Raw genomic sequence first — 72089 nt, forward strand, 5'->3', positions numbered from 1 at the left:
ACATATAGAGGTTGGAGCAGGGGACTGTTACATACATATAGAGGTTGGAGCAGGGGACTGTTACATACATATAGAGGTTGGAGCAGGGGACTGTTACATACATATAGAGGTTGGAGCAGGGGACTGTTACATACAGTGGGGAAAAAAGTATTTAGTCAGCCACCAATTGTGCAAGTTCTCCCACTTAAAAAGATGAGAGAGGCCTGTAATTTTCATCATAGGTACACGTCAACTATGACAGACAAATTGAGGAAAAAAAATCCAGAAAATCACATTGTAGGATTTTTTATGAATTTATTTGCAAATTATGGTGGAAAATAAGTATTTGGTCACCTACAAACAAGCAAGATTTCTGGCTCTCACAGACCTGTAACTTCTTCTTTAAGAGGCTCCTCTGTCCTCCACTCGTTACCTGTATTAATGGCACCTGTTTGAACTTGTTATCAGTATAAAAGACACCTGTCCATAACCTCAAACAGTCACACTCCAAACTCCACTATGGCCAAGACCAAAGAGCTGTCAAAGGACACCAGAAACAAAATTGTAGACCTGCACCAGGCTGGGAAGACTGAATCTGCAATAGGTAAGCAGCTTGGTTTGAAGAAATCAACTGTGGGAGCAATTATTAGGAAATGGAAGACATACAAGACCACTGATAATCTCCCTCGATCTGGGGCTCCACGCAAGATCTCACCCAGTGGGTTCAAAATGATCACAAGAACGGTGAGCAAAAATCCCAGAACCACACGGGGGGACCTAGTGAATGACCTGCAGAGAGCTGGGACCAAAGTAACAAAGCCTACCATCAGTAACACACTACGCCGCCAGGGACTCAAATGCTGCAGTGCCAGACGTGTCCCCCTGCTTAAGCCAGTACATGTCCAGGCCCGTCTGAAGTTTGCTAGAGTGCATTTGGATGATCCAGAAGAGGATTGGGAGAATGTCATATGGTCAGATGGAACCAAAATAGAACTTTTTGGTAAAAACTCAACTCGTCGTGTTTGGAGGACAAAGAATGCTGAGTTGCATCCAAAGAACACCATACCTACTGTGAAGCATGGGGGTGGAAACATCATGCTTTGGGGCTGTTTTTCTGCAAAGGGACCAGGACGACTGATCCGTGTAAAGGAAAGAATGAATGGGGCCATGTATCGTGAGATTTTGAGTGAAAACCTCCTTCCATCAGCAAGGGCATTGAAGATGAAACATGGCTGGGTCTTTCAGCATGACAATGATCTCAAACACACCGCCCGGGCAACGAAGGAGTGGCTTCGTAAGAAGCATTTCAAGGTCCTGGAGTGGCCTAGCCAGTCTCCAGATCTCAACCCCATAGAAAATCTTTGGAGGGAGTTGAAAGTCTGTGTTGCCCAGCGACAGCCCCAAAACATCACTGCTCTACAGGAGATCTGCATGGAGGAAAGGGCCAAAATACCAGCAACAGTGTGTGAAAACCTTGTGAAGACTTACAGAAAACGTTTGACCTGTGTCATTGCCAACAAAGGGTATATAACAAAGTATTGAGAAACTTTTGTTATTGACCAAATACTTATTTTCCACCATAATTTGCAAATAAATTCATTAAAAATCCTACAATGTGATTTTCTGGATTTTCTTTTCTCATTTTGTCTGTCATAGTTGACGTGTACCTATGATGAAAATTACAGGCCTCTCTCACCTTTTTAAGTGGGAGAACTTGCACAATTGGTGGCTGACTAAATACTTTTTTTCCCCACTGTACATATAGAGGTTGGAGCAGGGGACTGTTACATACATATAGAGGTTGGAGCAGGGGACTCTTACATACATATAGAGGTTGGAGCAGGGGACTGTTACATACATATAGAGGCTGGAGCAGGGGACTGTTACATACATATAGAGGTTGGAGCAGGGGACTGTTACATACATATAGAGGTTGGAGCAGGGGACTGTTACATACATATAGAGGTTAGAGCAGGGGACTGTTACATACATATAGAGGTTGGAGCAGGGGACTGTTACATACATATAGAGGTTGGAGCAGGGGACTGTTACATACATATAGAGGTTGGAGCAGGGGACTGTTACATACATATAGAGGTTGGAGCAGGGACTGTTACATACATATAGAGGTTGGAGCAGGGGACTGTTACATACATATAGAGGTTGGAGCAGGGGACTGTTACATACATATAGAGGTTGGAGCAGGGGACTGTTACATACATACAGAGGTTGGAGCAGGGGACTGTTACATACATATAGAGGTTGGAGCAGGGGACTGTTACATACATATAGAGGTTGGAGCTGGGGACTGTTACATACATATAGAGGTTGGAGCTGGGGACTGTTACATACATATAAAGTTTGGAGCAGGAGACTGTTACATACATATAGAGGTTGGAGCAGAGGACTGCCACACTGGGTGCCCATAAAGCAGTTGGTGTGGGGGGTTAAGTCCCTTGCTCAAGGGCACAATGGCAGTCGATGGCATCTAGGATTTGACACCAGCAGCCAGCTCACTTCCCAACAGATTATTTCCACAGTCAGACCCAGGATTCAAACTGACAACCCTCCAGTTGCCAGCTCACTTCCCAACAGATTATTTCCACAGTCAGACCCAGGATTCAAACTGACAACCCTCCGGTTGCTGGCTCGCCTCTCTAACCGCTAGGCTACCTGCTGCCCTTCTGCTGTCCTTTACCCCTCTCCTTTGTTCCCAATACCTCTTCTATCCTTTCTCTTTCTCCATCTCCTCTCCTCTCCTTTGTCTCTCTCCACTCATCTTTTAACAGCAAACAAAACTGATTTAATGTTGACTGTATGATATTGGTTTTGGACCGTACATACAGGCCTCCCGTTGTTGTCTAACCTCATTGACACTGGCTTGGATCTCATATGATGTTTCCCCAGTTAAGCATCAGAACAGAACTTCTCATGCAGCCATCTTCATACATCTCCTAGTACTGTCAACTAGATGGGTCTATTCAGGAACCACCTTTTACATGCAGGCAGGCATGGAGGCACACAAACGCCTGAAAGCATGTACGCACGCGCGCACACACACACACACACACACACACACAGGCCTTCCCGGAACAGGAGTAACCACCCCAGTGCTACAGGGTGGGAGGGAGAATCAGAGCTGTAGAAGACAGAACAGTAAAACACTTGTGACCGTCCGTGTCTGAGGTAGCCTTTTAAACAGTCTCTCTCTCTCTCTCTCTCTCTCTCTCTCTCTCTCTCTCTCTCTCTCTCTCTCTCTCTCTCTCTCTCTCTCTCTCTCTCTCTCTCTCTCTCTCTCTCTCTCTCTCTCTCTCTCTCTCTCTCTCTCTCTCTCTCTCTCTCTCTCTCTCTCTCTCTCTCTCTCTCTCTCTCTCTCTCTCTCTCTCTCAGACGGGGTTGATGGTAGCGTGTTACCAGGGTTATGTTGACGTTGTCATAGCGTTGGCTCAGTGTTGTCACCTGGATGTCAACTGGCAGGACACGGAGGGGAATACCGCCCTCATCACAGCTGCACAGGCAGGTAGGACACACACAAACCCACAGATATACACACACACGCATGCACACACACAGACACTGCCATTTCAAAAAGGTTCACAAGGCTCTCTCTCTCTCTTTCTCTTCTCTCTCTCTCTCTCTCTCTCTCTCTCCCCCCCCTCCCTCTCTCCCCCCCCCCCCTCTCTCCCCCCCTCCTCTCTCTCCCCCCCCTCCCTCTCCCCCCCCCCCTCTCTCTTCCCCCTCCCTCCCTCCCCCCCCCTCCCCCCTCTCTCCCTCCCTCCCCCTCTCCACCCCCCCTCTCTCCCCCCACCCTCCCTCCAGGTCACATAATGATCAGTAACTACCTGTTGAACTACTTCCCTGGTCTGGACATAGAGAGGAGGAACTGCCATGGTTTCACTGCTCTGATGAAGGCTGCTATGCAGGGCAGGGTGGAGTGTGTACGAGCCCTGATGCTAGCAGGTAATTACACAGATGGACAAACAAATTAACTTTAACATATATTTGATCATTTATATTTCAATAATATTTAACTTCAAACAGTAACTTAAAGCAGAAATGACATCTACCAGTAGGGTGCAATGTGACATCTGAAGGATGTCGTCATACATTTTTCTCCTTTCCTCTCTATCCTCCTCTCTCCTCCCTCTCCTCTCTCCCCTCCTCTCTCCTCCATCTCCTCCTCTCTGTCTCCTCTATAAGGAGCTGACATGGAGGCGAGGGACTTTGGTCGTCAGCTGACCTCCAGAGAGTGGGCGTTTTTCACAGGACGCTACGACACCGCCTGGGCCATGACACGCCTCCACTCCAGACCCTGTCCTTATCAACTGTGTGACGCATACAGGTGGACTAAACTTGATGATGATGATGATGATGGTGATGATGATGATGGTGGTGATGATGAAAACGACTCTAATTATCATTATACGATGTCATCGATATAATTTCATATTGTTATTCTTCTAATCGTATTATTTCCTAATCTGATATAATTGTTCCAGTCCAGAGTGGTCCCAGCTGGTGTCTCTAATAGCTAAGGCCCAGAGCCCTGAGGCTGTGGTAGCTAGACATACTTCATACAGTACTACTACTATTACTAGCTAAATCATTATATTCATGTAATTGTATTGTATTCCAGTTCAGAGTGGCCCCAGCTGGCTTCTTTAGTATCTAAGGCCCGGGAGCCTCGAGGCTGTATGCAGTATATATCAGACACAATACGGAATGCTCTGACATTCGCTAACATCACAGAGCCTGACGACGAAGGAGTCTTAGATCACCTAGTCACCGTGACAACAGCTCTGGGGAGCCCCTTCGTGGCGATGGCTTGTTCCACGGTGAGTTAGAAACATTCCTCTCACTTCTACTGTATTTAACCTCTTTCTCTCTCATTCTCTCTCTCTGTCTTTATGTTCTCATTGCTCACCCCCACTCCCTCTTATATATACCTGTTTGTACTTGCTCTTCAGGTGTGTCCGGCAAGCCCGCCCTGCGTGGGTAAACGTCGCTACTCCGTCCCAGAGATCCTCCGACGCCAACGGGCCAAAGAACTGAAAACCCAGAACCCTGAGAGGCTCGACAACCACCGCAAACTCTTCCAGAACTCACGGGTCACTCTGGTGCCCAAACCTCCAAAGGGCCGGCGGTCCAGCCTGCCGCAGCAGAACAAAAACCCCACCACGGCTAACCCTACCCTGGGTACGGTGTCTGGGGCTGGGGCCTCTTCCTCCATGGCCCTGCGGAAGACTAGCCTGCTGCCCCTGGGTATGGTGAGGCGTAGCAGTGTGCGGCCGGGGCTGTCCATTCCCAAGGTGAGAATCTCTAAGGCCCCAACGCCAACCTATGAACCTGAGAGGGTCCACAGGAAGAGCAGCTTTAAAGACGGAGGGGGCAACTTCCTGCAGCTCCCCAAGTGGAGGTATAAAGAACTGAAGGAGGAGAGGAAGAGAGCGGAGGAGGCAGAGAGGAGGAGGGTGGAGGTGGCCACGAAACGGCACCTGGCTGCCAGGAAGAGGAAGTGATGTCACTCCACCCTGTCCTCCACTGTTGCCTAGGTAGCAGTTCAGAGGGGGTTTGATACTTGAAATGTTTGATGTCTTATTTTCCTATTTATTAGCTTTTGGGGGGAGTAAGTCACAGTGCTTTATTTTGTAATGCATTTTATTTATAAAATCTGCAGTATTTTTATAGTGTGATTTCTGTATTACCTGGCACTCACCCAGGTTACAAACCCATATGACCTGACTGTGGACAGATCATGTCTCACTAATATATCTTACACATCACAAATTGAAACGTTATTGCCTAAAATGACGACACTATACGCTATAAAGGGTTAAAATATTGTGGATCCTATAAAACCATTGAGTAAGCCTACCAGCAAGTCAAACTGACTTATCGTCAGAGATACACATATGATAAGCTTTATTTTGTAACCAAAGGCATTTGACTGAACAATATGTTTATTTTTAGATAGGCACTGTGCTTTGATATGTTGAAATGGCGGCTACTTTATATTGGCTTTTTGAAAGCTTTTTTAATTCTGTGAATGTATTTTGCATATAGATTGTACCTCATCAGGTATTTTTTATTATGAGTATACTATACATAAACTTTTAATTTTCTACTAAAGTAGGCATATTTTGAGAATGTGAATGAAAAAAAGTCTTAGAGCAATATTATCTATCATGTGGGGGAAAACTGGAACTATATCCTGAAACGTTTACATGTTATGAATGAGATCAAAGTATTGCTACACTGACCTCAGATCAGCATCAATGAGCACCTTCATCGTGTGCTTATTACAAACACTTATGTGTATTCTTGGTTGAGAAATTGAATAGAATATAATCGATGAAAATAATAGCCAGGAGGTAGGAACACAAATAGCAACTGGAAAGCCTTGATATAATATAATATAATATTATTATGGTAGGAATTGAAGAGAAGACAATTTCACAGTGAGAACCCCAAAGACAATACAGGCTTTAAGTGCCATCTTTAAACGTGTCTAATAGCCATGGTGATAAGTTGCTATGGAGTTACCGGGGGGGCAGTGGTTGGGCCAAAAATATTTTATGTAAATAAATGGAGCAAGCTAGGCAGCAGGAGTGTAAAACTAAAATGCTGCCTCAAGGGAGGTATTCTGAAACGGAACATTTGGAAATGCATATTTCGACTCGCCCCCAGACATATCACAAACACTCCAGGTCAATTCTGTGTCTGCCCAAGTGTGCACTGGTTCGCTGCCCCTCATGGATTTAAAAGGAATGGACTGAATATGGATGAAACTCTCTAAACTCTCTGCTTATACGAGTAATTAAAAAAAATATATATTTATTGAACAAGTGTACACTTCTCTCAGGAAGCCACACTGTTGTACGAATTCACAAAACGGATTCACATGGTTTGTATGTATGTTTGTTTGAGTGGTAATGGAACCAGAAGGGGACCAGCAATATCCAGGTCATGTATTCTACAATGTTCTTGTTTATGGTGAATAAAAACACAACTGGATTGCAATGCGCTCTACTGTTTGTGTCTGTGAGGGTGAGTGACTCTTTCTGAAACGTAAAAAATGTATCACATAGTTTCCTGATAAGTACCAGGTGCATAGTTTCCTGATAAGTACCAGGTGCATAGTTTCCTGATAAGTACCAGGTGCATAGTTTCCCGATAAGTACCAGGTGCATAGTTTCCCGATAAGTACCAGGTGCATAGTTTCCCGATAAGTACCAGGTGCATAGTTTCCTGATAAGTACCAGGTGCATAGTTTCCCGATAAGTACCAGGTGCATAGTTTCCCGATAAGTACCAGGTGCATAGTTTCCCGATAACTATCAGGTGCATAGTTTACTGATAAGTACCAGGTGCATAGTTTCCCGATAAGTACCAGGTGCATAGCTTACTGATAAGTACCAGCTGCAAAGTTTCCTGATGCAGGCCTTCAGAAAGTGTTCACACCATTTTACTTTTTCCACATTTTGTTGCGTTACAGCGTGAATTTAAAATAGATTAAATTGAGATTTTGTGTCACTGGCCTACACACAATACCCCATTATGTCCAAGTGGAATGATTGTTTTTTGATATATTTTTAAAATTATTTAAAAATGAAAAGCTGAAATGTCTTGAGTCAATAAGTATTCAACCCCTTTGTTATGGCAAGCATAAATAAGTTCAAGAGTAAGAATTTGCTTAACAAGTCACATAATAAATTGGATGGACTCACTCTGTGTGCAATAATAGTGCTTAACATGATTTTTGAATGACTACCTCATCTCTGTACACTCTGTACCTCAGCCGAGCAAAGAATTTCAAACACAAATTTAACCACAAAGACCAGGGAGGTTTTCCAATGCCTCGCAAAGAAGGGCAGCTATTGGAAGATGGGTAAAAAATAAGCAGCCTGAATATGCCTTTCAGCATGGTGAAGTTATTATTTACACTTTGGATGTTTTATCAATACACACAGTCACTACAAATATACAGACGCTCTTCCTAGCTCAGGGATTTCACCATGAGGCTAATGGTGACTTTAAAACAGTTAATCCATTTTAATTCAGGCTGTAACACTTTTTAAAAAAAAGAATAACTCAAGGGGTATAAATACTTTCTGAAGGCACTGGAAGTACCAGTGAAAACAGTCATGTAAAACCCATTGTTATGAAGGGAGAGGGATAGGCTGTAGACAGAGATCCATAAAATAATATTGAGATCACTGTTATGAACAGAAGCGGTCTGAGATAATCACCTGAGATTATAAACCCTGAGACGTGGTCAGCAATTCTGTCAGCCTGGCAAATCTCCCTCTGCAAATCCACCTCCTAACCGCATATCTAGGATGAGATTAGCCAAAATCCAATCGTTAACCATTCCCAAACGCATAGCAGGGCTGGGAAACTCAGACTGGCACACTCTGCTGGGGGACAGGGGTACTGCAGACCAGGCAAAATTCACTCTCACTATGAAAAGACAAACATATAATCACTGATTTAGAAAATGGCCATGATAAGGCTTTAGAAATAAGCATGACAACTATTTTATCCAGTATTTAGTCCTTCGGTATCAGTGCTCATGAAGGGAAAGAAGAGTATTAGGACATAGTATCAGTATCAGAGGTCTGTGTCGAGGTCACCTACAGTCACCCTATCAGATAGCCCTGTGGAAAGAAACATGCAGGCCTTGACCAGAGAGAGACTGTTGTAATCGCTTTCACGGCTAGGGTCAAAGGCAAGGTTAGGGTTGAGGTTAGGGTTAGGGTTGAACCGTGATGTGGACATGAAGCTAAGGGTTAGGGTTAGGGTTGAACCGGGATGTAGAGATGAAGCTAAGGGTTAGGGTTAGGGTTGAACCGGGATGTAGAGATGAAGCTAAGGGTTAGGGTTAGGGTTGAACCGTGATGTGGACATGAAGCTAAGGGTTAGGGTTAGGGTTGAACCGTGATGTGGACATGAAGCTAAGGGTTAGGGTTAGGGTTGAACCGTGATGTGGACATGAAGCTAAGGGTTAGGGTTAGGGTTGAACCGTGATGTGGACATGAAGCTAAGGGTTAGGGTTAGGGTTGAACCGTGATGTGGACATGAAGCTAAGGGTTAGGGTTAGGGTTGAACCGTGATGTGGACATGAAGCTAAGGGTTAGGGTTAGGGTTGAACCGGGATGTAGAGATGAAGCTAAGGGTTAGGGTTAGGGTTGAACCGGGATGTAGAGATGAAGCTAGAGTTTGGATTAGGGGGTTAACAGCGGGAAGTCTGAGGAGTCCTGATGCCATTTTGGATCCTATGTGTTCACCAACAATATAAACTGGCTTGTAGAGCGATGATAGAGATATTAGAGATATGATAGAGATATGATAGAGCGATGATAGAGATATGATAGAGATATGATAGAGATATGATAGAGATATGATAGAGATATGATAGAGAGATGATAGAGATATGATAGAGATATGATAGAGATATGATAGAGATATGATAGAGAGATGATAGAGAGATGATAGAGATATGATAGAGATATGATAGAGATATGATAGAGAGATGATAGAGAGATGATAGAGAGATGATAGAGATATGATAGAGATATGATAGAGATATGATAGAGAGATATGATAGAGATATGATAGAGATATGATAGAGATATGATAGAGCGATGATAGAGATATGATAGAGATATGATAGAGATATGATAGAGATATGATAGAGATATGATAGAGGACCACAAGTGTGTTTTTGTGTTTACCTGAGCCCATGCGCGTCTGTGTGTGTGTGTGTGTGTATGAGCGCGAACATGCGTGTACCTGACTAGAGATCCCATGCACAGGCAGATGCTAATGTCACGTAGCACACCACCAGGTGATAGAAGCTAACATGTATACAATAAACTGGCATAGAGCCTGGAGGGCTGATGGTAACACTAGCTAAAACAACATCATATAATTAGTTCAAAAGTAGGGTATTATTGTTCAAATCAACAGAAGCACTCAATCATACATAAACCCTACAAGGACATGTCAAAACGTGCACGACAAAATATACATTTGAAATGTATTATTTGGGGAATTATAATAGCACAGCTGATCTGGTAGTGTAATGCTTTTGCTAGCTTGTATCGTATCATCCCAGGACTCACCTGGTCTAGTGAGCTAATGCTGTCTGACACAACAATGTGTGCTAACTCCTGGTCCAGAGACAGTGAGTGGTCAAGGGGGGAGGGGGAGCAAGAACAGACACAACACTTCTCCCTTTCCTTCTAAACACCTCTCTTTCCTGCACTTCTTTCCCACAACCTCTAGCTACTTAGCACCTTATGTAGATGTGAGAGGACTGGACAGCTATAGGCAATGTGGTTGAGGTAAAGTAGGGCAGAGAGCGGGAGGGGAAGGGGGAGGCAGGCGAGAGTAGAGAGAGGGAGGGGAAGGGGGAGGCAGGGGAGAGTAGAGAGAGGGGAGGGAGGGGGAGAGTAGAGAGAGGGAGGGGGGAAGCAGGGGAGAGTAGAGAGAGGGGAGGGGGGAGATAATATTATGGTGTGTAGTATAATATTATAGTGTGTAGTATAATATTATGGTGTGTAGTATAATATTATGGTGTGTGTAGTATAATATTATGGTGTGTAGTATAATATTATGGTGTGTAGTATAATATTATGGTGTGTAGTATAATATTATGGTGTGTGTAGTATAATATTATGGTGTGTAGTATAATATTATGGTGTGTAGTATAATATTATGGTGTGTGTAGTATAATATTATGGTGTGTAGTATAATATTATGGTGTGTAGTATAATATTATGTTGTGTAGTATAATATTATTTACATTTTACATTTTAGTCATTTAGCAGACGCTCTTATCCAGAGCGACTTACAGGAGCAATTAGGGTTAAGTGCCTTGCTCAAGGGCACATTTACGTCATTTAGCAGACGCTCTTAACCAGAGCGACTACAAATTGGTGCATTCACCCTATAGCCAGTGGGATAACCACTTTACAATTATACTATTTTTTTTTTTATATTTTTTTGGGGGGGGGGGGGATTACTTTATCCTATCCCAGGTGTTCCTTAAAGAGGTGGGGTTTCAAATGTCTCCGGAAGGTGGTGAGTATTATGGTGTGTAGTATAATATTATGGTGTGTGTAGTATAATATTATGGTGTGTAGTATAATATTATGGTGTGTAGTATAATATTATGGTGTGTGTAGTATAATATTATGGTGTGTAGTATAATATTATGGTGTGTAGTATAATATTATGGTGTGTAGTATAATATTATGGTGTGTAGTATAATATTATGGTGTGTAGTATAATATTATGGTGTGTAGTATAATATTATGGTGTGTGTAGTATAATATTATGGTGTGTAGTATAATATTATGGTGTGTAGTATAATATTATGGTGTGTAGTATAATATTATGGTGTGTGTAGTATAATATTATGGTGTGTGTAGTATAATATTATGGTGTGTAATATAATATTATGGTGTGTAGTATACTATTATGGTGTGTAGTATAATATTATGGTGTGTGTAGTATAATATTATGGTGTGTGTAGTATAATATTATGGTGTGTGTAGTATAATATTATGGTGTGTGTAGTATAATATTATGGTGTGTAGTATAATATTATGGTGTGTAGTATAATATTATGGTGTGTAGTATAATATTATGGTGTGTAGTATAATATTATGGTGTGTAGTATAATAGTATGGTGTGTAGTATAATATTATGGTGTGTGTAGTATAATATTATGGTGTGTAGTATAATATTATGGTGTGTGTAGTATAATATTATGGTGTGTGTAGTATAATATTATGGTGTGTGTAGTATAATATTATGGTGTGTAGTATAATATTATGGTGTGTAGTATAATATTATGGTGTGTAGTATAATATTATGGTGTGTGTAGTATAATATTATGGTGTGTAGTATAATATTATGGTGTGTAGTATAATATTATGGTGTGTAGTATAATATTATGGTGTGTAGTATAATATTATGGTGTGTGTAGTATAATATTATGGTGTGTAGTATAATATTATGGTGTGTAGTATAATATTATGGTGTGTAGTATAATATTATGGTGTGTGTAGTATAATATTATGGTGTGTAGTATAATATTATGGTGTGTAGTATAATATTATGGTGTGTAGTATAATATTATGGTGTGTAGTATAATATTATGGTGTGTGTAGTATAATATTATGGTGTGTGTAGTATAATATTATGGTGTGTAATATAATATTATGGTGTGTAGTATACTATTATGGTGTGTAGTATAATATTATGGTGTGTGTAGTATAATATTATGGTGTGTGTAGTATAATATTATGGTGTGTGTAGTATAATATTATGGTGTGTAGTATAATATTATGGTGTGTAGTATAATATTATGGTGTGTAGTATAATATTATGGTGTGTAGTATAATAGTATGGTGTGTAGTATAATATTATGGTGTGTGTAGTATAATATTATGGTGTGTAGTATAATATTATGGTGTGTAGTATAATATTATGGTGTGTGTAGTATAATATTATGGTGTGTGTAGTATAATATTATGGTGTGTAGTATAATATTATGGTGTGTAGTATAATATTATGGTGTGTGTAGTATAATATTATGGTGTGTAGTATAATATTATGGTGTGTAGTATAATATTATGGTGTGTAGTATAATATTATGGTGTGTGTAGTATAATATTATGGTGTGTAGTATAATATTATGGTGTGTAGTATAATATTATGGTGTGTAGTATAATATTATGGTGTGTAGTATAATATTATGGTGTGTAGTATAATATTATGGTGTGTAGTATAATATTATGGTGTGTGTAGTATAATATTATGGTGTGTAGTATAATATTATGGTGTGTAGTATAATATTATGGTGTGTAGTATAATATTATGGTGTGTGTAGTATAATATTATGGTGTGTAGTATAATATTATGGTGTGTAGTATAATATTATGGTGTGTAGTATAATATTATGGTGTGTAGTATAATATTATGGTGTGTGTAGTATAATATTATGGTGTGTGTAGTATAATATTATGGTGTGTAATATAATATTATGGTGTGTAGTATACTATTATGGTGTGTAGTATAATATTATGGTGTGTGTAGTATAATATTATGGTGTGTGTAGTATAATATTATGGTGTGTGTAGTATAATATTATGGTGTGTGTAGTATAATATTATGGTGTGTGTAGTATAATATTATGGTGTGTAGTATAATATTATGGTGTGTGTAGTATAATATTATGGTGTGTGTAGTATAATATTATGGTGTGTAGTATAATATTATGGTGTGTGTAGTATAATATTATGGTGTGTAGTATAATATTATGGTGTGTGTAGTATAATATTATGGTGTGTGTAGTATAATATTATGGTGTGTGTAGTATAATATTATGGTGTGTAGTATAATATTATGGTGTGTAGTATAATATTATGGTGTGTGTAGTATAATATTATGGTGTGTGTAGTATAATATTATGGTGTGTGTAGTATAATATTATGGTGTGTAGTATAATATTATGGTGTGTAGTATAATATTATGGTGTGTAGTATACATTTTTACATTTACATTTTAGTCATTTAGCAGACGCTCTTATCCAGAGCAACTTACATGAGCAATTAGGGTTAAGTGCCTTGCTCAAGGGCACATCGACAGATTTTTCATCTAGTCGGCTCAGGGATTACAACCAGCGACCTTTCGGTTACTGGCACAACGCTCTTAACCACTAAGCTACCTGCCGTATAATATTATGGTGTGTGTAGTATAATATTATGGTGTGTAGTATAATATTATGGTGTGTAGTATAATATTATGGTGTGTAGTATAATATTATGGTGTGTAGTATAATATTATGGTATGTGTATAATATTAGTGTATATGCAGATCACTAAGGTTAATACACAACGTTTGTTCATGGACAATACAAAATGACATAATACATGCAGTAACATTGAAGACATAAAACAATGACTTTAAAGTTACATCTTTATTTATTATGACAACCACACCTAATGCCTAAGTCCAGTCACAGACGAAGGATTTGTACACTTTATAAACTAAAAATCCTTCTTTAAACTTTATTAAATAAACTCTTTACTCTTTCTTGGCAAACAGTTTCTTTACCTGGAACCCTGAAATGTAGTGCTGACATGAACGACACTTGACATAAAAGGGAATGGTGTGTGTGTGTTTAAATGGTGTGTGTGTGTTGTGTGTGCATAAAAGGGAATGGTGTGGCTGATCCTTCCTGATGACGCGGTTGGACATGACTCCAACATGGTCACCAGGAGGGATCAACCAATGAAGTTGGAAGTCCCACCCAGTTGACTACATTAAAATGGTGGAAGCCCTCAATGGCTCTGCCCATGTTAATACAGCCTTTTGGCCCCTAGAGGCCTCTGTCATTCTCTATGATGACAACTTTCTATGAACTAAGAACCTCAGAACGAGGAAGAGATGAAATCATATGGAATGCTTAACAGGGGTTGCCCTGGTAACCTGAGCACTTATGGTGATTGGGTGCATGCTTGATTGATTGGGTTATGTAGTTCTTTGATTAGTTGATTTCTGTTTCTATGGTTCCACACGGTTTCCTTCAGTTTGCTTTCTGGCACATAATTGGTGGGTTGCAGGCTTAAGAATCTGCTTTCTGGCTACTTTGGTCTGTGAGGACAATTGTGGCGGGAAGGCGGGAGCTTGAGCTCATCTCTGGCTTGTGATTGGTTGGTCGGTAGGCTGCTGTGGTCCATTGAGGACATTGCGTTGGCTTTCCCTTAGGCACAGATCTAGGATCAACTTCCCTTCCTCAAATCTTTACTTAAGCGTTGGCGGGACTAAACACAAAACTGATCGTAGATCTGTGTTTGGGGTGATTACTTGCAGGGCCAGTGGTAGCAGAGTTAGTGGAGGGAGGGTAAGCTTGGCGGTAGCCTCACTTGCGGGGCTGATGGATGTGCTGAGTGAGGTGCTGGTTCTGGGGCATCTTGGTGATAGACGGCTGGGGCTTCTGGTGAGCTACCTGGGCTGCAGCCGGGGTGAAGTCCTTATCGCCCTGGGAACACAACCACACAGACCCTAAGTACAGCTGTGTTACAGAATACAGGCGTTCACACACACACACACACACACACACACACACACACACACACACACACACACACACACACACACACACACACACACACACACACACACACACACACACACACACACACACACACACACACACACACAAATGTGCACACAGCACAATCTCTCAGAATTCCTTGAAATGCATTTTTTTTTTTTTTTACCTCTAATCTTCATATTTTCCTCAATCTGATTCCAGAGTTTTTATCCAGAGCCCTATAGATGCTGTTTACATGACACTGTCCTTAGTGCTCCTCCATGTAGTGTCTATCACTTGTACGTATAGGTAAAATAACAGATTAGAATATGCATTTGAGGCTATCGAGAACAGAGTTGTGTAGTTACAGTAGTGAAGTCAGATTATCTGAGGTTATAGAGAACAGAGTTGTGTAGTTACAGTAGTGAAGTCAGATTATCTGAGGCTATAGAGAACAGAGTTGTGTAGTTACAGTAGTGAAGTCAGATTATCTGAGGTTATAGAGAACAGAGTTGTGTAGTTACAGTAGTGAAGTCAGATTATCTGAGGTTATAGAGAACAGAGTTGTGTAGTTACAGTAGTAAAATCAGATTATCTGAGGTTATAGAGAACAGAGTTGTGTAGTTACAGTAGTAAAATCAGATTATCTGAGGCTATAGAGAACAGAGTTGTGTAGTTACAGTAGTGAAGTCAGATTATCTGAGGCTATAGAGAACAGAGTTGTGTAGTTACAGTAGTGAAGTCAGATTATCTGAGGCTATAGAGAACAGAGTTGTGTAGTTACAGTAGTGAAGTCAGATTATCTGAGGTTATAGAGAACAGAGTTGTGTAGTTACAGTAGTGAAGTCAGATTATCTGAGGCTATAGAGAACAGAGTTGTGTAGTTACAGTAGTGAAGTCAGATTATCTGAGGCTATCGAGAACAGAGTTGTGTAGTTACAGTAGTGAAGTCAGATTATCTGAGGTTATAGAGAACAGAGTTGTGTAGTTACAGTAGTGAAGTCAGATTATCTGAGGCTATCGAGAACAGAGTTGTGTAGTTACAGTAGTGAAGTCAGATTATCTGAGGCTATAGAGAACAGAGTTGTGTAGTTACAGTAGTGAAGTCAGATTATCTGAGGCTATAGAGAACAGAGTTGTGTAGTTACAGTAGTGAAGTCAGATTATCTGAGGTTATAGAGAACAGAGTTGTGTAGTTACAGTAGTGAAGTCAGATTATCTGAGGCTATAGAGAACAGAGTTGTGTAGTTACAGTAGTGAAGTCAGATTATCTGAGGCTATCGAGAACAGAGTTGTGTAGTTACAGTAGTGAAGTCAGATTATCTGAGGTTATAGAGAACAGAGTTGTGTAGTTACAGTAGTGAAGTCAGATTATCTGAGGCTATCGAGAACAGAGTTGTGTAGTTACAGTAGTGAAGTCAGATTATCTGAGGCTATAGAGAACAGAGTTGTGTAGTTACAGTAGTGAAGTCAGATTATCTGAGGCTATAGAGAACAGAGTTGTGTAGTTACAGTAGTGAAGTCAGATTATCTGAGGTTATAGAGAACAGAGTTGTGTAGTTACAGTAGTGAAGTCAGATTATCTGAGGCTATAGAGACCAGAGTTGTGTAGTTACATTAGTGAAGTCAGATTATCTGAGGTTATAGAGAACAGAGTTGTGTAGTTACAGTAGTGAAGTCAGATTATCTGAGGTTATAGAGAACAGAGTTGTGTAGTTACAGTAGTGAAGTCAGATTATCTGAGGTTATAGAGAACAGAGTTGTGTAGTTACAGTAGTGAAGTCAGATTATCTGAGGCTATCGAGAACAGAGTTGTGTAGTTACAGTAGTGAAGTCAGATTATCTGAGGTTATAGAGAACAGAGTTGTGTAGTTACAGTAGTAAAGTCAGATTATCTGAGGTTATAGAGAACAGAGTTGTGTAGTTACAGTAGTAAAGTCAGATTATCTGAGGTTATAGAGAACAGAGTTGTGTAGTTACAGTAGTAAAATCAGATTATCTGAGGTTATAGAGAACAGAGTTGTGTAGTTACAGTAGTAAAGTCAGATTATCTGAGGTTATAGAGAACAGAGTTGTGTAGTTACAGTAGTAAAATCAGATTATCTGAGGTTATAGAGAACAGAGTTGTGTAGTTACAGTAGTAAAGTCAGATTATCTGAGGTTATAGAGAACAGAGTTGTGTAGTTACAGTAGTGAAGTCAGATTATCTGAGGTTATAGAGAACAGAGTTGTGTAGTTACAGTAGTGAAGTCAGATTATCTGAGGCTATCGAGAACAGAGTTGTGTAGTTACAGTAGTGAAGTCAGATTATCTGAGGCTATAGAGAACAGAGTTGTGTAGTTACAGTAGTGAAGTCAGATTATCTGAGGCTATCGAGAACAGAGTTGTGTAGTTACAGTAGTGAAGTCAGATTATCTGAGGCTATAGAGAACAGAGTTGTGTAGTTACAGTAGTGAAGTCAGATTATCTGAGGTTATAGAGAACAGAGTTGTGTAGTTACAGTAGTGAAGTCAGATTATCTGAGGTTATAGAGAACAGAGTTGTGTAGTTACAGTAGTGAAGTCAGATTATCTGAGGTTATAGAGAACAGAGTTGTGTAGTTACAGTAGTGAAGTCAGATTATCTGAGGTTATAGAGAACAGAGTTGTGTAGTTACAGTAGTGAAGTCAGATTATCTGAGGTTATAGAGAACAGAGTTGTGTAGTTACAGTAGTGAAGTCAGATTATCTGAGGTTATAGAGAACAAAGTTGTGTAGTTACAGTAGTGAAGTCAGATTATCTGAGGCTATAGAGAACAGAGTTGTGTAGTTACAGTAGTGAAGTCAGATTATCTGAGGTTATAGAGAACAGAGTTGTGTAGTTACAGTAGTGAAGTCAGATTATCTGAGGTTATAGAGAACAGAGTTGTGTAGTTACAGTAGTGAAGTCAGATTATCTGAGGCTATAGAGAACAGAGTTGTGTAGTTACAGTAGTGAAGTCAGATTATCTGAGGCTATAGAGAACAGAGTTGTGTAGTTACAGTAGTGAAGTCAGATTATCTGAGGTTATAGAGAACAGAGTTGTGTAGTTACAGTAGTGAAGTCAGATTATCTGAGGTTATAGAGAACAGAGTTGTGTAGTTACAGTAGTGAAGTCAGATTATCTGAGGTTATAGAGAACAGAGTTGTGCTGGCTCGGAGTGACTCACCAGCTTCAAATCCCTAGGAAGGATTAACAGGGCAATATAGAGAACACACACACACACACACAGGCAGGCAGACACACACAGGCAGGCAGACACACACAGGCAGGTAGACACACACACACACACAGGCAGGCAGACACACACAGGCAGGTAGACACACACACACACACAGGCAGGCAGACACACACACACACACTCAAACACACGCAAACACAACAGGCAAAACTGCAGTGTTTTACATTTACATTTACGTCATTTAGCAGACGCTCTTATTTACGTGCCATGTCTGTGTTTTACCATGTTTATGAAGGCCATCTCTTTTTGGTCAGATAATGGATGCAGTTTATGACCATAACTCCTATTGAAAACAGTTCAGACAGATGATCTATTAGACCTAGGAGCCAGGGAGCCAGGGGGATGACAGACACCTCATTACCCAGGTTAGGAAGCCTATATCTGGGCATCTCATCACTCTGAACCCCCTTATACTCAACTGGAGCTGGTACGATAAAAGGTCTGTATCAATTCTCCAGGTCACTAGCGTACAGTCTAAACTCTATAGGGAAATCTGTGTTGATGGTCTATGTTGTGTTTGTTCCGGAAAGTCATAATGTAACTGTCCAGTGAAAATCTCATACTCTGTTAACTCATACCCAAATAATGTTGTTGACCCATCCTATATTCGTATTTGTGGCCAAAGCATTAATTGGAGAAAAAAAACACTTAAAAAAAACCCCACCTCAAACTTGTATCTCAAAGAGAGGATGAGCTGGCCAATCGGTGGTCTATTCGCATGAATATTTTTAATGACCGGTATACGCCCACACCATTCCAACACAGAAAAGCTGCTTTTTAACATACTTAATAATTTTAAAAAACATTTGGAAGGAAAGATATTTCACTCATATTGTAAATTATAAACTGGGTGGTTCGAGCCCTGAATGCTGATTGGCTGACAGCCGTGGTATATCAGACCGTATACCACAGGTATGACAAAACATTTTATAATGACGTTGGTAACCAGTTTATAATAGCAATAAGGCACCTCCGCGTTGCGTCGTGCATTAGAACAGCCCTTAGCCGTGATATATTGGCCATACACCACAACCCCTCTGGCCTTGTTGCTTAATTATAGATCATATTTCATAGACATCTGGATAAAGTAATAACACAACAATTACATATTTATTTCATTTATTTCATAAACAAAGTTATGCAACACCCAATTCCCCTGTGTGAAAAAGTAATTGCCCCCTTACACTCAATAACTGGTTGTGCCACCTTTAGCTGCAATGACTCCAACCAAATGCTTCCTGTAGTTGTTGATCAGTCTCTCACGTCGCTGTGGAGGAATTTTGGCCCACTCTTCCATGCAGAACTGCTTTAACTCTGTGACGTGTGGGTTTTCAAGCATGAACTGCTCGTTTCAAGTCCTGCCACAACATCTCAATTGGGATTAGGTCTGGACTTTGACTAGGCCATTCCAAAACTTCCAATTTGTTGTTTTTTAGCAATTTTCATGTAGACTTGATTGTGTGTTTTGGATCATTGTCTTGCTGCATGACCCAGCTGCACTTCAGCTTCAGCTCACAGACGGATGGTCTGACATTCTCCTGTAGAATTCTCTGATACAGAGCAGAATTTATGGTTCCTTCTATTATGGGGCGGCAGGTAGCTTGGTGGTTAAGAGCGTTGTGCCAGTAACCGAAAGGTCGCTGGTTCTAATCCCCAAGCCGACTAGGTGAAAAATCTGTCGATGTGCCCTTGAGCAAGGCACTTAAACCTAATTGCTCTGGATAAGAGCGTCTGCTAAATGACTAAAATGTAAATCTATTAAGGCAAGTCCTGAGGCAGCAAAGCATCCCCAAACCATCACACCACCATGCTTGACCTTTGGTATGATGTTCTTACTGTGGAATGCAGAGTTTCGCCAGGCATTACTGGAACCATGTCGTCCAAAAAGATATACTTTTGAATAATCTGTCCATAGAAGGTTCTTTCAAGAGTTTTGATGATCATCCAGGTGCTTTTTGGCAAACTTGAGTCAACTTTTTGGACGAGATGGGTCCCATTACGCCTGGCGAAAACCAAACGGAAGTCGGAAGTTTACATACACCTTAGCCAAATACATTTAAACTCAGTTTTTCACAATTCCTGACATTTAATCCTAGTACAAATTCCCTGTTTTAGGTCAATTAGGATCACCACTTTATTTTAAGAATGTGAAATGTCAGAATAATAGTAGAGAGAATGATTTATTTCAGCTTTTATTTCTTTCATCACATTCCCAGTGGGTCAGAAGTTTACATACACTCAATTAGTATTTGGTAGCATTGCCTTTAAATTGTTTAACTTGGGTCAAACGTTTCGGGTAGCCTTCCACAGGCTTCCCACAATAAGTTGGGTGAATTTTGGCCCATTCCTCTTGACAGAGCTGGTGTAACTGAGTCAGGTTTGTAGGCCTCCTTGCTCGCACACGCATTTTCAGTTCTGCCCACACATTTTCTATAGGATTGAGGTCAGGGCTTTGTGATGGCCACTCCAATACCTTGACTTTGTTGTCCTTAAACCATTTTGCCACAACTTTGGAAGTATGCTTGTGGTCATTGTCCATTTAGAAGACACATTTGCAACCAAGCTTTAACTTCCTGACTGATGTCTTGAGATGTTGCTCCAATATATCCACATAATTTTCCTTCCTCATGATGCCATCTATTTTGTGAAGTGCACCAGGCCCTCCTGCAGCAAAGTACCCCCACAGCATGATGCTGCCACCCCTGTGCTTCACGGTTGGGATGGTGTTCTCCGGCTTGCAAGCACCCCCCTTTTTCCTCCAAACATAACGATGGTCATTATGGCCAAACAGTTCTATTTTTGTTTCATCAGACCAGAGGACAATTCTCCAAAAAGTACGATCTTTGTCCCCATGTGCAGTTACAAACCGTAGTCTGGCTTTTTTATGGCGGTTTTGGAGCAGTGGCTTCTTCCTTGCTGAGCGGCCTTTCAGGTTATGTCAATATAGGACTCGTTTTACTGTGGATATAGATACTTTTGTACCCGTTTCCTCCAGCATCTTCACAAGGTCCTTTGCTGTTGTTCTGGGATTGATTTGCACTTTTCGCACCAAAGTACATTCATCTCCTTCCTGAGCGGTATGACGTCTGCGTGGTCCCATGGTGTTTATACTTGCGTACTATTGTTTGAACAGATGAACGTGGTACCTTCAGGCGTTTGGAAATTGCTCCCAAGCATGATCCAGACTTGTGGAGGTCTACAATTATTTTTCTGAGGTGTTGGCTGATTTCTTTAGATTTTCCCATGATGTCAAGCAAAGAGGTACTGAGTTTGAAGGTAGGCCTTGAAATACATCCACAGGTACACCTCCAATTGACTCAAATGATGTCAATTAGCCTATCAGAAGCTTCTAAAGTCATGTCATAATTTTCTGGAATTTCCAAGCTGTTTAAAAAGGCACAATCAATTTAGTGTATGTAAACTTCTGACCCACTGGAATTGTGATACAGTGAATTATAAGTGAAATAATCTATCTGTAAACAATTGTTGGAAAAATTACTTGTGTCATGCACAAAGTAGATGTCCTAACCGACTTGCCAAAACTACAGTTTGTTAACAAAATAATTTGTGGAGTGGTTGAAAAACAAGTTTTAATGACTCCAACCTAAGTGTATGTAAAGTTCTGACTTCAACTGTATATAAAAGGGTCAGTTCCAGTGCCATATTTACAATGTGCAGGGATACTGGATCGATAGAGGTAGACATGTATAGTGGCTTGCGAAAGTATTCACCCCCCTTGGCATTTTTCCTATTTTTGTTGCCTTACAACCTGAAATTAAAATTGATTTTGGGGGGGTTTGTATCATTTGATTTATACAACATGCCTACCACTTTGAAGATGCAAAAAAATGTTTGTTGGTGAAACAAACAATAAGACAAAAAAACAGAAAACGTGAGTGTGCATAACTATTCACCCCCCCCCCCCCCAATTTTGCAATTTGATTGAAATGAAATACAGAAATGTACATACGTATTCACACCCCTGAGTCAATACATGTTAGAATAACCTTTGGTGGCGATCACAGCTGTGAGTCTTTCTGGGTAAGTCTCAAAGAGCATTGCACACCTGGATTGTACAATATTTGCACATTATTCTTTAAAGAATTCTTCAAGCTCGCCCCTTGTTTCCTGTAGTCCATCTCCTTGGTCTTAGTGATGTTGAGGGAGAGGTTTTCGTTCTGGTGCCACACTACCAGGTCACAGACCTCATCCCTGTAGGCCGTCTCATCGTCGCCGGTGATCAGGCATACCACCGTTGTGTCGTCAGTAAACTTGATGGTGTTGGAGTCGTGGGTGAAGAGGGAGTACAGGAGGGGACTAAGCTCACACCCCTGTGTTGAGGGTCAGCGTGGGGGGTTCTCCCATCTCCACAGAGGAACTCTGGAGCTCTGTCAGAGTGACCATCGGGTTCTTGGTCACCTCCCTAAGTCTCATAGCAAAGGGTCTGAATACTTATGTAAATGTCTTTCTGTTGTTTATTTTTAATACATTTGCAAAAATGTATAGAAACCTGTTTCACTTCGTCATTATGGGGTATTGTGTTTAGATTGATGAAGATAATTCTGGTACGGTAACATAACAAAATGCGAAAAAAAAGTCTAGGGGTCTGAATACTTTCGAAGGCACTGTATAGTTCATATAAGGAAATCAGTCAATTAAAATAAATTAATTAGGCCCTAATCTATGGATTTGACATGACTGGGAATACAGATATGCATCTGTTGTTCACAGATACCTTAAAAACAAGCTAGGGGCATGGATCAGAAAACCAGTCAGTATCTGGTGTGACCACCATTTGCCTCATGCAATGCAACACATCTGCTTTGCATAGAGTTGATCAGGCTGTTGATTGTGGCCTGTGGAATGTTGTCCCACTCCTCTTCAATGCTGTGCGAAGTTGCAAGATATTAGCGGGAACTGGAACACAATGTTGTACACGTCGATCCAGAGCATCCCAATCCCGGGAAACATCACAACCGGCCGTGATCGGGAGTCCAATAGGGGGGCGCACAATTGGCCCAGCATCATCCGGGTTAGGGGAGGGTTTGGCCAGGGGGGCTTTACTTGACTCATCACGCTCTAGCAACTCCTTGTGGTGGGTCGGGCTCCTGCAGGCTGACCTCGATTGTCAGTTGAACAGTGTTTCCTGCGACACATTGGTGCGGCTGGCTTCCGTGTTACGCGGTCTGGTGTTAAGAAGCGCGGTAAGGCGGTCATGCTTCGGAGGACGCATGACTCGACCTTCGTCTCCCGAGCCCGTTGGGGATTTGCAGCGATGAGACAAGATTGAAATTGGGGGTAAAAAGGGGGTACCATACAAAAGGAAAAACAAACAAAAAATTGACATAGATAAAATGTGACTGTGTTCGTTGTCCGTAGCTTATGCCTGCCCATATCATAACCCCACCACCACCATGGGGCACTCTGTTTACAACGTTGACATCAGCAAACCGCTCGCCCACACAACGTCTGCCATCTGCCCGGTACAGTTGAAAACGGGATTCATCTGTGAAGAGCACACTTCTCCAGTGTGCCAGTGGCCATCGAAGGTGAGCATTTGCCCACTGAAGTCAGTTACGACGCCCAACTGCATTCAGGTCAAGACCCTGGTGAGGACGACGAGCACACCGATGAGCTTCCCCTTCCGTTTCATCAGCTGTCCGGGTGGCTGGTCTCAGAAAATCCCGCAGGTGAAGAAGTCGGAATGATCATGCTGTTTGATCAGCTTCTTGATATGCCACACCTGTCAGGTGGATGGATTATCTTGGCAAAGGAGAAATTATCACTAACAGGGACGTAAACAAATTTGTGCACAAAATTTGAGAGAAATAAGCTTTTTGTGCGTATGGGACATTTCTGGGATATTTTATTACAGCTCATGAAATATGGGACGAACACTTTACATGTTGCATTTATATTTTTGTTCAGTATAGTATAGTGTAGAGAATCATTGTACCATCTAAACCGCTGTGAAATATATTTTCCATAAGCAAAAATATTGTTGTTTCAGCTGTTTGGTATACAAAACCGAAAGTAAAAAACTTGAGAACGGAAAGCATAGAAATAGCGTACATAGAACAGCTCTACCGCTTCTTAGACTTGCTTTCAAGTAGAATGACAGATCTATAACTCCGATTTCTATGTGAATTTGGTTGGGTTGCCCAAAAAGTTACATATTGCCACTTTAATGACGCAGAATTAAAATCGCTGGCAACCAGAAAAGCAAGTAAAGCAGGGAGAAAGAGAGAAAATTAGGGTTTGAGAGAAAGAGAGAGAGAGATCTCTCGCCAAAGGAATGCAATATTATTGAGTGGAATTTAGACAGTGTTAACCCCTAGTTTACCAAACCTCAACAGATGCGGTAAGGCTAGCCTTTATCAGGGAGATGTAGCTCCCCTCTCCAAGGTCATCTCAGTAGGAGAATATAAAGTAATCTCTTCAGCTGCTCACTGGTTCACCAGGCTTTATTTAAGGCCTGTCGCAGCCTGCATGTGTGTTGGAGGATAAATGGCAAGACTGGGGGTAGAGCTAGAGAGGTAAAGGGCCTTCGCAGTCTGCGGGTGTGATAACACACAGATAGAGGATAAATGGTACAGATAGTAAGTAGGAACCCCAGGGGGGTGAGCTTAGATGGGGGGTAAGTATGGCGTGTGAGTGGCAAGGGGTGGGGCAGGGTGGGGGTAAATGAGAATATTCTAGGGGGGTAGGGTAGGCTAAGGTGTGTGTGTATATGTGTGTGTGTGTGTGTGTTGGTGGGGGGGGGGGGTTTAATACGAATTTTGCCTGAGGTGATATCTGGGATCTCTCTGCAACAATCTGTGTGTCCAGAGTTAACATGACATTAGGAACCACCCCGTCCTATCTGACCCTGTCAAGGTCACACCTTTGTAACCACTTACCTTTGTAACCACTCCTGAAACGACCACGGTGGGCTTTGGTGGGCTAGAGGGAGACAGAAAGAGAGAGGGGTTCAAAAACAGACCTCTATCTCAATGTCAATACTTTGACGAGACAAAATCACATTTTGTTGAGATGAAATGCCAAATGAATGTATGCCAGTGTTAATGTCAAAACACTGACCAGCGACTTTGGAGTTTCTCTTTCAGGATGTTACAAAGACAGGAACAGAAATCGCTTCTGTTTGATCCCATTGAACAGTGAGTGTGTGTTTTAAGGAAAGGAACACCCTGGCCTAGTATAAACTCCAGAGGGAGAGATTGCAGCTAGAGAGAGAGAGCTTAGCCACAGTGCTGTGGACCTGCCTGCCAACCTGCTAAATGACTACCATTAATATTGGTCTGGCTCTACACTGCAACTCACACAGCAGAGGGAGGATATGAGAGACAGAGAGACAGAGAGAGAGAGAGACACAGAGAGAGAGACAGAGAGAGAGAGAGACACAGAGAGAGAGAGAGAGAGAGACACAGAGAGAGAGAGAGAGACACAGAGAGAGAGAGAGAGAGAGACACAGAGAGAGAGAGAGAGAGACACAGAGAGAGAGAGAGAGAGAGACACAGAGAGAGAGAGAGAGAGAGACACAGAGAGAGAGAGAGAGAGAGAGAGAGAGAGAGAGAGAGAGAGAGAGAGAGAGAGAGAGAGAGAGACAGAGAGAGAGAGAGAGACAGAGACAGAGACACAGAGAGAGAGAGAGACACAGAGAGAGAGAGAGAGACACAGAGAGAGAGAATTATGCCGAGGTGGACATGGACCTTGACATGAGAAACGAGTCCGGTCTAGTGTAACAGCAGAACTATTACCGGAGGTAAAATGCTGTCCTCAGCCTCCACCTCTGGAAGTTTGGGCAGGGCTACAGGGAGACTTAAGGTAGCCTACATATTGTAGCTAGCGTCCTTGGTACAACACCAGCGACCTTGTCAAGACGTTAATGACTGACTAACCTAACAGGCATAAAAAAAACGGTCTCTTCTGCACTGTTCAATCAATCCAGAAATGTGGAGGAGTTGTTAAGATGGAGTGTCGCCTTGTTAACGTCCAAAAGAGGAAGTCGCGTCACAGGCTCTCTTTCCAATTCCACAGGCAGTGTTCCCTCAAATTTCAGGTCTGCTGAGCACAAACTTGAACGTTGTGAAAATGCTGTGCAACTTCCAGTGAGCGTTTACTGTGAACACTGAGGCTGTACCCGCTTGAAGTTACAGTTTTAGACAGTAGTCAAGTTGGCTACTGTGGCTATTTGATCATAACGTAGGGTTACCAGAGTGGCCGACCATCAAAAAACGATGGAGAAAATGCATCCCATATCATTTTTACATGGAAATAGCTGTTCTACCATTCAGCCTACAGTAGCAGCCAATGTGTTGTTCAATGTAGGCCTACATTCCATGAGACTTTTCAAAAAACATGTGGGCTTGACATTAAGCTCTTTAACCACTTGTCCTTCAGACGTGGACGTGACTGAAAATGCTGTTGTTTTTGATGCAAGAAACCACTTTACAAAATAAAACGCATTATTATTCCCATTCCATTATTACATAGAATTAGACACATTTTGCTACCCTCTGCCTATTGGCAATCACTCCCCCATTGCTGACTGCAAATGATCTATAACTGGGCTAATAACTCACTAACTAGCAAAGGATATGAACAAACGTGCACACGTGGCTACATGCAACTCTCGCTTTGATCTCAAAACAAGCGCATCTACTCACGATCGCTCATGCTGTAAACACAGTCCAGCTCAAAGTGAATGGCACAGATCCATATATGGCAATGGTCTATTTGCATATAGGCCTACTGCAGCTCTGATTGTTTATGCTGCACCGGTCTGTGTAGAGTACGGGCTGAGTCATGCCTGTCAATGCAATAGAATCCTACTCCGATGCGTTCTGCCTACAACAAAATATCTTGCATAGTTCGTTTTGTTTTTCGGTATGTTGCATTGAAAGTGGCTAATATTGCGTTGGTTCTATCACAATTCCCACAGTAAAAGGGAAACGTTGATAGTGTTAACTAAGGGGGAAAACTCTAGAAAGTTGAGTGAGGTTTAATCTCGTGCTTCTCTTGGGCTGATAATTCTTCTGCAGGGCAGTCCCGGGGGGAGCTGGGCGCCCTCGAGCAGCTTAGAGGGGACAGTCGTCACAGGCTCTCTTTCCATTTTCACTGAATACTGGAACAACTGGTTGTTGGGGACTCGGCAAAGGCTAATGACTGACAGACAAAGACCCACTTCACTGAAGTATACTGGTATTGGAGTACCTACACATATCTTCAAGTAATGTTAACATGTGATTACTAGAGTAATTACAATGTAACTACACTGGTATGAGCGCAACTTCATTTAAAGTGGATGGGCATCACTTTTGAAATGAGTTTAACTTCTGAGAAATATCTTTGGAGAGAGGGACAGACAGTCAGACAGATGAGGAGTGTTAGTCCGCTGATAGGCACTCAGTTTAATGAGGAGACTAGTTAATCTGGGATCAGTGAGAAGACTAGTTCATCTGAGATTAGGGGATTGAGACGCTGAGTCAGTCAACTGGAGCGCAGCTACGACAGAGAGAAGAAGAGTCTGGAGACTTATCACTAGAAGCAGCAGACAAGGAGATCAACATTATCCTTTACTATTCTTATTATCCATGGTGCCCCTGGCCCAGGCAATTAATCAATGGAAGGAAATAACACCAGTTTCCCTCAAATCTACTGATCACTTCATCTCATTATACGCAGACAATATTTTACTATATCTAGACAATGTATCGCAATTGCTACCAAATGCATTGAAGATCATAGATAAATTCAGCTTAATCTCAAATTATAAAATTAATCTAACCAAATCAGCCCTACTGTCTCTCAAGACCCAGATGGAGGACTCTCTCTCTATTTATGGAATCCCAATCGTATCCCATTTCAAATATTTTAACAGAACGCTCAAATCAATTCAATCCGACCTCAGTAGATGGAATAACATCCCAGTTGCTTTAACACTAGAACCGCTAAAGAGGTCATTTGGACTGCTCATAAATAAAAAATACAAAAAGGTATTACTCTGCCATTGTTAAAGTCATGGCCCCCTCAGTGCTTGACCTTTCTTAAATAAGTATATGTAACACACTGTCGGTGATAGAATCTTAATATCACAAACAGAACTGGAGTTATAACCACTTTTAGGAGGGCATGTTATTTTTTGGAATGGTTTTCCCCCGTTGCCCTCCTTCTCCAGACAGTAGGGCCTGCTCTGCTCCTTCTCCCGACAGTTGTACGTGCCGTGCCCAGTTGATAATCACCCTGATAACTGCCTCGAAACTAAACCATCCCAAAACTAATTTGACACATAACAGATGAAAGATAATGAAGTAAAGTATGATGTGGGAGACTGGGCGAGTTGATGAGCGAGAGGAAGTGAACGATGCATCATTCTGTAATCGCTAATTGTGAATGAAGAACAGCAGTCCACTCTGGCCTACGTGGAGTAACCAGAGAGCAGCAAGAGAAGTGATCGACGTCCACTTCTTTTTTCTTTTATTTTCCTGTATATATTTAATTTATTATTACTTAAACTTAAAAATATGATATAGAAATAGTTATGTATCTTTTGAGAGAGTGAGAGAGAGATGTTTGTGTTCATATTTCACAACCTCAGCAGGCTTTTGGAGTTGCCTATGCGTGAGTCAATAGCAAAATAATACAATTGATTTATGCTACATTATAGCATGCTACATGTGTCCGATCAGTGATAGATGAGCTACCACCTCCACTTATGTGCCCACCCAGAGATCAAATAACCAAATATAGCCCACAGAAGGAGATTCGGTGAAACAAAATCACATTGATTGATTAACAGACAACTCAATGGCTTTTTGCTGGGATATAAGCTACTGTTAGCCAAGCGAGTGAAGAGCAAAATAATCCACTACATTTTCACATTTTAGTCATTTAGCAGACGCTCTTATCCAGAGCGACTTACAGTTAGTCCATTCATCTTAAGCTAGCGAGGCGGGACAACCACATAAACTACATGGCCAAAGTATGTGGACACCTGCTTGTCGAACATCTCATTCCAAAATCAGGGCATTAATATGGAGTTGATCCTCCCTTTGCTGCTATAACAGCAGTCTTCTGGGAAGGCTTTCCACTAGATGTTGGAATATTGCTGCGGGGACTTGCTTCCATTCAGCCACAAGAGCATTAGTGAGCTAAGATGTTGGGTGATTAGGCCTGGCTCGCAGTCGGCATTCCAATTCAAACCCATTTCATGAAGCTCCCGACAAACAGTTATTGTGCGGACGTTGCTTCCAGAGGCAGTTTGGAACACTGTAGTGAGTGTTGCAACCGAGGACAGACGATTTTTACGTGCTACACGCTTCTGCACTTGGCGGTCCCATTCTGTGAGCTTGTGTGGCATACCACTTCACGGCTGAGCCGTTGTTGCTCCTAGACGTTTCCACTTCACAATAACAGCAGTTACAGTTGACCGGGTCAGCTTTAGCAGGGCAGAAATTTGACGAACTGACTTGTTGGAAAGGTGGCATCCTATGACGGTGCCACATTGAAAGTCACTGAGCTCTTCAGTAAGGGCCATTCTACTGCCAATGCTAGTCTATGGAGATTGCATGGCTGTGTGCTCGATTTTATACACGCGTCAGCAACGGGTGTGGCTGAAATAGCCGAATCCACATACTTTTGACCATGTAGTGTATCTCCGCAGGAGGCCTTTTGCCTTTTGGTAGGCCGTCATTGTGTAAATAGGTATTTGTTCTTAACATTTACATTACATTTTAGTCATTTAGCAGACGCTCTTATCCAGAGCGACTTACAGTTAGTGAATACATATTTTTTTTATACTGGCCCCCCGTGGGAATCGAACACACAACCCTGGTGTTGCAAACACCATGCTCTATCAACTGAGCTACATCCCTGCCGGCCATTCCCTCCCCTACCCTGGACGACGCTGGGCCAATTGTGCGCCGACCATGAGTCTCCCGGTCGCGGCCGGCTGCGGAAGAGCCTGGATTCGAACCAGGATCTCTAGTGGCACAGAGACTAACTGACTTGCCTAGTTAAATAAAGGTAAAAAATTAACTAAAAATGATGAGCAGACCAGACTTTTTCCAGCGTAGTTGTAACCAAATATCAAAATGGAGATTCAGTGAAAACAAAACAATCTGCCATTGATTGAGCTATTGAGACGAGTCCCCATGCTTGTCTCAAATCAGAGCGATGGCGCTGTTCCAATCAAAACGGTGCTGAAATTATAGTTGACCACACGCAGCAAAATTATTTAAATAATTTTAAAACGGATGACTTTAGGAGTTTCAGTAAGTAAAAAATGTGATATATGCCTTCAATGGCATTAGACTACTTTATTTGAATATTTTGGTCATTCAGTGATATTCATTCCCACAGTAATCATTTATTGATTAATCCAGTTGGTTAAGAAAACATGCATATGGTGGACTTTATAAAGTGATGGGTGAAGTGTAAGCTTTACGGGAAGTGTACACTTTACGGCCAGTGTGAACATTACGGGCAGTGTGAACATTACGGGCAGTGTAAACTTTATGAACGGTGTAAATTTAGCCACGAGGATGGTAACAGCCTAGTAATGGGCGCTGCCTAGCAACCACCATTATGAAGCATCAAATCTCAGGAACGATGAAGCTACGACTAGTCTTATTTTTGGTTGTGCAAAAAATGTTGACCAAGCATTTAAGGCCAACTTTTTTACGCCCAACTGGTACAACCGGTCGTAGAAGACCAGGAAGTGTTTGTGGCAGAGCATAGTTGACCATGGACACAACGCTCTGTTAACTTTACTGTCAACTTCCTGACTGGCTTCAACAGTGAAGATTGACTTGGTTCACTCTCCCAGTGCATTTACCCCCCTCTCGGTCTGTCCATCTCTACTCACATCCCTCCACCCATCTTATGTCTAAATTGTATGTGACAGGCGTTCCCTTGGCGACCTCGCTCCACATCTACACAGAATCCACCTGCCCACTGTCGAGAGCAGGTGAACACACACGGATATACATGCACACACTCTAAACTAGCTCATTAATGAGTGACAGCTTGAGCCAGAACCAGGGTTAGAGCCAAGTTTCTACTGCATTTCACACGGGCACTTTCACAACCGCCTCCGATCTCTCCAGAGAGGACCCGGAGCCATTATGGCTGCCTCCCTCTTCAGGCCAGGATGGAAGGTAAGCCTCTCTCTGTGATCCAGCTATCACACAGCAACCACTCTCCTCCTCTACCACCATCTGTCTCTCTGTCTGTCTGTCTGTCTCGCTCTGAGAAACGTTCCCCCAGAGTACTATAGAGAATTATACAGTATGTACTGTAATTCCTTTACATGGTACAGTAAAAATAGATCACAGGGAGTTTGTTGTTGGTCAGACCACTGCAGAGTCAAGAGAATCATGTGACTACTACACTCCCAAATAGGGAAGTCTTCTCCAGACAGGCTCAGTTGAGGTCACACCCTGCTGAGTGCATTCCAATACTCTAAAACAATTGCCTTCTTTACTTTTCCTGACCTAACGACAGATCCTGTTTGCTCCTAAGGACCGGTCTAAAAGGGCCTTAAGAGAGGATCTTCAACATCAGCACACACCGCAATATTCTATTGTTGTAATATTGTACATTTTATATTGTACATTTGTAATGGTGGAGCAGCGTACATTTGTAATGGTGGAGCAGTGTACATTTGTAATGGTGGAAGGAGCAGAGCAGGCCCCACAAGGGCGGCAGGTAGCTTAGTGGGTAAGAGCGTTGTGCCAGTAACCGAAAGGTCGCTGGTTCTAATCCCCGAGCCGACTAGGTGAAAAATCTGTCGATGTGCCCTTGAGCAAGGCACTTAACCCTAATTGCTCTTGTAAGTCGCTCTGGATAAGAGCGTCTGCTAAATGACCAAAAAAAAATAATAATAATAATAATAAATAAAAATAATTTGTATAGTGCACAATGTCTTGTGTGTTGTATGATTGTATTAATGATGTAGACTATTGTTTTGTTGTGTTCCCGTCTGGACCCCAGGAAGAGTAGCGGCAGCCTTGGCAGGAACTAATGGTGATCCTAATAAAATACTAGACAAGCTGAGTTTGAATGATTCCACAAAACTCAACAGGTTGTTGAACCGTTCAGTTGTCTTTGCAGAGTACACTCACACGCGTGCACATACGCACAAAGAAACGCGCACGCACACACACACACACACACACAGAGCGGGTAGCGTGGTGGGAATATTTCACCTGTATAAACAGACATTGCTCAAGAGTGGAGACGCAGAGCGGAACTTAGTGGGTGCGTATCCAACAGGCAGTATAGCGTCAGACAGACAGAAGACATTAATGAAGCCTCAAACACGCTCAGAAAAACCACTAAAGAATAGGCCATAACGACCATCTAAGAAAAACAAGATGGACCTCAGGTTAACAACTGGCAGTGAAGGGATGAAAATAAACAGATAGTATCAGATCTGGTTGTTTTCCCTTCTAGTACCGCTACCGGCCCATCACGGGTTATTTGGTGAATTAGAGGGTAATTGGGTTGTTTGTAGAATGTTCTCACCAGTTCTAAAAATGAAACATTATTCGGTACAAGGACTGTGTGAGTCCTGATAATAAAAGGAGCAAGAGTATTCTGGCATGCTGTTCAGAGGCCTGTGCAGAGGCCACTGGTCAAAGTTCAGGGTGTGTGTTACCTGGGCTCCTCCACAAAGTCCTCGTCCTCGTCTTTGATTGGAGGGGTCTCAGGTGGAGCCGCTCCCTGGTGCTTCTGCACTATCCTCATCCCCCCTGCCTTCACTGTCACACACACACACACACACACACACACACAATTAGCACGGTTACACATTAACACACCATCACTGCTGCATTTTAAACAAACACACACCACATACACGTTGACACACATTAGGGCAGCGTCTCCCAAACGGTCCATGCTATCCGGGACTCTTGGGACGTCCCTACCCCATTGAAGTTGACATTTTAAATGGTTAAGTTAAGGGTTAGGTAAGTGTTAGGTAAGGGTTAAGGTTCGGGTTTAGGGTAGGGACGTCCCAAGGATCCCTGATAGCAGTTACCTTTCCCAAACTCGGTCCTGGGGACCCCAGAGGGTGCACATTTAGTTTTTTGTCCTAGCACTACACAGCTGTTTGAAATAATCAACTCAAAACACAAAAATGTCCACCCCTTGGGGTCATGTCTAGATGGCATACAGCTACGTTAATTTTCCTAACCTGCTGCGTAAATTCTCCTACACCTGCTATGAAAAGTCAATTTTGACAAAAGCTGTCTCCCTTCTAGGCAAAACCGTCCAGAGGACTGAGTTTGGGAAGCGCTGCATTAGGGTACAGCGTAGATAAAAGGATCCTTCACCAAAGCAGTTAAATAAACCACAGACAGACAGATAATCAGATAGCCTAAGCTACAGGCTAATCAGTGTAATCTATTACAGTGTTATATAAGGACATACAGTAGATTGCAGTCATATCATGCTAAAATACATTATTTGTTGGTCATTTAGCAGACGCTCTAATCCAGAGCGATTTAAGGCGTCAGCATGCTTCAGTTCGGCTGGAGCCTAGCCGAACTCGGCTGGCGCCTTAGGCGAACCGAACGAGTGTGCTCGCATACTCCCTTAAAATACCTTCGTTTGAAAAACGAGAAAAAAGCAGCAATAGTATTGTTTGTCCATTTTGAGACGCCGTAGCCAGTATACACTTCCTCAAAATAGTCCAAATGAATTTAAGATAACTCAATAAATCTGTCATTAATTTTGATGTTTTTGCAGAGAAGATCTTAGTCACGCAATTTTACATCTAAGATGTTTGGTGAAGTATTTCTCAATTTAAAAAATTGTATGAAAGCGAGTCATCTCTCATTGAATGACAAAGACTCGGGGCGTTGTTGTAAACGAGAACGTGTTCTCAGTCAACTTACCTGGTAAAATAAGAATTAAATAAATAAATAAAAAATGTATTGAAGAATCCCTACTGTTGACCAATCACTGACTAAGGGGCGTAGACTTCGGTTACTGACTTCGGCCTCAAGAAAAAAAACGTGTGTGCCCGAACAACCCCCCCCCCAAAAAAAAACTTTGCTTAAGTCCAAAACGAACAAAAACGTCAGAAATTGTCGTGATAGTATATGCACAAACTCTTCCGAAATGTTTCGGCTGGGAAGCATGCGGATGCCTTTACACTAGTGTGTGCATAGGCTTACATTTTTCGTACTGGTCCCCCTTGGGAATCGAACCCAAATACTCCATCTAAACGTGAATCGATTCTCAATACGGTTCTAGAAACATAAATCCCTCTACTTTCATATCACATCAAAATATTTTCTACAAATGCAAAATACACACTTACTGTAGTGTCTTTTAACACAGTCGTGGTCTACAGTATTTTTTCAGTGACAACACATTTGTGCTGTCTGCCTTCGTTTACACACAGCACAGGTGTTCGGAGACACACATAGCTAATTAGCACAGGTAATCCACTCTGTCTTCCTTCTGTTTTCCGTAAACAAGCGCTGTAACATGGAAATGTGGCCATGTGGGAACCCTAACATTTTAAAAAGGTGTCTATCAATTTAACCTTTGGTTTTTTTGATAATTATTTCAAGCTGATATGTAAGATAAGGTACGTATGCTTCCAAAACCGTACCCGTGTTAATGTTCAGAGAGTCACGGCTCTTAACAAAACTCCCCTGTACAGAAGACACCTTTGTCCAATGACTCTTATGTGTAATGTAATGGAATTGAGAGTCATGATCAAGGGCTAATTAAATTCCTGCATTGAGGTATGTTTTTCGACCCATATCTTGCACCGGCTCCATGGTGTCTTAATGTAACCATGATTGCGTTCCGACCCCAGTGCAGCTGTGTAATCGGTATCTTCTGGCAATTATGACATACTATTGTGCCATACTTTGTGTCCACGTACTCCTTAGGCGTTATCAGATTCCCCCACATAGACTTTAAACGGTAGCTTCCTCGATACTAGGCTATAATCAAAGATATAGCTTTAATGGCACTAAGTCATTCTAGCATTGGCAACGTGTATCAAATTGTCTTGCAAGATTAAGCCATATACCACATGTATCCGTTTAACTACAATATTGCACGTCATCCGGGAAATAGGACCTAACAACAGGAAAACATATTGATTTAGTAGCTAAACTATAATATTTTGTTCAACAGCAGCACGTTAGAGTACACACGTTAGTCTACTTGGATAGTGTGTATCTAACTAACGTTGTCAAATGCAATTATTGACATAGGCCTAATGCAGATACAGTGATACGTCGGTTGAACCGTGAAAACACAAGCGATGTTGCTTGTGCTGTAAAAAAGCAACATAATGTTCAATACCAGCCGGGAGGTGTCCTCCTTTGGTCTCGATTTTTTCCTTCGGCGGCGAAGACATATCTAACCAATGTCTATCGGAGGCGTGAAAACACTCGTTTAGATAGATAGATATTCCTCTTCTTTTCTACGGTAAACAGCAGTCAGTCCAGTTCGTCAACGTGGCTTCTTGTTTGGCAACGGTGCGTGATGACGACAGAGAAAATATCAGACCAATAGGAAAGTAAAGTTTAGTCTGACGTCGGGAGCGTGGTAGGGGATGGGGCAGGTGCCAGAATAAAGATTTCCCCATGGTTAGATACAAGCAGGCAATCGTCTCTCTCGCTCTCAATTCAATTCAATTCAATTTCAATTTAAGGGCTTTATTGGCATGGGAAACATATGTTTACATTGCCAAAGCAAGTGAAATAGATAATAAGCAAAAGTGAAATAAACAAAAAAATTAACAGTAAACATTACACAGAATAAAGACATTTCAAATGTCATATTATGTGCAATTAGTTAAAGTACAAAAGGGAAAATAAATCAGCATAAATATGGGTTGTATTTACGATGGTGTTTGTTCTTCACTGGTTGCCCTTTTCTTGTGGCAACAGGTCACACATCTCGCTGCTGTGATTGCACACTGTGGTATTTCACCCAATAGATATGGGAGTTTATCCTACTAGGATTTGTTTTTGAATTCTTTGTGGGTCTGTGTAATCTGAGGGAAGTATGTGTCTCTAATATGGTCATACATTTGGCAGGAAGTTTCCACTTCATTTTGTGGGCAGTGTGCACATAGCATGTCCTCTCCCTCTCTCTCTCTCTCTCTCTCTCTCTCTCTCGCTCTCTCTCTGTCTCTCTGTCGCTCTCGCTCTCTCTCTCTCTCTCTCTCTCTCTCTCTCTCTCTCTCTCTCTCTCTCTCTCTCTCTCTCTCTCTCTCTCTCTCACACTCTCTCTCTCTCTCTGTCTCTCTCTCTCTATATATATTTTTGCAAATTTATAAAAAATGAAATACAGAAATATCTAATTAACATAAGTATTCACACCCAAGTCAATACTTTTTAGAAGCACCTTTGGCCACGATTACAGCTGTGAGTCTTTCTGGGTAAGTCTCTAAGAGCTTTCCACACCTGGATTGTGCAACATTGGCCCATTCTTATTTTAGAAATTCTTCAAGCTCTGTCAAATTGGTTGTTGATCATTGCTAGACAACCATTTTCAGGTCTTGCCATTGATTTTCAAGTAGATTTAAGTCAAAACTGTAACTCCGTCACTTCTTGGTAAGCAACTCCAGCATAGATTTGGCCTTGTGTTTTAGGTTATTGTCCTGCTGAAAGGTGAATACCCATAACATGATGCAGCCACCACTATGCTTGAAAACATGAAGAGTGATATTCAGTAATGTGTTGTATTGGAATTGCCCCAAACATAAAACTTCGTATTCAGGACAAAAAGTTAATTGCTTTGCAAATTTTTTTGGCAGTATTACTTTAGTGCCTTGTTGCAAACAGGATGCATGTTTTGGAATATTTTTATTCTGTAGAGGCTTCAGTGGAGGCTGCTGAGGGGAGGACGGCTCATAATAATGGCTGGAACGGTGCGAATGGAATGTCATCAAACATATGGAAACCATGTGTTTGATGTATTTGATACCATTCCACTGATTCCGCTCCAGCCATTAACACAAGCCTGTCCTCCCCAATTAAGGAGCCACCAACCTCCTGAGTCAGGCTTCCTTCTTTTCACTCTGTCAATTAGGTTAGTATTGTGGAGTAACTACAATGTTGTTGATCCATCCTCAGTTTACTCCTATCACAGCCAATAAACTTTGTAACTGTTTTAAAGTCACCATTGGCCTCATGGTGAAATCCCTGAGCGGTTTCCTTCCTCTCCGGCAACTGAGGAAGGAAGGACGCCTGTATCTTTGTAGTGACTTGGTGTATTGATACAGCATTCAAAGTGTTATTAATAACTTCACCATTCTCAAAAGGATATTCAATGTTTTATTTTTACCCATCTACCATTAGGTGTCCTTCTTTTCCAGGCATTGGAAAACCTCCCTGGTCTTTGTGGTTGAATCTGTGTTTGAAATTCACTGCTTGACTGAGGGACCTTCAAGATAATTGTATGTGTGGAGTACAGAGATGAAGTAGTCATTCAAAAATCATGTTAAACACTATTAGTCCATGCAACTTATTATGTGACTTGTTAAGCAAATTTGTACTCCTGAACTTATTTAGGCTTGCCATAACAAAGGGGTTAAATCCTTGACTCAAGACATTTCAGCTTTTCATTTCTAATGAATTTGTAAACATTTTCTAAAAACATAATTCCACTTTGACATTATGGGGGATTGTGTGTAGGCCAGTGACAAAAAATCTAAACTTAATCAATTTTAAATTCAGGCTGTAACACAACAAAATGTGGAAAAAGTCACTTGTGTGTGTGTGTATATATATATATATATATATATATATGAGTGTGTATATGTGTGTATAATGTGTGTGTATACCACAGGAGGTTGGTGGCACCTTAATTGGGGAGGACAGGCTCATGGTAATGGCTGGAGTGGTTTGGGGTGGAATGGTATCAAATACATCAAACACATGGTTTACATGTGTTTGATGCCATTCCATTTGCTCCATTCCAGCCATTATGAGCCGTCCTGGTATAGAGTATGTGTGCTTGCATATGGCCACCAGAGGGTGGAATGCAGCCTTGAGAAATACCTTGTGTAAACCCTGTTTTCTATAAAGAGTCGTGTGGGTGAGTGCTCATCTAAACATTATCTCTATCCAACAATGTGTGTGTGTAGAAGGACCTATCAGTCGAAAACACTATGTTATCTCTATCCAACAGTATATATATATATATATACATATACAAAAGTATGTAGACAGCCCTTCAAATGAGTGGATTCGGCTATTTCAGCCACACCCGTTGCTGACGCGTGTATAAAATAGAGCACACAGCCATGCAATCTCCATAGTCTAACATTGGCAGTAGAATGGCCTTACTGAAGAGCTCAGTGACTTTCAACGTGGCTCCGTCATAGGATGCCACCTTTCCAACAAGTCAGTTCGTCAAATTTCTGCCCTGCTAGAGCTGCCCCAGTCAACTGTAAGTGCTGTTATTGTGAAGTGGACACATCTAGGAGCAACAACGGCTCAGCTGCGAAGTGGTAGGCCACACAAGCTCACAGAACGGGACCGCCGAGTGCTGAAGCGCGTAGCGTAAAAGTCGTCTGTCCTCGGTTGCAACACGCACTACTGAGTTCCAAACTGCCTCTGGAAGCAACGTCAGCACAATAACTGTTTGTCAAGAGCGTCATGAAATGAGTTTTCATGGCCGAGCAGCTGCACACAAGCCTAAGACTACCATGCGCAATGCTAAGCGTCAGCTGGAGTGGTTTAAAGCTCACTGCGATTGGACTCTGGTGCAGTGGAAACGCGTTCTCTGGAGTGATGAATCAGACTATACCATCTGGCAGTCCGACGGATGAATCTGGGTTTGGTGGATGCCAGGAGAACGCCACCTGCCCCAATGCATAGTGCCAACTGTAAAGTTTGGTGGAGGAGGAATAATGGTCTGGGGCTGTCTTACATGGTTCAGGCTACAGCATACAATTACATTCTAGATGATTCTGTGCTTCCAACTTTGTGGCAACAGTTTGGGGAAGGCCGTTTCCTGTTTCAGTATGACAATGCCCCCGTGCTCAAAGCGAGGTCCATACAGAAATGGTTTGTCGAGATCGATGTGGAAGAACTTGACTGGCCTGCACAGAGCCTTAACCTCAACCCCATCAAACACCTTTGGCATGAATTGGAACGTCGACTGTGAGCCAGGCCTAATCGCCCAATATCAGTGCCGACCTCACTAATGCTCCTGTGGCTGAATGGAAACAAGTCCCCACAGCAATGTTCCAACGTCTAGTGGAAAGTCTTCCCAGAAGAGTGGAGGCTGTTATAGCAGCAAAGGGGGGACCAACTCCATATTAAGGCCCATGATTTTGGAATGAGATGTTCGACAAGCAGGTGTCCATATACTTTTGATCATGTAGTGTATATACTGTATATATATTTAAGCAATAAGGCCCGAGGAGGTGTGGTATATGGCCAATATACCACGGCTAAGGGCTGTTCTTACGTACGACGCAACATGCCTGGATACAGCCCTTAGCCGTGGTATATTGGCAATATATCACAAACCCCAGAGGTGCCTTATTGCTATTATAAACTGGTTACCAACATAATCAGAGCATTAAAAATACATGTTTTGTCATACCCGTGGTATACCACGGCTGTCAGCCAATCAGCATTCAGGGCTCGAACCACCCAGTTTATAAACATATATAATGTGAGGTAATAAGAGGTCTCTCTGTGTCTGGGGGTTTCCGACCACAGCTAAAGAAAAAGTCCTAGAACTATTGCTATTACTGTGTGTGTGTTTGTGCATGTGCCTCTGAGATCTCTCTGTGACGGTTAAGTTTACAGAGAGACAGAATGGGGATGTCACTGGTGAGTGATATGCTGCTTCTGACAAGAACACATGCTTTCTCTCTCGCTCTCTTTCTCTGGAGGAGGGAGATGAGGTTTTCTCCCTCCCTCTGCAGGCTAAAACCGAAGACAGCGGCTGCTACAACACTAAAGAATAACTGTCTATCCTTGTCTCCGCTGGGTAACACTCTACTGTACTGCCATGCCTCATTCAGGGTGAGGGGATTCTACCTGACAGGACACCTCATGGTGTGTGCCTCTGTGTGTTCCAGCAGGAAGAGCAGCAGGGGGAGGAGGAGAGGGAGGGAGGAGGAGGAGAGGGAGGAAGGAGGAGGAGAGGGAGGGAGGAGGAGGAGAGGGAGGGAGGAGGAGGAGGAGAGGGAGGGAGGGAGGGAGGGAGGGAGGGAGGGAGGGAGGAGGAGGAGAGGGAGGGAGGAGGAGGAGAGGGAGGAAGGAGGAGGAGAGGGAGGGAGGGGGAGAGGGAGGGAGGAGGAGGAGAGGGAGGGAGGGAGGGAGGGAGGAGAGGGAGGGAGGAGGAGGAGAGGGAGGAAGGAGGAGGAGAGGGAGGGAGGAGGAGGAGGAGAGGGAGGGAGGAGAGGGAGGGAGGAGGAGGAGAGGGAGGGAGGAGGAGGAGAGGGAGGAAGGAGGAGGAGAGGGAGGGAGGAGGAGGAGGAGAGGGAGGGAGGAGAGGGAGGGAGGAGGAGGAGAGGGAGGGAGGAGGAGGAGAGGGAGGGAGGAGGAGGAGAGGAAGGGAGGAGGAGGAGAGGGATGGAGGAGGAGGAGAGGGAGGGAGGAGGAGAGGGAGGGAGGGAGGAGGAGGAGAGGGAGGGAGGAGGAGGAGAGGGAGGAAGGAGGAGGAGAGGGAGGGAGGAGGAGGAGGAGAGGGAGGGAGGAGAGGGAGGGAGGAGGAGGAGAGGGAGGGAGGAGGAGGAGAGGGAGGGAGGAGGAGAGGGAGGGAGGAGGAGGAGAGGGAGGGAGGAGGAGGAGAGGGATGGAGGAGGAGAGGGAGGGAGGAGGAGAGGGAGGGAGGGACACAATGATGAAATGGAGTCATATTCATTGTGTTATATTCACAAGGCAATAGACGTATGAGACACAGTAGGCCTACTATGTGTCTACAACGGCTGTTTAGGTCCAAACCATTCCCTGCCAGTCACAGGTTACTCAGGTTAGGTGCGGTGCATAGCAGGGTTGTTTACCACTATTTATCCTGTTCCATTCATGTTGCTGTTCCACACACTGGAGGTTTTGAATTTAGCTCATCAGCAACATTAATCATTCCCCTTGTATCCGCCCAACGCCAGGTACCTAGGCAGAGCTCAAATTGAACTGTCAGGGTTTCTAACACGGCCCTAAATAAATCACTCAGAGCAGTCTGGGCTCCTCTCTCTCTCTCGCTCTCTCTCGCTCTCTCTCTCTCTCTCTCTCTCTCTCTCTCTCTCTCTCTCTCTCTCTCTCTCTCCATCTTCTCCCCTTTCGTCTCCCTTCTCTCAGCTACCCTCTCTTCTCTCTTTCTCTCTCTCACACGCTCTTTACCTCTTCCTCTCTCCCCCTTCTCTCTCTCTCTGCCTCCCTCCATCTTGCACCCTCCCTGACGCTCTCTCTCTATGTATCTATCTATCTTTCTCCCTCCCTCGCTCCTAAAGCGGATGAGATGTATGTTCCTCGTACATCATTGTGTTGGGTCTGTCTGAGATCTGTCTGTCTGTCTGTATCTGAGGCACACTGCTGAATGCTCATCTTTGTTTAATCAGAAATAGATTTTCGTGCCAAATCCTCCAGAGTGAACCACCACTCACACACATGCACGCGCACGCACGCACACCCACACATACCTCTATGCCCAAGGTTTTTACCACGTCTGGATGGACAAAGGCGGCCGAGCAGAGCAGAGAGGAACAGAACGGTGCAGTACCACGTCCCCAGCTATGTCTGTCTCTGCCATATTAGAACGGAGGCATAAATGGAGGTGAAATTGAAAAGCTATTTCATGCCACATTACGTACCACCACCCATCCACTGTGGGACTTTTTTCTCTGGTAGAGTCTAACTTTTCTACTTATTGTGAAGGGTAATAATCGTGATAATAGAGTTATTACAAAGCACTACATTTCACACAGCCTGAGGAAATTAGTTCCAGTCAATTGTCACTACATCCTTATTTCACTTGTCCAGGCTGGCTTTGTGAACGGGAACCTACAGGTGTAGGATCTTAATTTGATCACTCTGTTGTCAATTACAATTTTCCTGAGCCGCAGGACTTGAATAGATTCACTGAAAACCCCTCACTAACACACAATTATATTAACAGTATTGCACTTTTTATGTAGCCTAATTTTGGCCAGATAATAGTCTAACCACCGATCAAGCAACATTATGGACTAAACATTCAAATCCTGTTGCTGCAGGATTATTCTGCTTTGACAACACGGGTCAAATTAATGTCATACATCTGTACCTCTATGATGAAAGGAATCAAAGGTGACAGCATGGAGGAGTAGAAGGATAGTTAGAGGGGTTGTCTATAGCATTTTTACATTTTTAGTCATTTAGCAGACGCTCTTATCCAGAGCGACTTACAGTTAGTGAGGGCCCATCCGCCATCCCTGTCCACAACACCCTAGCAAAACCGAACCCTACTTAAAGGTAACAGCGCTCACTGTTGCCCCCTAGTGACTGGTTTCCACTTCATCTCCTCAGACATGGATGGACGTCGTATACTGACCTGGCAGCTATTTTCAGCTGGATACATCTCAAAAATAGACGTTCATCCATAATACATCAAAATTCGAAGGGAAACTATGAGATTTTGTTTGCAACACACACACACACACACATGCACGCATGCGCACACGCAGACAAGAACACATGCACAGGCAGGTGCACGAATGCACACACACAGAGGTAGCAGAGAAATACCGCAGCTTTAATGATGAGGATCTACAACATAATCTTAGATCTGGGTCCATGTAGTTAGTCTGGCTAACACAGAACTGTTAGATCTGGGTCCATGGAGTTTGTTTGACTAACACATAACTCTTAGATCTGGGTCCATGTAGTTAGTCTGGCTAACACATAACTCTTAGATCTGGGTTCATGTGGTTAGTCTGGCTAACACATAACTCTTAGATCTGGGTTCATGTGGTTAGTCTGGCTAACACAGAACTCTTAGATCTGGGTCCATGTGGTTAGTCTGGCTAACACAGAACTCTTAGATCTGGGTTCATGTGGTTAGTCTGGCTAACACATAACTCTTAGATCTGGGTTCATGTGGTTAGTCTGGCTAACACAGAACTCTTAGATCTGGGTTCATGTGGTTAGTCTGGCTAACACATAACTCTTAGATCTGGGTTCATGTGGTTAGTCTGGCTAACACAGAACTCGAAGCCCTCCTGACTTCAGTCTGGAAAGGCTATGTTGATGTTGTCAGCACGATATGTTGATAATGAAGGGGATGTGCTTTTATACTGATTGGTTCTCCTCGCTGTCTTTCTCACTCAAACATCCACATGGACAATCACACACAACCCCCGAGCGCCACCCCCTTCCAATACAACTGTTGAATTTTCAAATCCAAACAACGTGAGGTCAAAAACCCCATGAAATAAATAAATGTTTGAGAGAACCAATCAATGTTCAGCACATTCAGGGGCACATTTATGCACAAATACTGCATTTACAACGGCCTCCTGTCCAGACCACCCACTGGGCACACACTGGTTGAATCAACGTTGTTTCCATGTCATTTCAATGAAATAGATGTTGAATTTACGTCTGTGTCCAGTGGGCAGTGTCACAGCGCTCCTTCGCTGTGAGTCACGTCAGCCAGGCTAACATGGTAGGATGTGATTAAAAAAAAAGGATACGCCCAGGTTGGGTTAAAATGATGAAATAACTGTCAAATCATCCTCTGTACTTATGCCCTGGCAACTCAATGGTTCTTCTAACATCAAGGTAGTTTTTTATTGTCACTGTTGACCTTGGCTTTTCAAGTTCTCTTGAAAGCTCAGTGACATATGACTTTGAAATAGCACTCAAATAATGAATAAAATGTGATTCATTCAAAATGTTCTCCATGACATACCTGGTGAAATAAAGGTCGAATAGGTACAATAGATTGCAAATAGTATTTTATTTACATGGTGTTAAAGGTAGCCTCTATACTTAGTAGGGTCTTCTAATAAGCCAGGACACACGACAACACACCTCACACCATAGTGTCAACATCATCATTATCATCAGCTGGGTTCTGTTAGGATACGTTCCAATATCCACAATAGCTAGCAACCTACTTAGAATCCATGGCCAATACATCGCCAATGACTGATATGCTAGTGTGGATATTGGAGCAAAGCAGTCTTCTCAAAACAAGGGGTTTGATCTTCATCATTATTATCATCATCATCATCATCATCATCAGTACAGTCAAGTGAACAGAGTCATATCGTACAAGTCTTTTCTCCTTAAAATGTTGTTGCTTTTAATGACACCGACACCTGCACATAAAAATTCTATAATATCTATATATAGATTTGTCATACATTCTCTATGGATATGTCAGTCAAGTGATTTTTACCTTGGGAAATCTGACTTATCTGGAGGGATGCCTCTTCCTTCAGACAATGATCGAGAGACACACACACACAAACGCACACATGCACACACACACACACACACGCACGCACACATACAGTATACGCTCAACTAACCTAGGCAGATCTGTACATTTGAGAAGGGGACGTACGTACCCATTTCTATAGTGATACCTCTTTGTACTGTATAGCTTACTCCCATCAAAACACAGTTACAAACATGAGAGGGAATGATGGGCCAGTGGTCATGGTCGTCTGTAAACTGAGAGTCCCATACATCCTCCAGTCCAGGACTGGAACCAGAGAGGGCAAAGATTGGCACAATGTCACTTCTCTCTCTAATGTACAGCAGTGGTACGTAGAACCTGGTAGGGAAAAAGGATACCTAGTCAGCTGTACAACTGAATGCGTTTAACTGAAATGTGTCTTCTGCATTTAAGCCAACCCCTCTGAATCAGAGAGGTGCAGGGGGCTGCCTTAATCGACATCATCAGCGCCCGGGGAGCAGTTGTTGTTAAGTGCCTTGCTCAAGGGCAGAATTGCAGATTTTTTCACATAGACAGCTCAGGGATTCGAACCAGCAACATTTCAGTTACAGGCCCAACGCTCTTAACCGCCAGGCTACCTGACGCATCTTAGAATGCAGAACGTTGATTATTGTAGAACGGACTGGTTGTATCATGTAAACGTGTAAAAAACGTTTTCATTCAGAACCTTTTAAACACTATATCTTCAAAATAAAGTGTGGAAACGGAGAATCAAAAACATCTATTTGAAATATCTACATCTTATTGTTTAGGCAGTGAAAAAGCACTTTGTCAGTAAGGAGTGTGGAATGATGTAATCGGTCTTGTAATCGGTCTTGAACCGCTTCGGAATGACATTTTTGATTTAGTTTCCACAAAACAACTTCACATGCTCAGAGAACAGACCATACTGCTAGTCACTCACATCCCTTTGGCTGTTAGAACAGACTCACATCTCTCTGGCTGTTAGAACAGACCAACATCTCTCTGGCTGTTAGAACAGACCAGCATCTCTCTGGCTGTTAGAACAGACCAGCATCTCTCTGGCTGTTAGAACAGACCAACATCTCTCTGGCTGTTAGAACAGACTCACATCCCTCTGGCTGTTAGAACAGACCAGCATCTCTCTGGCTGTTAGAACAGACCAGCATCCCTCTGGCTGTTAGAACAGACCAACATCTCTCTGGCTGTTAGAACAGACCAACATCTCTCTGGCTGTTAGAACAGACCAGCATCTCTCTGGCTGTTAGAACAGACTCACATCTCTCTGGCTGTTAGAACAGACCAGCATCTCTCTGGCTGTTAGAACAGACCAGCATCTCTCTGGCTGATAGAACAGACCAACATCTCTCTGGCTGTTAGAACCGACCAGCATCTCTCTGGCTGTTAGAACCGACCAGCATCTCTCTGGCTGTTAGAACAGACCAACATCTCTCTGGCTGTTAGAACAGACCAGCATCTCTCTGGCTGTTAGAACAGACCAACATCTCTCTGGCTGTTAGAACCGACCAGCATCTCTCTGGCTGTTAGAACAGACCAACATCTCTCTGGCTGTTAGAACAGACCAGCATCTCTCTGGCTGTTAGAACAGACCAACATCTCTCTGGCTGTTAGAACAGACCAGCATCCCTCTGGCTGTTAGAACAGACTCACATCTCTCTGGCTGTTAGAACAGAACAACATCTCTCTGGCTGTTAGAACAGACCAGCATCTCTCTGGCTGTTAGAACAGACCAGCATCTCTCTGGCTGTTAGAACAGACTCACATCTCTCTGGCTGTTAGAACAGACTCACATCTCTCTGGCTGTTATAACAGACCAACATCTCTCTGGCTGTTAGAACAGACCAACATCTCTCTGGCTGTTAGAACAGACCAGCATCTCTCTGGCTGTTAGAACAGACTCACATCTCTCTGTCTGTTAGAACAGACCAGCATCCCTCTGGCTGTTAGAACAGACTCACATCTCTCTGGCTGTTAGAAAATACCAGCATCTCTCTGGCTGTTAGAACAGACCAACATCTCTCTGGCTGTTAGAACAGACCAACATCTCTCTGGCTGTTAGAACAGACCAGCATCTCTCTGGCTGTTAGAACAGACTCACATCTCTCTGGCTGTTAGAACAGACCAACATCTATCTGGCTGTTAGAACAGACTCACATCCCTCTGGCTGATAGAACAGACCAACATATCTCTGGCTGTTAGAACAGACCAACATCTATCTGGCTGTTAGAACAGACCAACATCTCTCTGGCTGTTAGAACAGACTCACATCTCTCTGGCTGTTAGAACAGACTCACATCTCTCTGGCTGTTAGAACAGACCAGCATCTCTCTGGCTGTTAGAACAGACCAACATCTCTCTGGCTGTTAGAACAGACCAACATCTCTCTGGCTGTTAGAACAGACCAACATCTCTCTGGCTGTTAGAACAGACCAACATCTCTCTGGCTGTTAGAACAGACCAACATCTATCTGGCTGTTAGAACAGACCAACATCTCTCTGGCTGTTAGAACAGACTCACATCTCTCTGGCTGTTAGAACAGACTCACATCTCTCTGGCTGTTAGAACAGACCAGCATCTCTCTGGCTGTTAGAACAGACCAACATCTCTCTGGCTGTTAGAACAGACCAGCATCTCTCTGGCTGTTAGAACAGACTCACATCTCTCTGGCTGTTAGAACAGACCAACATCTATCTGGCTGTTAGAACAGACTCACATCTCTCTGGCTGTTAGAACAGACCAACATCTCTCTGGCTGTTAGAACAGACCAACATCTCTCTGGCTGTTAGAACAGACCAGCATCTCTCTGGCTGTTAGAACAGACCAACATCTCTCTGGCTGTTAGAACAGACCAACATCTCTCTGGCTGTTAGAACAGACCAACATCTATCTGGCTGTTAGAACAGACCAACATCTCTCTGTCTGTTAGAACATACCAGCATCTCTCTGGCTGTTAGAACAGACTCACATCTCTCTGTCTGTTAGAACAGACCAGCATCTCTCTGGCTGTTAGAACAGACTCACATCTCTCTGGCTGTTAGAACAGACTCACATCTCTCTGGCTGTTAGAACAGACCAGCATCTCTCTGGCTGTTAGAACAGACCAGCATCTCTCTGGCTGTTAGAACAGACCAGCATCTCTCTGGCTGTTAGAACAGACCAACATCTCTCTGGCTGTTAGAACAGACTCACATCTCTCTGGCTGTTAGAACAGACTCACATCCCTCTGGCTGTTAGAACAGACCAACATCTCTCTGGCTGTTAGAACAGACTCACATCTCTCTGGCTGTTAGAACAGACCAACATCTCTCTGGCTGTTAGAACAGACCAGCATCTCTCTGGCTGTTAGAACAGAACAACATCTCTCTGGCTGTTAGAACAGACCAGCATCTCTCTGGCTGTTAGAACAGACTCACATCTCTCTGTCTGTTAGAACAGACCAGCATCCCTCTGGCTGTTAGAACAGACTCACATCTCTCTGGCTGTTAGAACATACCAGCATCTCTCTGGCTGTTAGAACAGACCAACATCTCTCTGGCTGTTAGAACAGACCAACATCTCTCTGGCTGTTAGAACAGACCAGCATCTCTCTGGCTGTTAGAACAGACCAACATCTCTCTGGCTGTTAGAACAGACCAGCATCTCTCTGGCTGTTAGAACAGACCAACATCTCTCTGGCTGTTAGAACAGACCAACATCTCTCTGGCTGTTAGAACAGACCAGCATCTCTCTGGCTGTTAGAACAGACCAGCATCTCTCTGGCTGTTAGAACAGACCAGCATCTCTCTGGCTGTTAGAACAGACCAGCATCTCTCTGGCTGTTAGAACAGACCAACATCTCTCTGGCTGTTAGAACAGACCAACATCTCTCTGGCTGTTAGAACAGACCAGCATCTCTCTGGCTGTTAGAACAGACCAACATCTCTCTGGCTGTTAGAACAGACCAGCATCTCTCTGGCTGTTAGAACAGACCAGCATCTCTCTGGCTGTTAGAACAGACCAACATCTCTCTGGCTGTTAGAACAGACCAACATCTCTCTGGCTGTTAGAACAGACCAGCATCTCTCTGGCTGTTAGAACAGACCAGCATCTCTCTGGCTGTTAGAACAGACCAGCATCTCTCTGGCTGTTAGAACAGACCAGCATCTCTCTGGCTGTTAGAACAGACCAACATCTCTCTGGCTGTTAGAACAGACCAGCATCTCTCTGGCTGTTAGAACAGACTCACATCTCTCTGGCTGTTAGAACAGACTCACATCTCTCTGGCTGTTAGAACAGACTCACATCTCTCTGGCTGTTAGAACAGACTCACATCCCTCTGGCTGTTAGAACAGACCAGCATCTCTCTGGCTGTTAGAACAGACCAGCATCTCTCTGGCTGTTAGAACAGACCAACATCTCTCTGGCTGTTAGAACAGACCAGCATCTCTCTGGCTGTTAGAACAGACCAACATCTCTCTGGCTGTTAGAACAGACCAACATCTCTCTGGCTGTTAGAACAGACCAACATCTCTCTGGCTGTTAGAACAGACCAACATCTCTCTGGCTGTTAGAACAGACCAACATCTCTCTGGCTGTTAGAACAGACGTGGGTTGGAAAGGGGAGACAGTGATCATTGAACATTGTTTCAAACCCACTGGGCACAAACTGGTTGAATCAACGTTGTTTCGATGTAATTTGTCAACATATTGTGACGTGGAATCTACGTGGAAAATACAGTATCAATATTACTGTTGTTTTGAGGCTGAAATTTCATCCACAGAATTAGATCATCAGGTACCCAAATGTCAACATAGACAAACCTTGTATAACATTTTTACTTTTAAAACAACATCAGATCTTCAACGTTATATTCACTATCAGAAAAAAAAAACAGGCAGGGCAGCACCTCCTACTGGAGAATTGATCTATCTACAGCTACCCGTTGGTCTCTCATCCAGGGTTTTAAGCAAGCCCGTCCCTGCTTAGCTACAATAGTTGTCACTGACTATTACCAATGTGCTATCGTGAGAATGATTGTTGAGAAATCTCCACTTAAAAACTAAATAGATTCACTGTTGGTAGCGAAGTCATTCCAAAGGGTAGGTTTGACGTAACAGTTGAAATGTGACCATACTTAATCACTAATATATCATCAATAATGCTATTTAGGCCTATATAGCATTTGCAAAGTCATCAACAACTATTGTTTCAATTCAACTCAGAATTCAACTAAAAATATACAATAGGCCTAGGGTTTCAAGCTCTGGTTGATTTAAAATGTAATGATATTGAATTGTGTTTGGTTGTCAACGCAACCATGAACATTTGAAGGAGATGTATCTTCTATTTGGATAGTTCCATCTGTGCCACTGACATAGTCTGTCTTTAATTCCAGTTGATCTACAAATTAATAATTGATATGTTGGATTCACGTCTCCATCTCAACCAAAAATCTAAGTTAAAGAATAGGACTAAATCAAATCAAACTTAATTTATTTACCCCTATTCTGTAAACTTTGATTTATGGTTGAGGTGGAGACGTGAATCCAACAGTTATTAATTGTTAAAGCCAGACTAAGTCAGGCTGCGTGTAGCTTAGCTGGTAGAGTGTGGTGCTTGCAACGCCAGCGTTGTGGGTTCGATTCCCATGGGGGGCCAGTATGAAAAAATAAATATGTATGCACTCACTAACTGTAAGTTGCTCTGGATAAGAATTACTGAAATGTAAAAAAAAAAATACACAGGCATCCCAATTCTGATCTGTTTTCCACTAATTGGTCTTATGACCAATCACGTCAGATCTTTTCACGTTCTTATTTTTTCACAGCTGATCCGATTAAATGCAGTCCCAGTGGCACAGATGGAACTATCGAAGCAGAAGATACATCTTCAAATGTTGATATTTGGTTGCGTTAACAACCAAACACAATTAAATATCACTTTTGAAATACAATAAATAGCCTATTAACTTGTCGACAAGTTACAAATTATATGTTGGATTCAAGTCATCAACTCAACCGAAAATAAAAAGTTAAAGATTAAGCCAGTGGTTCAGATGGAACTATCCAAGCAAGTAGATACATCTCCTTTAAATGTTGATATTTGGTTGCTTGGTCAACCAAACATAATTCAATATTACTTTTATAAAACAGTAAATAGCCTTAAGATAAGGCTATCTTACAAACTAATGTAACATTTAACCTTAAAAGTAGTAACACATCCACGGCCACATTTTGAGGTTACTGTAACTATACATTTCTTCTTATGTCATCATATAAAGCGTGCGTGTTCAAGATAGCATGCATAGCTGGTCGCAGGTCTGCGGAGATCTTCACAGTTGTTGTAATAATCTGGTAGAATCTCGATCGGCATTGATCACTTGCACATGTACTTTTAATGTAATTAGATGAAGCACAGTGATAAGTGATAACACATTAATTTGTTGTATAAATAAACAAAATATCTGACATTGTATTCCCATTTGAACTTTGCTGTGCTTTAAAATGGTTGAAACCGCATTGATGGACATTTGGGTGACAACTAAACCAAAAATCAGACATTGTTTTTCCATTGGAATTTGGTTGTGAATTTAGATGTTTGAAAGCACAGTAATAACACATTGGACATTCAACTAACTTTTGGCTGTCTTTTTGAGTGGGTGAATATGGGTTGTAATCTCATTGATCAATGTCTTAACCAAATATCCACATTGAAATGACGTGGTGTGCCCAGTGGGAAGTGGTTTCTTCTCAGTCTCTATTCTGTTACTATAAACATCCAGTGGCCGGTCAGTCGTTCGGTCGGTAGTGACAAGATGTGTATTATACACAATACCACCCAGGTCAACTGTCACTGTCACTGTACTGTACACCAAAATACTATACATCCACAACTTCAAAAAGTACAAATAAAAAAGATGTGAAAATAAAAACTTAAAAGTCTGGAAGAGTCTTCTTGAACAGAGGACATTCAATAGAAAGGTAGAAGCTCTGATTGACGTTGAAAGTCAGAAGTCAATGTAATGAACGGGTGGAAAGCTGCCCCCTTTGTTTTTCCTGTAAACATCCAGTCCTGTCTTATGCTTGATGGATTCCACTCATCCCTCTCTCCCTTCTCTGTTCTGTTGCTTTTCATCCCACTTGCCAAGAAACCCTCACCACTCTTCCTCTCCTCCATTTCTCCACTCCTCCTCTCCTCTCCTCCTTTTTGAAAGTCAAGCGTTCCACCTCCAGAGGTAAGAGCCCTCCGTCATCATTCGCTTCTTCTCTTCAAGGACTCTCTCTCTCTCTCTCTCTCTCTCTCTCTCTCTCTCTCTCTCTCTCTCTCTCTCTCTCTCTCTCTCTCGCTCTCTGTGACTCTCTCTCTCTCTCTCTCTCTCTCTCTCTCTCTCTCTCTCTCTCTCTCTCTGTCTCTCTCTCTCTCTCTCTGACACATCCATCCACTCACTTTCCCAGTGGAACAAGCTTTGAACAAACTGAACTGGCAGAAAAATGTTTTGTGGTATTCATGCACATGCACAGTCTCTCTTTACACCTCAACCCCTCACAACCCCCTGGCACCCCCCCCCCCCCTCCACTACCCCCCTCAATCCCTGTTGCCATTGGTTACTAACATTAACCTCGCACCCCTAACTTACTCTACACCAGTGTTCTTCACTCTCAATCCTGGAGAGCTACAGGACTGTGCAGGCTTTTATTCCAGCCCAGCACTAATAAACCTGATATCCTCAAATCAACGGTTCATTACACCTTACATCAGGTGTGCTGTATGTTAGTGTTGGGCTGGAGCTAAACCCTACACCAGCCTGTATCTCTCCAGGACCCGGGTTAAGTTGTGACTCCTGTCTTTAGACCCAGGAGTCAGGTGAAGCCGGGTAGTGGCTGGTCTCGTAGTTGAGTTCGGAGTAGGGCCGGGATGCAGAGTAGAAGTCCACATAGTTGCCAGTGGACTTAAGGCCCAGGTGCATCCGGAGGTCCGTGGCGGCCTGAGACGGGGGCTGGGGGAGGGGCTGGTCCGGAGGCTCGAAGAAGGAGTCGTCCAGCATGCGGCCGGGGTTCTGCGGAGGAGGGAAGGATGGAGGAAGGGATGGAGGGAACGTGTCGTAGTCTTTTAGAGGTGTAGAGGAGCAGTCTGCCTGCGGGGCCGTGGGCTGGGGAGGGATCTGGAGAGGAAGTGAAAACACAAACTTGAGGCTGTATTAAGTTTAAGTTGATGCATTTCACAGAGCTGTTTAATCTGTCTAACTTCATCTGAGGTGATAAGATAAGGTTTTTTAATTGGATAAGGGCGGGGTACGGTTTCATGTTGCCACGGTCTCAAGCTCTCGAGTTATTGGACGGGTTCAGTGGTGAAGATTCCAGAATGCGTCAGAGCTTATCAGAACTTCCACCTTCCTGAAGACGTAACCATGACAACCATCACCATGGCACCAGATGCCAATGAGGTAACTTGGCAACAAGACGGGCCATTTAAATCTATGTGTGTCTCTGTGTGCGGACAGCAAAGTGAGTTTGTGTGTGTGTGCGTGTGTGTGTGTGTGTGTGTGTGTGTGTGTGTGTGTGTGTGTGTGTGTGAAAGTATTCAGACCCCTTAACTTTTTCCACATTTTGTTACGTTACAGCCTTATTCTAAAATGTATTAAATAAATCATTTTCCTCAGCAATCTACACACAATACCCCACAATGACGAAGCAAACATTTTAGCAAATGTATTCAAAATAAAAAACAGAAATACCTTATTTACATAAGTATTCAGACCTTTTGCTATGAGACTCGAAATTGAGCTCAGGTGCATCCTGTTCCAATTGATCATCCTTGAGATGTTTCTACAACTTGATTGGAGTCCACCTGTGGTAAATTCAATTGATTGGACATGATTTGGAAAGACACACACCTGTCTATATAAGGTCCCACAGTTGACAGTGCATGTCAGAGCAGAACCCAAGCCATGAGGTCGAAGGAATTGTTTGTAGAGCTCCGAGACAGGATTGTGTCGAGGCACAGATCTGGGGAAGGGTACAAAAACATTTCTGCAGCATTGAAGGTCCCCAAGAAGACAGTGGCCTCCATCATTCTTAAATGGAAGAAGTTTGGAACCACCAAGGCTCTTCCTAGAGCTGGCCGTGCAGTCAAACTGAGCAATCGGCGGAGAAGGGCCTTGGTCAGGGAGGTGACCAAAAACCCAATGGTCACTCCGACAGAGCTTTAGAGTTCCTCTGTGTAGATGAGAGAAACTTCCAGAAGGACAACCTTCTCTGCAGCACTCCACCAATCAGGCCTTTATGGAGGAGTGGCCAGACGGAAGCCACTCCTCAGTAAAATGCACATGACAGCCTCAAGATTCTCTGGTCTGATGAAACCAAGATTGAACTCTCTGGCCTGAATGGCAAGAGTCGCGTCTGGAGGAAACCTGGCATCATCCCTACAGTGAAGCATGGTGGTGGCAGCATCATGCTGTGGGGATGTTTTTCAGCGGCAGGGACTGGGAGACAGGGACTGAGATCGAGGCAAAGATGAACGGAGCAAAGTACAGAGAGATCCTTGATGAAAACCTGCTCCAGGGCGCTCAGGACCTCAGACTGGGGTGAAGGTTCACCTTCCAACAGGACAATGACCCTAAGCACACAGCCAAGACAATGCAGGAGTGGCTTTGGGACGAGTCTCTGAATGTCCTTGAGTGGCCCAGCCAAAGCCCGGACTTGAACCCGATCGAACATCTCTGGAGAGACCTGAAAATAGCTGTGCAGCAACGCTACCCATCCAACCTGACAGAGCTTGAGAGAATCTGCAGAGAAGAATGGGAGAAACTCCCCAAATGCGGGTGTGCCAAGCTTGTAGCGTCATACCCAAGAATAATCAATGCTGTAATCGCTGCCAAAGGTGCTTCAACAAAGTACTAAGTAAAGGGTCTGAATAATTATGTAAATGTGATGTTACATTTTTGTATTTGCAAAAAATTCTAAAAACCAGTTTTTGCTTTGTCATTATGGGGTATTGTGTGTAGACAATTTAATCCATTTAAGAAAAAGGATGTAACGTAACAAAATGTTGAAAAAGTCAAGGGGTCTGCATACTTTCCGAAGGCACTGTACGTGTGTGTGCATGTGTGTGTGTGTGTGTAAATATGTGTGTGTGTGTGTGTATGTGTGTGTGAATGATAATGTGTATGTGTATGTGTATGTGTATGTGTACGTGTACGTGTGTGTGTGTATGTGTGTGTGTAGCAGTAGTTCACCTGGTTGTGTTTGATCTCGTCATTAGCAGTAACATAAGAGTTCCGGAACAACGTGGATGTTCCACAGGAGATTTTGACTGAAAGAAGAGAGAGAGAGAGGGGAGAGAGAGAGAGAGCGAGAGGGGAGAGAGAGAGGGGGAGAGAGAGATGGAGGAGGGGGAGAGAGAGAGGGGGGAGAGAGAGAGAGAGAGAGGGGGGGGACAGAGAGAGAGGGAGGAGGGAGAGAGAGGGGGGAGAGAGAGAGAGAGAGGGGGAGGAGGGAGGGAGAGAGAGAGAGAGAGAGAGAGAGAGAGAGAGAGAGAGAGAGAGAGAGAGAGAGAGAGAGAGAGAGAGAGAGAGAGAGAGAGAGAGAGAGAGAGAGAGAGAGAGAGAGAGAGAGAGAGAGAGAGAGAGAGAGAGAGAGAGAGAGAGAACATGTCAGACAGACTATGTTGAAAACAACATCAGCCACAAAACAACTAATTAGTGACAAGGTGTCTATACAGTACGTCAATCTAAAGCTAGTAATTAGTGACTGCATGTTAAAGAGTTACGAGAGCTATATAATAATAATAGATTTATTTCATAAAGCACTTTTCATTACAAAGAGAAGCTCAAAGATGCATAAAACAAATAATGTTCTGGCAGTGGCAGGTCTTGACGTAGGCGATGGAGAAGTGAGATAGCTAACTGTTGGTGACATGTATTTTACAGAGAGAAAAAAGAGAGGGAGGGGGAGAGAGAGAGGAGGGGGGAGAGAGAGAGGAGGGGGGAGAGAGAGAGGAGGGGGGAGAGAGAGAGGAAGGGGGGATAGAGATAGGGAGGGGGAGAGAGAGAGGGAGGGAGGGGAGGGAGAGGAAGGGAGAGAGAGAGAGAGGGAGGGGAGAGAGAGAGAGAGGGAGGGGGAAGAGAGAGAGACGGAGGGGGAGAGAGAGGGAGGGGGGAGAGAGAGAGACGGAGGGGGAGAGAGAGGGAGGGGGGAATGAGAGAGGGAGGTGGAGAGAGAGAGGAAGGAGGAGAGAGAGAGGGAGGGGAGAGAGACGGAGGGAGAAAGCGAGGGAGGGGAGAGAGAGAGAGACGGAGGGGAGAGAGAGAGAGACGGAGGGGGAGAGAGAGGGAGGGGGGAATGAGAGAGGGAGGGGGAGAGAGAGAGGAAGGGGAGAGAATGACAGAAAGAGATATGTAGATAGAAAGTAATAATATGTTCTTTCTCTCTCCTTTCACACACACACCTGCCATTGTTTCTTTTCGGGATGTGTGTTCTCCTTTGTTGTCGTGGAAACCTGCGTTGGTTGCCGTGGAGTCGTATTCGGCCTTGCGTTCCTTCATACTCATCATCTCTCTGGGAGAGGCCGGGGCGCTAACTGTAACACACACACGCACGCACGCACACAAACACACACACACACACACACACACACACACACACACACACACACACACACACACACACACACACACACACACACACACACACACACACACACACACACACATTATTCATCATTAGGTGTGTTTAGGGGTGACAGCATGAAGGTCGTCTCCTGCCAGAGTAGCACACAGTAATCCCCTGAACACGCTAACTGTAACACAGACACGCACGCACACACACACACACAGAGACAGGGGCATGTGATCTCCCATTTCAGTCCCCTGAAAATGCTTACCTACACACTACAGTCAATAATACTGCTTACCTCCACACTACAGTCTATAATACTGGTCTATAAAACTGCTTACCTCCACACTACAGTCTATAATACTGGTCTATAATACTGCTTACCTCCACACTACAGTCTATAATACTGGTCTATAATACTGCTTACCTACACACTACAGTCTATAATACTGGTCTATAATACTGCTTACCTACACACTGCAGTCTATATTACTGGTCTATAATACTGCTTACCTCCACACTACAGTCTATAATACTGGTCTATAATACTGCTTACCTACACACTGCAGTCTATATTACTGGTCTATAATACTGCTTACCTCCACACTACAGTCTATAATACTGGTCTATAATACTGCTTACCTCCACACTACAGTCTATAAAACTGCTTACCTCCACACTACAGTCTATAAAACTGCTTACCTCCACACTACAGTCTATAATACTGGTCTATAATACTGCTTACCTACACACTACAGTCTATAATACTGGTCTATAATACTGCTTACCTACACACTGCAGTCTATATTACTGGTCTATAATACTGCTTACCTCCACACTACAGTCTATAATACTGGTCTATAATACTGCTTACCTACACACTACAGTCTATAAAACTGCTTACATCCACACTACTGTCTATAATACTGCTTACCTCCACACTACAGTCTATAATACTGGTCTATAATACTGCTTACCTCCATACTGCAGTCTATAATACTGGTCTATAATACTGCTTACCTACACACTACAGTCTATAATACTGCTTACCTACACACTACAGTCTATAATACTGGTCTATAGTACTGCTTACCTCCACACTGCAGTCTATAATACTGCTTACCTCCACACTGCAGTCTATAATACTGCTTACCTCCACACTGCAGTCTATAATACTGCTTACCTACACACTACAGTCTATAATACTGGTCTATAATACCGCTTACCTACACACTACAGTCTATAATACTGCTTACCTACACACTACAGTCTATAATACTGGTCTATAATACTGCTTACCTCCACACTACAGTCTGTAATACTGCTTACCTCCACACTACAGTCGATAATACTGGTCTATAATACTGCTTACCTCCACACTGCAGTCTATAATACTGCTTACCTACACACTACAGTCTATAATACTGGTCTATAATACTGATTACCTACACACTACAGTCTATAATACTGCTTACCTACACACTACAGTCTATAATACTGGTCTATAGTACTGCTTACCTCCACACTGCAGTCTATAATACTGCTTACCTCCACACTGCAGTCTATAATACTGCTTACCTCCACACTGCAGTCTATAATACTGCTTACCTACACACTACAGTCTATAATACTGGTCTATAATACTGCTTACCTACACACTACAGTCTATAATACTGGTCTATAATACTGCTTACCTACACACTACAGTCTATAATACTGGTCTATAATACTGCTTACCTACACACTACAGTCTATAATACTGCTTACCTACACACTACAGTCTATAATACTGGTCTATAGTACTGCTTACCTCCACACTGCAGTCTATAATACTGCTTACCTCCATACTACAGTCTATAATACTGCTTACCTCCACACTACAGTCTATAATACTGCTTACCTACAAACTACAGTCTATAATACTGGTCTATAATACTGCTTACCTCCACACTACAGTCTATAATACTGGTCTATAATACTGCTTACCTCCACACTACAGTCTATAATACTGGTCTATAATACTGCTTACCTCCACACTACAGTATATCATACTGGTCTATAATACTGCTTACCTCCACACTACAGTATATAATACTGGTCTATAATACTGCTTACCTACACACTACAGTCTATAATACTGCTTACCTACACACTACAGTCTATAATACTGCTTACATCCACACTACAGTCTATAATACTGGTCTATAATACTGCTTACCTCCACCCTACAGTCTATAATACTGGTCTATAATACTGCTTACCTACACACTATAGTCTATAATACTGCTTACCTCCACACCACAGTCGATAATACTGGTATATAATACTGCTTACCTCCATACTGCAGTCTATAATACGGCTTACCTCCACACTACAGTCTATAATACTGGTCTATACTACTGCTTACCTCCACACTACAGTCTATAATACTGCTTACCTACACACTACAGTCTATAATACTGGTCTATAATACTGCTTACCTACACACTACAGTCTATAATACTGGTGGATAATACTGCTTACCTACACACTATAGTCTATAATACTGCTTACCTCCACACTACAGTCTATAATACTGGTCTATAATACTGCTTACCTCCACACTACAGTCTGTAATACTGGTCTATAATACTGCTTACCTCCACACTACAGTCTATAATACTGGTCTATAATACTGCTTACCTCCACACTACAGTCTGTAATACTGGTCTATAATACTGCTTACCTCCACACTACAGTCAATAATACTGCTTACCTCCACACTACAGTCTATAATACTGGTCTATAATACTGCTTACCTACAAACTACAGTCTATAATACTGCTTACCTCCACACTTCAGTCTACAATACTGGTCTATAATACTGCTTACCTACAAACTACAGTTTATAATACTGCTTACCTACACACTACAGTCTATAGTACTGCTTACCTACACACTACAGTCTATAATACTGCTTACCTCCACACTGCAGTCTATAATACTGCTTACCTCCACACTACAGTCTATAATACTGCTTACCTACACACTACAGTCTATAATACTGCTTACCTACACACTAAAGTCTATAGTACTGTTTACCTCCACACTACAGTCTATAATACTGGTCTATAATACTGCTTACCTACACACTACAGTCTATAATACTGCTTACCTCCACACTTCAGTCTACAATACTGGTCTATAATACTGCTTACCTACAAACTACAGTTTATAATACTGCTTACCTACACACTACAGTCTATAATATTGGTCTATAATACTGCTTACCTCCACACTACAGTCTATAATACTGGTCTATAATACTGCTTACCTCCACACTACAGTCTATAATATTGGTCTATAATACTGCTTACCTCCACACTACAGTCTATAATACTGGTCTATATTACTGCTTACCTACACACTACAGTCTATAATACTGCTTACCTCCACATAATACTGCTTACCTCCACACTACAGTCTATAATACTGGTCTATAATACTGCTTACCTACAAACTACAGTCTATAATACTGCTTACCTCCACACTACAGTCTATAATACTGGTCTATAATACTGCTTACCTCCACACTACAGTCTATAATACTGCTTACCTACACACTATAGTCTATAATATTGCTTACCTCCACACTACAGTCTATAATACTGGTCTATAATACTGCTTACCTCCACACTACAGTCGATAATACTGGTCTATAATACTGCTTACCTCCACACTACAGTCTATAATACTGCTTACCTACACACTATAGTCTATAATATTGCTTACCTCCACACTACAGTCTATAATACTGGTCTATAATACTGTTTACCTCCACACTACAGTCGATAATACTGGTCTATAATACTGCTTACCTCCACACTACAGTCTATAATACTGCGCACCTACACACTATAGTCTATAATATTGCTTACCTCCACACTACAGTCTATAATACTGGTCTATAATACTGCTTACCTCCACACTACAGTCGATAATACTGGTCTATAATACTGCTTAACTCCACACTACAGTCTATAATACTGCTTACCTCCACACTACAGTCTATAATACTGGTCTATACTACTGCTTACCTCCACACTACAGTCTATAATACTGCTTACCTACACACTACAGTCTATAATACTGCTTACCTCCACACTACAGTCTATAATACTGGTATATAATACTGCTTACCTCCACACTACAGTCTATAATACTGGTCTATAATACTGCTTACCTACACACTACAGTCTATAATACTGGTGGATAATACTGCTTACCAACACACTATAGTCTATAATACTGCTTACCTCCACACTACAGTCTATAATACTGGTCTATAATACTGCTTACCTCCACACTACAGTCTATAATACTGGTCTATAATACTGCTTACCTCCACACTACAGTCTGCAATACTGGTCTATAATACTGCTTACCTCCACACTACAGTCAATAATACTGCTTACCTCCACACTACAGTCAATAATACTGCTTACCTACACACTACAGTCTATAGTACTGCTTACCTACACACTACAGTCTATAATACTGCTTACCTCCACACTGCAGTCTATAATACTGCTTACCTCCACACTACAGTCTATAATACTGCTTACCTACACACTACAGTCTATAATACTGCTTACCTACACACTACAGTCTATAATACAGGTCTATAATACTGCTTACCTCCACACTGCAGTCTATAATACTGCTTACCTCCACACTACAGTCTATAATAGTGCTTACCTACACACTACAGTCTATAATACTGCTTACCTACACACTAAAGTCTATAGTACTCTTTACCTCCACACTACAGTCTACAATACTGGTATATAATACTGCTTACCTACACACTACAGTCTATAATACTGCTTACCTCCACATATCAGTCTACAATACTGGTCTATAATACTGCTTACCTACAAACTACAGTCTATAATACTGCTTACCTACACACTACAGTCTATAATATTGGTCTATAATACTGCTTACCTCCACACTACAGTCTATAATACTGGTCTATAATACTGCTTACCTACACACTACAGTCTATAATACTGCTTACCTCCACATAATACTGCTTACCTACACACTACAGTCTACAATAATGCTTACCTACACACTACAGTCTATAATACTGCTTACCTATACACTACAGTCTATAATACTGGTATATAATACTGCTTACCTCCACACTACAGTCTATAATACTGGTCTATAATACTGCTTACCTACACACTACAGTCTATAATACTGCTTACCTCCACACTACAGCCTATAATACTGCTTACCTCCACACTACAGTCTATAATACTGGTCTATAATACTGCTTACATACACACTACAGTCTATAATACTGCTTACCTCCACACTACAGTCTATAATACTGCTTACCTCCACACTACAGTCTATAATACTGGTCTATAATACTGCTTACCTCCACACTACAGTCTATAACACTGGTCTATAATACTGCTTACCTCCACACTACAGTCTATAATACTGGTCTATAATACTGCTTACCTACACACTACAGTCTATAATACTGCTTACCTACACACTACAGTCTATAATACTGCTTACCTCCACACTACAGTCTATAATACTGGTGTATAATACTGCTTACCTCCACACTACAGTCTATAATACTGCTTACCTACACACTGCAGTCTATAATACTGGTCTATAATACTGCTTACCTCCACACTGCAGTCTATAATACTGGTCTATAATACTGCTTACCTACACACTACAGTCTATAATACTGGTCTATAATACTGCTTACCTCAACACTACAGTCTATAATACTGGTCTATAATACTGCTTACCTCCACACTACAGTCTATAATACTGCTTACCTACACACTACAGTCTATAATACTGGTCTATAATACTGCTTACCTACACACTACAGTCTATAATACTGCTTACCTACACACTACAGTCTATAATACTGGTCTATAATACTGCTTACCTCCACACTGCAGTCTATAATACTGCTTACCTACACCCTACAGTCTATAATACTGGTCTATAATACTGCTTACCTCCACACTACAGTCTATAATACTGCTTACCTACACACTACAGTCTATAATACTGGTCTATAATACTGCTTACCTCCACACTACAGTCTATAATACTGGTCTATAATACTGCTTACCTCCACACTACAGTCTATAATACTGCTTACCTACACACTACAGTCTATAATACTGGTCTATAATACTGCTTACCTCCACACTGCAGTCTATAATACTGCTTACCTCCACACTAAAGTCTATAGTACTGTTTACCTCCACACTACAGTCTATAATAATGGTCTATAATACTGCTTACCTACACACTACAGTCTATAATACTGCTTACCTCCACACTTCAGTCTACACTACTGGTCTATAATACTGCTTACCTACAAACTACAGTCTATAATACTGCTTACCAACACACTACAGTCTATAATATTGGTCTATAATACTGCTTACCTACACACTACAGTCTATAATACTGCTTACCTCCACATAATACTGCTTACCTACACACTACAGTCTATAATACTGCTTACCTCCACACTACAGTCTATAATACTGGTATATAATACTGCTTACCTACACACTACAGTCTATAATACTGCTTTCCTCCACACTACAGTCTATAATACTGCTTACCTCCACACTACAGTCTATAATACTGGTCTATAATACTGCTTACATACACACTACAGTCTATAATACTGCTTACCTCCACACTACAGTCTATAATACTGGTCTATAATACTGCTTACCTACACACTACAGTCTATAATACTGGTCTATAATACTGCTTACCTACACACTACAGTCTATAATACTGGTCTATAATACTGCTTACCTACACACTACAGTCTATAATACTGCTTACCTACACACTACAGTCTATAATACTGGTCTATAATACTGCTTACCTCCACACTACAGTCTATAATACTGCTTACCTCCACACTACATTATTTAATACTGGTCTATAATACTGCTTACCTCCACACTACAGTCTATAATACTGGTCTATAATACTGCTTACCTCCACACTACAGTCTATAATACTGGTCTATAATACTGCTTACCCACACACTGCAGTCTATAATACTGGTGTATAATACTGCTTACCTCCACACTACAGTCTATAATCCTGCTTACCTACACACTGCAGTCTATAATACTGGTCTATAATACTGCTTACCTCCACACTGCAGTCTATAATACTGGTCTATAATACTGCTTACCTACACACTACAGTCTATAATACTGGTCTATAATACTGCTTACCTACACACTACAGTCTATAATACTGTTTACCTACACACTACAGTCTATACTACTGGTCTATAATACTGCTTACCTACACACTACAGTCTATAATACTGCTTACCTACACACTACAGTCTATAATACTGCTTACCTACACACTACAGTCTATACTACTGGTCTATAATACTGCTTACCTACACACTATAGTCTATAATACTGGTCTATAATACTGCTTACCTACACACTACAGTCTATAATACTGCTTACCTACACACTACAGTCTATAATACTGCTTACCTCCACACTACAGTCTATAATACTGGTATATAATACTGCTTACCTCCACACTACAGTCTATAATACTGGTTTATAATACTGCTTACCTCCACACTACAGTCTATAATACTGGTCTATAATACTGCTTACCTCCACCCTACAGTCTATAATACTGCTTACCTCCACACTACAGTCTATAATACTGGTATATAATAATGCTTACCTCCACACTACAGTCTATAATACTGGTCTATAATACTGCTTACATACACACTACAGTCTATAATACTGCTTACCTCCACACTACAGTCTATAATACTGGTCTATAATACTGCTTACATCCACACTACAGTCTATAATACTGGTCTACAATACTGCATACCTACACACTACAGTCTATAATACTGGTCTATAATACTGTTTACCTACACACTACAGTCTATAATACTGGTCTATAATACTGCTTACCTACACACTACAGTCTATAATACTGCATACCTCCACACTACAGTCTATAATACTGCTTACCTACACACTACAGTCTATAATACTGGTCTATAATACTGCTTACCTACACACTACAGTCTATAATACTGCTTACCTCCACACTACAGTCTATAATACTGCTTACCTCCATACTACAGTCTATAATACTGGTCTATAATACTGCTTACCTCCATACTACAGTCTATAATACTGGTCTATTATACTGCTTACCTACACACTACAGTCTATAATACTGCTTACCTCCACACTACAGTCTATAATACTGCTTACCTCCACACTACAGTCTATAATACTGCTTACCTACACACTACAGTCTATAATACTGGTCTATAATACTGCTTACCTCCATACTACAGTCTATAATACTGGTCTATAATACTGCTTACCTCCACACTACAGTCTATAATACTGCTTACCTCCACACTACAGTCTATAATAATGCTTACCTACACACTGCAGTCTATAATACTGGTCTATAATACTGCTTACCTCCACACTGCAGTCTATAATACTGCTTACCTCCACACTACAGTCTATAATACTGCTTACCTACACACTACAGTCTATAATACTTGTCTATAATACTGCTTACCTCCACACTACAGTCTATAATACTGCTTACCTCCACACTACAGTCTATAATACTGCTTACCTACACACTGCAGTCTATAATACTGGTCTATAATACTGCTTACCTCCACACTGCAGTCTATAATACTGGTCTATAATACTGCTTACCTACACACTACAGTCTATAATACTGTTTACCTACACACTACAGTCTATACTACTGGTCTATAATACTGCTTACCTACACACTACAGTCTATAATACTGTTTACCTACACACTACAGTCTATAATACTGGTCTATAGTACTGCTTACCTACACACTACAGTCTATAATGCTGCTTACCTCCACACTACAGTCTATAATACTGGTCTATAATACTGCTTACCTCCACACTACAGTCTATACTACTGGTCTATAATACTGCTTACCTCCACACTACAGTCTATAATACTGCTTACCTCCACACTACAGTCTATAATACTGCTTACTTCCACACTACAGTCTATAATACTGCTTACCTCCACACTGCAGTCTATAATACTGCTTACCTCCACACTACAGTCTATAATACTGCTTACCTCCACACTACAGTCTATAATACTGCTTACCTACACACTACAGTCTATAATACTGCTTACCTCCATACTGCAGTCTATAATACTGGTCTATAATACTGCTTACCTACACACTACAGTCTATAATACTGGTCTATAATACTGCTTACCTACACACTACAGTCTATAATCCTGCTTACCTACACACTGCAGTCTATAATACTGGTCTATAATACTGCTTACCTCCACACTGCAGTCTATAATACTGGTCTATAATACTGCTTACCTACACACTACAGTCTATAATACTGGTCTATAATACTGCTTACCTACACACTACAGTCTATAATACTGTTTACCTACACACTACAGTCTGTACTACTGGTCTATAATACTGCTTACCTACACACTACAGTCTATAATACTGCTTACCTACACACTACAGTCTATAATACTGCTTACCTACACACTACAGTCTATACTACTGGTCTATAATACTGCTTACCTACACACTATAGTCTATAATACTGGTCTATAATACTGCTTACCTACACACTACAGTCTATAATACTGCTTACCTACACACTACAGTCTATAATACTGCTTACCTCCACACTACAGTCTATAATACTGGTATATAATACTGCTTACCTCCACACTACAGTCTATAATACTGGTCTATAATACTGCTTACCTCCACACTACAGTCTATAATACTGGTCTATAATACTGCTTACCTCCACACTACAGTCTATAATACTGCTTACCTCCACACTACAGTCTATAATACTGGTATATAATAATGCTTACCTCCACACTACAGTCTATAATACTGGTCTATAATACTGCTTACATACACACTACAGTCTATAATACTGCTTACCTCCACACTACAGTCTATAATACTGGTCTATAATACTGCTTACATCCACACTACAGTCTATAATACTGGTCTACAATACTGCATACCTACACACTACAGTCTATAATACTGGTCTATAATACTGTTTACCTACACACTACAGTCTATAATACTGGTCTATAATACTGCTTACCTACACACTACAGTCTATAATACTGCTTACCTCCACACTACAGTCTATAATACTGCTTACCTACACACTACAGTCTATAATACTGGTCTATAATACTGCTTACCTACACACTACAGTCTATAATACTGCTTACCTCCACACTACAGTCTATAATACTGCTTACCTCCATACTACAGTCTATAATACTGGTCTATAATACTGCTTACCTCCATACTACAGTATATAATACTGGTCTATTATACTGCTTACCTACACACTACAGTCTATAATACTGCTTACCTCCACACTACAGTCTATAATACTGCTTACCTCCACACTACAGTCTATAATACTGGTCTATAATACTGCTTACCTCCATACTACAGTCTATAATACTGGTCTATAATACTGCTTACCTCCACACTACAGTCTATAATACTGCTTACCTCCACACTACAGTCTATAATACTGCTTACCTACACACTGCAGTCTATAATACTGGTCTATAATACTGCTTACCTCCACACTGCAGTCTATAATACTGCTTACCTCCACACTACAGTCTATAATACTGCTTACCTACACACTACAGTCTATAATACTGGTCTATAATACTGCTTACCTCCACACTACAGTCTATAATACTGCTTACCTCCACACTACAGTCTATAATACTGCTTACCTACACACTGCAGTCTATAATACTGGTCTATAATACTGCTTACCTCCACACTGCAGTCTATAATACTGGTCTATAATACTGCTTACCTACACACTACAGTCTATAATACTGTTTACCTACACACTACAGTCTATACTACTGGTCTATAATACTGCTTACCTACACACTACAGTCTATAATACTGTTTACCTACACACTACAGTCTATAATACTGGTCTATAGTACTGCTTACCTACACACTACAGTCTATAATGCTGCTTACCTCCACACTACAGTCTATAATACTGGTCTATAATACTGCTTACCTCCACACTACAGTCTATACTACTGGTCTATAATACTGCTTACCTCCACACTACAGTCTATAATACTGCTTACCTCCACACTACAGTCTATAATACTGCTTACCTCCACACTACAGTCTATAATACTGCTTACCTCCACACTGCAGTCTATAATACTGCTTACCTCCACACTACAGTCTATAATACTGCTTACCTCCACACTACAGTCTATAATACTGCTTACCTACACACTACAGTCTATAATACTGCTTACCTCCATACTGCAGTCTATAATACTGGTCTATAATACTGCTTACCTACACACTACAGTCTATAATACTGGTCTATAATACTGCTTACCTACACACTACAGTCTATAATCCTGCTTACCTACACACTGCAGTCTATAATACTGGTCTATAATACTGCTTACCTCCACACTGCAGTCTATAATACTGGTCTATAATACTGCTTACCTACACACTACAGTCTATAATAATGGTCTATAATACTGCTTACCTACACACTACAGTCTATAATACTGTTTACCTACACACTACAGTCTATACTACTGGTCTATAATACTGCTTACCTACACACTACAGTCTATAATACTGCTTACCTACACACTACAGTCTATAATACTGCTTACCTACACACTACAGTCTATACTACTGGTCTATAATACTGCTTACCTACACACTATAGTCTATAATACTGGTCTATAATACTGCTTACCTACACACTACAGTCTATAATACTGCTTACCTACACACTACAGTCTATAATACTGCTTACCTCCACACTACAGTCTATAATACTGGTATATAATACTGCTTACCTCCACACTACAGTCTATAATACTGGTCTATAATACTGCTTACCTCCACACTACAGTCTATAATACTGGTATATAATACTGCTTACCTCCACACTACAGTCTATAATACTGCTTACCTCCACACTACAGTCTATAATACTGGTATATAATAATGCTTACCTCCACACTACAGTCTATAATACTGGTCTATAATACTGCTTACATACACACTACAGTCTATAATACTGCTTACCTCCACACTACAGTCTATAATACTGGTCTATAATACTGCTTACATCCACACTACAGTCTATAATACTGGTCTACAATACTGCATACCTACACACTACAGTCTATAATACTGGTCTATAATACTGTTTACCTACACACTACAGTCTATAATACTGGTCTATAATACTGCTTACCTACACACTACAGTCTATAATACTGCTTACCTCCACACTACAGTCTATAATACTGCTTACCTACACACTACAGTCTATAATACTGGTCTATAATACTGCTTACCTACACACTACAGTCTATAATACTGCTTACCTCCACACTACAGTCTATAATACTGCTTACCTCCATACTACAGTCTATAATACTGGTCTATAATACTGCTTACCTCCATACTACAGTCTATAATACTGGTCTATTATACTGCTTACCTACACACTACAGTCTATAATACTGCTTACCTCCACACTACAGTCTATAATACTGCTTACCTCCACACTACAGTCTATAATACTGCTTACCTACACACTACAGTCTATAATACTGGTCTATAATACTGCTTACCTCCATACTACAGTCTATAATACTGGTCTATAATACTGCTTACCTCCACACTACAGTCTATAATACTGCTTACCTCCACACTACAGTCTATAATACTGCTTACCTACACACTGCAGTCTATAATACTGGTCTATAATACTGCTTACCTCCACACTGCAGTCTATAATACTGCTTACCTCCACACTACAGTCTATAATACTGCTTACCTACACACTACAGTCTATAATACTGGTCTATAATACTGCTTACCTCCACACTACAGTCTATAATACTGCTTACCTCCACACTACAGTCTATAATACTGCTTACCTACACACTGCAGTCTATAATACTGGTCTATAATACTGCTTACCTCCACACTGCAGTCTATAATACTGGTCTATAATACTGCTTACCTACACACTACAGTCTATAATACTGTTTACCTACACACTACAGTCTATACTACTGGTCTATAATACTGCTTACCTACACACTACAGTCTATAATACTGTTTACCTACACACTACAGTCTATAATACTGGTCTATAGTACTGCTTACCTACACACTACAGTCTATAATGCTGCTTACCTCCACACTACAGTCTATAATACTGGTCTATAATACTGCTTACCTCCACACTACAGTCTATACTACTGGTCTATAATACTGCTTACCTCCACACTACAGTCTATAATACTGCTTACCTCCACACTACAGTCTATAATACTGCTTACCTCCACACTACAGTCTATAATACTGCTTACCTCCACACTACAGTCTATAATACTGCTTACCTCCACACTACAGTCTATAATACTGCTTACCTACACACTACAGTCTATAATACTGCTTACCTCCATACTGCAGTCTATAATACTGGTCTATAATACTGCTTACCTACACACTACAGTCTATAATACTGGTCTATAATACTGCTTACCTACACACTACAGTCTATAATTGTCACGGTTTCGGCCGAGGCTGCCTCTCTTCCTTGCTCGGGCAGGCTTCGGCGTTCGTCGTCTCCGGAATACTAGCTGCCACCGTTGCATGTTTCTATGTTCGTTTGCTTTTGTCTGATTGTTGTTACACCTGTTATCGTTTAGTGTAATTAGTGTCCTATAAGTTCTCTTTGTGTTTGTCTAGTGTTGTGTGTTATTGCTTTACTGTCGTGCCGGTAGGCTGTATTTCTACTGTTTGCTCGGTTGAGCTATTTCTCCATATTGTTTGGAGTGTTTTGTCGCACCTGTTAGTGCGCCCGTTATTTTCGCCTACGTGCGGAGTTTTCGCCTCAGGGCATTTATTCGTGATTGTTTTTGTGTGCATCTACTAAAGTCTGTTGGACTAACGTTCTGCGTCCTGCGCCTGATTCCACCACCACACCCACCTACATCTACCTTGACAGAATAACACACCACAAGAATGGAATCAGCAGGAGCCGCAGCAGCACAGGCGACGCTGGAGGACCGGGTCCGCGAGCAGAATGACCAGATCCTGCGGATGGGGTCCGCACTGCAGGAGGTGATCACCACCATCCGAGGCTGGGAGACCCGAGGGACACTCTCGCTCCCGAGGGCCTACGATGGGACCGCTGCCGGGTGTCAGGCATTCCTTCTCCAGGTGGAGCTTTACCTGGCCACCGTGCACCCGGCGCCCTCGGGACACGAGAGCGTGTCCGCCCTGATCTCCTCCCTTTCCGGTAAGGCGTTGGAATGGGCCAACGCAGAGTGGAGGAGAATCGACGCTACCACCATCACCTACGACGAGTTCTCCCGCCGCTTCAGGGCGGTGTTTGACCATCCCCCGGAGGGGAAAGCGGCGGGGGAGCGTCTGTTCTGCCACCGGCAGGGGAAGAGGAGTGCCCAGGAGTTCACCTTAGAATTCCGTACTCTAGCGGCGGATGCAGGGTGGAATGAGCGGGCCCTCATCGATCACTACCGATGTAGTCTACGTGAGGACGTCCGTAGGGAGCTGGCCTGTAGGGACACCAGCCTCTCGTTCGACCAGTTGGTCGACATGTCCATCAGGCTGGATACCCTGCTAGCTACCCGCGGACGTCCCGAGGGGGGTCCGTCCATTTCACCCTCCAGCGCCTCCGAGCCGTGCCCCATGGAGCTCGGGGGCGCTGGCGCTAGAGAGAGGAGGGGTCGGATGACGAGGGGGTCGATCTCCTGCACCAACTGTGGTCGGGGAGGACACACCGCGGCTAGGTGCTGGGGATGGCCTCCTAGGGGAGAAGACGACAGGTCCCGCACTGGGGAGTCCTTCCAGGTGAGTAGGCGCCCCACTCACCCAGAGCTCTCTGTTGCACACTTCTGTATGCCTGTGCGTTTTCCACAGGTAGCACCTCATTCCCAGCATAAGGCGCTGGTAGATTCAGGCGCGGCTGGGAATTTTGTTGATAAGAAATGTTGTTTAGCCTTAGGGATTCCCCTTCTCCCTGTTGACGTTCCCTTCCCCGTTCATGCCCTAGATAGCCGTCCGTTGGGTGCGGGCTTGATCAGGGAGGTTACGGCGCCACTTAGGATGTGTGCGCAGGGGGGGTCATCAGGAGATGATCCAGCTGTTTCTGATCGACTCGCCTGCGTATCCGGTGGTGCTGGGCATGCCCTGGTTGAGTACCCATAACCCATCTATTTCGTGGCAGGAGAGGGCTCTGATGGAGTGGTCTGCCCAGTGTGTGGGTCGATGTTTAGGCGTTTCCGTAGGGGCTACCTCGGTGGAGAGTCCAAACCAGGTGCCCGCATTGCACGTTCCCCCTGAGTATGGGGATTTGGCTATTGTGTTCAGTAAGTCGAGGGCGACGCAGTTGCCTCCCCATAGGCAGGGAGATTGTGCGATAGACCTCCAGGCAGGAGTTACGCTCCCACGGAGCCATGTGTATCCTCTGTCTCAGGAGGAGAAGAGAGCTATGGAGATT

The 72089-nt window shown here is 42.3% G+C and overlaps 3 protein-coding genes across 3 annotated transcripts in view; 1 reads left to right on the forward strand and 2 right to left on the reverse strand.

The window, feature by feature from the left end:
• LOC311123922 (ankyrin repeat domain-containing protein 33B-like) overlaps positions 1-5498 on the forward strand; it is a gene marked incomplete at both ends in the record, with an annotated part of 23885 nt that extends 18387 nt beyond the window's left edge. Inside the window, 5 exons of the mRNA XM_084198138.1 lie at positions 3370-3499; positions 3799-3939; positions 4180-4321; positions 4616-4814; positions 4947-5498. Coding sequence (XP_084054264.1) covers positions 3370-3499; positions 3799-3939; positions 4180-4321; positions 4616-4814; positions 4947-5498 — 1164 coding nt within the window. The remainder of the gene's footprint in view (positions 1-3369; positions 3500-3798; positions 3940-4179; positions 4322-4615; positions 4815-4946) is intronic.
• An 8451-nt stretch (positions 5499-13949) lies between these two features.
• LOC311123918 (death-associated protein 1 homolog) lies at positions 13950-35866 on the reverse strand. Its single transcript, XM_084198134.1, has 4 exons — positions 35682-35866; positions 33007-33109; positions 25247-25289; positions 13950-15033 (listed from the first exon to the last, which is right to left on the reverse strand). The coding sequence occupies exons 1-4, from the start codon at positions 35734-35736 to the stop codon at positions 14914-14916; spliced, it is 321 nt and encodes a 106-aa protein (XP_084054260.1). The 5' UTR covers positions 35737-35866; the 3' UTR covers positions 13950-14913.
• Positions 35867-52604: 16738 nt separating this feature from the next.
• LOC311123917 (catenin delta-2-like) lies at positions 52605-56300 on the reverse strand (the record flags this gene model as incomplete). The annotated part of the gene is made up of 3 exons (XM_084198133.1): positions 52605-52919; positions 54993-55069; positions 56204-56300. 3 exons carry the CDS (start codon positions 56298-56300, stop codon positions 52605-52607), a joined length of 489 nt encoding a protein of 162 aa, XP_084054259.1.
• Between the last annotated feature and the right edge of the window lie 15789 nt (positions 56301-72089).

The sequence above is a fragment of the Coregonus lavaretus genome (assembly GCF_964263955.1).
Source record: "Coregonus lavaretus genome assembly, contig: HAP1_SCAFFOLD_849, whole genome shotgun sequence".
NCBI classification, from domain to species: Eukaryota; Metazoa; Chordata; class Actinopteri; order Salmoniformes; family Salmonidae; genus Coregonus; species Coregonus lavaretus.

What these genes read in the sequence shown, in the direction of transcription:
- LOC311123918 (XM_084198134.1), bottom strand. Translation starts at nt 35,736, where the DNA reads ATGTCTTCGCCGCCGAAGGAAAAAATCGAGACCAAAGGAGGACACCTC. An exon ending in AGGAGGACACCTCCCGGCTG is followed by an intron (nt 33,110 to 35,681) that starts GTATTGAACATT and finishes TGTGTGTGACAG; the next exon opens with TGAAGGCAGGGGGGATGAGG. An exon ending in TTTCAGGAGTGGTTACAAAG is followed by an intron (nt 15,034 to 25,246) that starts GTAAGTGGTTAC and finishes TTGTGTTCCCAG; the next exon opens with GGCGATAAGGACTTCACCCC.